This window comes from Chroicocephalus ridibundus, chromosome 1, assembly GCF_963924245.1.
Source record: "Chroicocephalus ridibundus chromosome 1, bChrRid1.1, whole genome shotgun sequence".
NCBI classification, from domain to species: Eukaryota; Metazoa; Chordata; class Aves; order Charadriiformes; family Laridae; genus Chroicocephalus; species Chroicocephalus ridibundus.
In genome coordinates, this window is record NC_086284.1 from 10,895,405 (window position 1) to 10,966,398 (window position 70,994).

Sequence of the window (70,994 nt, forward strand, 5' to 3'; positions counted from 1 at the left end):
ACCCAAGCCCTCAGCCTCTGGCAACGACTCCTGTCAGGCGTGAGGGAGAGGTACCCCTTCAGTGAAGATGTTGTATGTCAACCAAGCAAGAGGACTACCATGGAAAGAGGTATCCAGTACCTGAGAGAATTAGCCGTGCGGGAGATGATTTATTATGACTCGGACAATGCAGACTTACCCACAGACCCTGATGAGGTGCAATGCACAAGGCCCATGTGGCGGAAGTTTGTACGAAGCGCACCGTCGTCATATGCCAACTCACTGGCAGTAACGGAATGGAAAGGCGAAGAGGGACCAACGGTGGATGAGGTGGCTGGCCGGCTCCAGCGATATGAAGAAAGTCTCTCTTCCCGCCTTGTCCCAGCTGTGGAGAAACTGTCCCGAAAGGTCCAGCAACTTGAAGAGAATATGTCCTACTCCCCACCTGTACGGGCCAGCATCTCAGGTACACACCACGAGGCACCCTGTGGTTCTTCTACCTGCGTGACCACGGGGAGGACATGAGGAAGTGGGATGGACAACCTACTTGGATCCTGCGGACACGGGTACAGGAGTTGCAAGGAAGGACAACCACAAAAGGGGATCCCTCCAGGAAAAGTGCCGCCCCACTTTCCAGCGGGCAGTTCCCCAGACAGAGCAGAAGGCCTGATCTTGCTTCTGATCCTCTTGAAGGAACTTCCAAGTCTTTTCTGCAAGAAGTGAGTGAGTAACGGATACTATGACTGGTATTAGAGGGGCCCTGCCTCCGGCCAGGTGGAAGAAAGGGACAACCGGGTTTATTGGACGGTGTGGGCTCGATGGCCTGGCACATCAGACCCTCAGGAGTATAAGGCTCTAGCGGACACAGGTGCACAGTGCGCTCTAATACCGTCAAGCTATAGAGGGTCAGAACCCATTTGTATTTCTGGGGTCACAGGGGGATCCCAAGAGTTGACTGTACTGGAGGCGGAAGTAAGCCTAACTGGGAATCATAGAATCAGAGACTCTTCATGGCTGGAAAGGACCTTTGAGATCATCGAGTCCAACCATACACACACACAAACCCCCCCTACAATCTCTGTCACTAGAGCATGCCCTGAAGTGCCAAATCTAGGCGTTTCTTAAACACCTCTAGGGATGGTGACTCAACCACCTCCCCGGGCAGGTCATTCCAGTGCCTGACCACTCTTTCAGTGAAGTAATTCTTCCTACTATCTAATCTAAACCTCCCCTGCTGCAGCTTCAGACCATTTCCTCTGGTCCTGTCATTATTCACCTGGGAGAAGAGGCCAACACCCACCTCTCTCCAGCCTCCTTTCAGGGACTTGTGGAGGGCAATGAGGTCTCCCCTCAGCCTCCTCTTCTCCAAACTAAACATGCCCAGCTCCCTCAGCCTCTCCTCATAGGACTTGGTCTCCAGACCCCTCACCAGCCTGGTAGCTCTCCTCTGGACACGCTCCAGCACTTCAAGGTCCCTCTTGTACAGAGGGGCCCAGAACTGAACACAGCACTCGAGGTGAGGCCTCACCAGTGCCGAGTACAGAGGCACGGTCACTTCCCTACTCCTGCTGGCCACGCTATTCCTCATACAAGCCAGAATGCTGTTGGCCTTCTTGGCCACCTGGGCACACTGCTGGCTCATGTTAAGCTGGCCGGCCACCAGCACCCCCAGGTCCTTTTCTGCGGGGCAGCTTTCCAGCCACTCTTCCCCAAGCCCCTGGTGTTGCTTGGGGTTGTTGTGACCAAAATGCAGGACCCGGCCCTTGGCCTTATTAAACCTCATCCAATTGGCCTTGGCCCATCCCTCCAGCCTGTCCAGGGCCCTCTGTAGAGCCTTCCTTCCCTCAAGCAGATCAACACTCCCACCTAGCTTGGTGTCATCTGCAAACCTACCGAGGGTGCACTCAATCCCCTCATCCAGATCATTGATAAAGGTTTTAAACAAAACTGGCCCCAAAACTGAGCCCTGAGGGACACCACTGGTGACCGGCCACCAAGAGGATTTCACCCCACTAATCGCAACTCTCTGGGCACGGCCATCCAGCCAGTTTTTACCCCAGCAAAGAGTACACTTGTCTATGCCACGATTCGCCAGCTTCTCCAGGACAATGCTGTGGGGGACGGTGTCAAAGGCCTTACCAAAGTCCAGAGAGACAACGTCCACAGCCTTCCCCGCATCCAGCAGGCGGCTCACATGGTCACAGAAAGAGATCAGGTTGGTTAAGCAGGACCTCCCTTTCCTAAACCCATGCTGGCTGGCCCTGATTCCGTGGCTGCCCTGCACTTGCCGTGAGAGCTCACTCAAGATGATCCTCTCCACGATCTTCCCTGGTACCGACGTCAGGCTCACAGGCCTGTAGTTTCCCAGATCCTCCTTCCGACCCTTCTTGTAGATGGGAAAGAAACACATTCCAAAGGCTGCAGATCGTTTATGCTAACATGCCTCCTGTGGAAGGCGTTAAGCACCTGCTGGTAATCATGGATCCACCCTCAGGAGGAGTAGAAGCTTTTCCTACCAGGAAAGCTGATCCCCCAGGAATGGTCAAAGCACTTTTGTGGGAAATCATTCCCAGATACTGACTGAAATGAAACCAGACGGTCAGACAAGGGTCTCATTTTTTAGCAGGAATACTGAATAATATCTATAAAAGTTCAGCCTGGAGAAGAGAAGGCTCCGCGGAGACCTTGGAGCCCCTTCCAGTCCGTCAGGGGGCTCAAGGAAAGCTGGGGAGGGACTCTGGATGAGGGAGGGGAGCCATGGGAGGAGGGGGAAGGGGTTTCCACTGCAAGAGGGGAGATTGAGCTGAGATCTCGGGCAGAAATTCTTGGCTGTGAGGGCGGTGAGCCCCTGGCCCAGGTTGCCCTGAGAAGCTGTGGCTGCCCCATCCCTGGAGGGGATCAAGGCCAGGTTGGACGGGGCTTGGAGCAAGCTGGGCTGGTGGGAGGTGTCCCTGCCCAGGGCAGGGGGTGGCACTGGGTGGCCTTTAAGGTCCATTCCTACCCAAACCATGCCCGGAAGGGGTGGGGCCCTTCTCCTTCTCCTTTTCTCCTCCTTCTCCCTCCCTTCTTGTTATGGTTTGAGAAACCCACCACAATTTATTGTCCTTTAGACAATTACTCTCTCACCCGATGACCCCTCCCCACCCGGGAAGGGGAATTGGGGAAAAACAAGGAAACAAGAGGGTTGAAATAGAAATCGATTTAATAGGATAAAACTAAAGAATTAACATTAATAATGCTAAAGAAGCAGTGTCGATCCCGATATCAATATAAAATACCCAAGGACTACACCCAGCCCATTCCATCAGCAGGAAGCCGTGCACTCCCAGCAGGGGACAGCCAATGGTGGGCACTGCAAGCGCTGCAGCTTCACGAGGAAGGGAAGGGCTCAGGGCTCCGAGACTGTGGCAAGGAGTTCTCTGGACCACCGCCATCACGGGAGAGTCGAACTACACAGCAGACTTTATAATTTATATTGAACGTGATGTTCATGCTATGACATAGTCCTGTTGGCAGCTTGGGGCAAGTGCCCTCCTTCTCTTGCTCTGCCTCATCCCCTGCCGAGTGTCACCAAGGGGGGCTTTGACTGCCCCACGATGTCACAAAGGGGGATGTGCCCCCCTGCCACACTACAAAAGAGGGACGTGGTCCCCACTGGAGCCGTCAGCGGATGCTGGGCACCGCAGTCTGGCATTGTCTGGGCAGACTGCAGCCTCCGCCTCTGACACCCCAGCAGTCTTGCGGGTCCCGTCACTGGGGACCTAGGAGGACACTGGGGAGCCGCATCGCGGTTCTGTGCTGGTGACTGGGAGCACCGCAGCCACACCGGAGTCGGTGCCATGGGGCGCTCTGACGCCGTGTCTCCCCTAGGCCCTCTCCTCCTGACTGTGATGGGACTCAGCGTGTTCTCAGCTGTGCTGCAGAGCAAGCGGCTTCAGGTAGGTGACTGTTGCACCACACTGTGCTGCAGCGTGGGGTGGCGAGGGATGGCGTGGGGTGGTGTGGGGTGCCGTGGGGGGCTGTGGTGTGGGACTGGGAGGTGATCCCGTCTCACCCAGCTCCTAGGGACCTTGCAGAAGTGGTGGAAGAAGAACAAGAAGAAGCGTCGGACAAGGAAGACAAGAGCCCAGACAGAGAAGCAGAGCGGTGAGTGGCCCCAGCACCGAGCACCCTGCAAACGGCCGACACCCCACGGCAGCCCTGAGCCGGGGCTGTGCCGGCAGCTGCTGGCCGCTCACTCTGTCTCCTCCCTCTGCAGCTTCTCAGCCAGTGGATAGAGGAGTTAGGAAATCCCGGCCCAAGCAGGAGAAGCGGTGAGTGTGGGGGAGACCCCAGATGCTGCCCCAGACCCTCACCCCGTGCCCTGCCCCTGCCTGCGCTGGGCAGCCCTGCCCACCGGCCAAGGAGGGGTGCTGCCCGCGGGTCCCGCTGGGCTCCGGGGTGCAGCGGGGTCTCTTTCTCCTCCTCTGCAGGGCGAGTGTGGAGGACTCAAGCAGGAAGCCCCTCTCCCCATGGGCCCCGCTGGCCACCATGGACTCTCTGACAGACAGAGGCTCCTCTTCCTTCAGCTCCCTCTACTCCTTCCCAGAGCCCTGGCCTGGTGTGATGGTGGACCTGGCAGCGCTCAACCGCTCAAGACCCCGCTGTACCCCCAGGGCTGTCAAGGGGAGGGTGGAGGAGCCAGGGCCAGCCCTCTGCCAGGAGCCCCCACAGGAACTGCCTACAAGGACCAAGCAAGAGCCGGTCCCCAGGGAAAGCAGGGACAGGGCGCAGAGCCCTGTGCACACGCAGCCTTCACCCTGCAGCCCCCCAGCCATGGCCACGGACCAAGGGGAGCTGATCATGGAGCTCCTCCACTCTTTTGAGTCCACCCAGGAGATGGCCAGGCAGTGCTGTGAGATGCTGAAGGTGCTGCAGGCCCGTTGGCAAGGGCGGGAGCCTGTGATTGGAACCTCCCCGGGGAGCCCTTCCATCCCCTGGGCAGGATGGTGGTGCAGGAGCAGCTGGGGGCCACAGTGAAGCCCCAGCACCTGGGAGTGGAGTGGCCGTGAGTGGATGCAAACACGGACAAGGCTGAGGATGGGGACATGGACAAGGAGAAGGACACGGGACCAGACACAAGTGTGAAGGAGAAGGAAAGGAGCAGCCCTGTGGAGCTCGGCAGGAGGAGCCTGGCAGAAGTGAAGAGAAACAGCAAGATGGGGCCGGGCGAGAACAACTCCATGGGGCCAAGCACCAGCAGCCCCCCAGGCTCAGGCAGGAGCACCCCCATGGATGTGGAAGGGAGGATGGACAGGGCGCAGAGCCCCGTGAACATGCAGCTGCCCCCCAGCCGCCCCCCAGCCAAGGCCACAGACGAGAGGGAGCTCTACTTGGAGCTCTTGGACACTGTCAAGACCTTGGAGGAGGAGAGGCAGCACCACAGTGAGCCCGTGGACAGGGAGTGTGACCAGGCGTCCCCAGGGCTGTGCCCGCTAGGACGGTGCCTGTGTCACTGCTGCACCCGGCTCTGCCACCGCCTGAAGGACTGGTGGAGACACTGCTGCCGGCCACACCGCGTCTGCTTCAGCAATTTCCCCCAATGGCTGGGAAGTGTGGGGCCAGGAACACACATCCTCCGTGACACCAAAGGGCTCTGACATGGGCACCACTTAATTTACATCTGCTCTAGACGTTTGTGTTTTGCCAAAAGGGAGCAGAACCATGAGTGCAGGCTGACGCAGGCTACAGCTCTGCAAGCAAACAGGCCGCACGGACTCCTCTCCTCATGAGCAGATTGCCCTGCAAAAGGGTGGGGTTCAGAAAAATCAGAAAGGATAAGAAAGTTGTCAGTTACTAGAACAAGCCTAAAGCTTTTTCACAAAATTGAGGTTTTCCTGCCTGAAAAGCTCTTTTTGCTCACAGCTGACATCCCAGCACCAGTATTTTGGGCGTTTTAGCTTTTTATGAGGGCAACCTGACATCAGCCTGACAGTGAAGACTGGCATAACGGGCATCGCAACTGGACAAGGACAACGACCTCAACCAGGCTAGAGTGGAACACCGCAGTGGCTCGCTTATGAAAATGACCCTCTGGCCATAACACTGAAGTGGTCAGGAATTCCTCCTGCTGAGCGCTGCTATGCAGAAGGCCTGGAGGATCACTTTGCTTAGCTTTGTGATACCGCGGTGAGATGTCACTCTGGGTTCCCGTACCTGCAGAACACGCCAGGAGGCTGGGAGGAGGTTGGTGAGGGTGCATCTCATTCTCCAGCCTGGGTCTCTGAAACTGTAGCTCCGCAGACTCTTATGCTGCTGACTGGCATCTCCGCTAGCAGGATCCTGGCTAGGTGATCGTGCTTCGTGACTCTTTCAAAGAAGAGGTTCACGCACAGTTTTGGGGCTCTCTTGGCCAAGTTGGCCCATGACATTCCCCTGACCACTTGCCCATGAGGGTCGTGGATATGACACTGGATATTCAAGGTGCACAGGGAACGAGCGCTGTGCTCCCGCAGGGTGTGCAAGTCAGCCCACCACGTTTCCGTGACAGCGACTATGTCATAGCTGTCCTGCTGCACAATGGCTTCCAGCTCCTCCTCTTTCTTGCCCATGCTGCAGGCATGAGTGTGGAAGCACTTCAGCTGGCCTGCTGATCCTGACACCTTTTTGCTGGAAGAAGGCTTCACTCCTACCTGACCATTCCCAGGCGCAGCCGTAGCTTCTAACCCATCAACGACCCTTGCGTCTCTGCTGCCGGATTCATCCCTTTCCCCCTTCAAATCTACTTGAAAGCCCCTTTGAGGAGCCCTGCCAACTCCTGTGCAAGGATCCTTTTCCCCTTTTGAGGCAGGTGTATCCCATCGGTCTCCAACAGGCCTGCTGTCCTGTCAAACCATGCTGTGATCAAAAACCCCAAAGTCCTGCCGCTGACACCAGGCTCGCAGCCAGGTATTGATCTGCTGGCTCTTCCTGTTGCTTTCCTCATCCTTCCCTGTGCCTGCAACGACAGAGGAGAGCACGACTTGCGCTCCTGAGCCCTTTCCTAGTCATCCCAAGGCCCAGAAGTCTCTCTTGATCTCCCTTGGGATTCTCGGTAACAGATCATCTCTGCCTGTCTGAAAAATGAGGAGTGGTTAATAATCGGAGGGGGGGGAACACCGCCGCGTCCTGTGAGGGAACCCCCGAGCGCCGCCATCGGCCGCCACTGTGGGCCGGGCCGGTGCCGGTGCCGGGGCCTGGGGCGGGGCTGCGCCCGGCTGTGGGGCGGCTGAGGGCCCGGCGCCGTGGCCTGTGCTCCAGAGCCCTCACCAGCTCCCTTGCCCTTCTCTGGACACACAGAATGGTGGGAGAAATAAGTTCCGGTCCGAATGAAATAGGCTCAGGCAGAATCCTCTGGGAAGCACATTTTTATTCACGCTCTTGCAAGAGCGGGTGACCTAGCAAGTAGGCACACTTTCCGTTCTTGAAACACCACACCTTTTTATTTCCTAATCCCGGCCCAATTTTTCCCTCCCCTCTTTCCCGTTGGTTGGGTACTCCAGGGTTCACGGTCTGTGCGAGGCGCCTAAAATTCTTCCCGCATGTCCTGCCGCTGTTTACTTCTCTTTATGGTACACCTAAAGGGATTATCTGACTGGTTGATTTCTTTCCTTTTTGGTAAAAAAATTGCTCAATGTCATTAGCCCTGGTTAAATGTATGACTACCCTTCCAGACGCTAATGCAGTAGGAATCAGTTTGTCCTTTTGTCTGTGTGATAAGAGATGTTCTACAAGCCTTTGCTGGAGCCCCTTTGTCTCAGTCATTCCCTTATCATGTCACCTCTGATGGAAACGGCTTTTCTCCTTCGGGTCAGGCGTGACAGCTTTTGAGAATTTTGAATATCCTTGGGATGCTCAAACCAGCATGTTCCTAGTGTTATGTCTCCTGAATACGTTGCAGGTCCTTTTTAGGGCTAAACGACTATTTAAGACTACCGCCCAGAGATCTGCTCCGAGGCTGGCTAGGTGAGGAGAAATAACTGGCCTCCAGACGGTCCAATGTGAACCAACAGAAGCCGTTTATTAAGCACAGATCATCACCTTTTATACCCTGTGTTGTCGCCGTACACGCGACTCGCTTATTTCTGATTAGCTAGTTACGCTGTCCACGCGCTGTCCATGCAGTTCGTTCACACAGCAGATTGGTTACAAGAATTCGCATAGTAAATTGCTTAGTCATTAGCACAACATGTTTTCTGCCTTCTCAGTTCCCGTTTTTGCCATGTACTAATTCCATCTTCTACCACCTGTTTTGCTCTTACTCTAATCTCTCATAGTAGGGAGGCTGGCTCACATGACCATTTTCTCTCAGACACATTCCTACAATCCCCCCTTTTTCTTCTTGAGCCAGCCAGACCTTATGCATGGCATTTTCTATCATGTCAGTCACTTTGCGGAGAACACACGAGGCTACCATAACCAATAGTAATATAACCAACAACAGCATGAGCCCTTGCTTTAGTAAATCTGATAACCATCCCGTTATACCCCATGAGCTTAACCAATCATCGAAACCTTTTTGACCACTTTTAATTTGGACATGTTATCCTTCAGATCCTGCAACTGCTTATGAATGGATGATGAGTGGTTGGAAAGGTTCATGCAACACATACCTTCAAAATCTTCACATCCATGACCCTGAGCTAACAGCAAAAAATCAATAGCCGCTCGATTTTGCAACGTAGCATGCTGAATGCTATCAACATCAGTGAGCAAGCTAGATATGATCTCAGTTGCAAGGTTTATCTGTTTACTTGCCCAACACCCTATCTTATTCAACATATTCAATGCCATGGCTGTTCCCAGCGAAGGAAGAATACTTAGCCCTATTCTTTGTCCGAGATTCGGGAACGTTATATGGTCGTCACAGGATGGAGTGAAGGTACGAACTGTTCTCTTGGCTCTGTGTTTACTGTGTGCTCTGCTCACTGTGTCTTTGGCCGTACGCAGGCCTCTGCTCGTAGATCTGCCCCATCTCCCCCTTTTTTGTTTAACACCAGACCATTTATTAACAAGGTGGCCATGACTTGTGCTTCTACTCGTTGTGATGCTCTTAGCAGGTTATATATCATACTAAACACAATTAAAAACAGAATCAAGAAGAACCCTGCTAAGGCAATAAATACCCAGATTCCTAAATTTAGCCCAGAAAGCCAATTTCTTTGGATTTACCCACGAGAAATCCTTTTGTAATATTTCAAATACATTGCGGTTCATTAAGTCTTGAATGTTTAGTATTTGAGCTTTTAGCTGGTCATGTAAAGGACGAATATTTTCTTGCAACGACATGTCAAAAGCACCTTGAAGATGGTGTTTAACCATTTCTCAGCCATGTAGCAACGTATTCCAGGGGAGAGATGTAACACAAAGTCTTCGAGAGTTGTACTCCCAATCACAATACAGAGAAAGACGTGTTTTTAATGCGTTTTTCCGATTCCCTGTCCATATTACTGCTGTTTTATACTTTACTAGCATTAACTTTACACAACAAGATTGATTACATTCTTGTATACTTGCATTTTGAGCCGAAGCAAACAGACGGATGAGAAGTACAAATCATTACAGAATTGTCTTGCTCACAACTTCTATTTGTTGCAGTATTATCTGTGGTTAGCATGCACCCCGATTTAGGGTGCTTATAATACACCTTCGGTTGTTCAGGCCATTCAATACTTCTTACAAAATGTCGCTCTACTGCTGTGGATGACAAAGAAGACATGTTTAGAAAACTTAAAACATGAGTTGCTTTATACACTCACTCTTGAGGTGTCATACCTACGGGATTCCCCCTTTTTTGTTTAGCAAGCATGGTTTTTAAAGTATGATGCATACGCTCCACAATTGCTTGCCCAGTCGGGGAATGAGGAATACTGGTGACATGTTTAATACCTCGTATCTGTAAAAAAAAAAAGACCTGTACTTTAGCGGACACATAAGCTGGTTCATTATCAGTTTTTATAGTTTTCGGTACTCCCACGACTGCAATGCATTGCAACCAATGTCGAATAACATCACAAGCCTTCTCTCCTGTATGAGCAGTAGCTACAACAAAGTGTGAAAACAAATCAACTGAAACATGTCCAAATTCCATAATGCGCGTAACATCGGATTGCCAAAGTTCATCAGGTGTAAGCCCTCGCGGGTTAACCCCCGCAAAGGATGGCAGAGGAGCCAGCTGCTGACAACCGGCACACGTTCACACAGTATCACGTGCTTCTTGTTGTGTCAAAGAAAATTGCTTCCTCAATGCCTTCGCATGTTGATGAAAAAAAATCATGCGACATTTTAGCTTGCGGCATAATGTTGGGAGTTGTTACCAACAGTGTGATAATCCGCAACTGTGTTTCCCTCAGTTAACGGGCCAAGTAAACAGCTATGAGAGCGTATGTGGACAATAAAATAAGGAAACTGTCTTTTTCATAAAAGCAACAGTAATTGCAGTAAGAGACTAAATAACCATTGGTTCTCTACTTGTTTTATAAATGCTCCTTCAAGTCTTTGAACAATACCAGTAACACATTGAGATTCTGCCTACATTTAGCAGTTCCTGTTGAAATAAGTCCAAAGCCTTTACTGTGTCCCTGAACCATCTGCAAACACCGAACAGGTGCCATCAAGAGGCTTTGGTGCTAGCAGGATGCGCGGCTGTAAAGGAATTTGTGAAAGTGACTGTAATAGTCTGTGCCAGGGGAAAGAATAATTTATTTGCCCAATATAATGTACTAAGGAGGTTAAGACTTTGTGATAACCAAGGGTCAAGGTCATCCTTTCTGGTGGGGACATGTATGTGGCTTGGATCCATTCCAGAAAGCTGCTGACAGCACAGACGACCCTGGAAAAACAATCGCGGTAACATTTCAATCATCGTAGTTACTGGTTTTGAAAAGGTATGTGGCAAAAATACCCACTCTAGTGCAGTCAGGCTCTTTGCGAGTGCATCATCCCACTGTCCTATCAGGGCATAAAGTTGAAATTCTTGTAGGAAGGTGTTCAATGCGTCTTGCAGCAGTAGTAGACTATATCTTATCTTGCAACATGCTGTAATGCCTTCGGAGCTGTTGGGGTTAATGAACATAGAACTTATGGGGGGGGGCGGGGGCAGACACAGTGCTTCAGGGCATCCCCTGTATCTTCAAAGTGCGCTCATGTCTCTCTCCCCCTCGCTCATGTCTCTCTCCCCGTCTCTGACCCGAGACAGCCCCCTTATATCCTGCACTGGATTGAGTGGAGAAGTACAGGCTCGAGCCGCTGCACGCGTGGCCAGTGCACGCAGCAAGTCCCACCAGACTCTCCTGCACTGGACTGAGTAGAAAAGTACAGGCCAGAGTCGCTGCACGCGTGGCCAGCGTATGCAGCGAGTCTCACCAAACTCATGATCCAGCTTTGCTAACAGCGGCTGTCTGATACGTGACTCCATTGTTGTAATCCCGTCTTAGCTTCTTCTGTGAAGGTCGGGTTCTCATGGATACACACATAGTTTTTAGAGCAACATATTCTACAACTCGTACGAGGGTACGATGCAAAGCGGCATTTACAACTGATCGTATGATGCTTATTAAACACGGCAAACAGCATACTAAACATAACAGACAAATTCCTTCCACACAGGCAATGAGTATAATTTGCTTCAACCAACCCCACCCCCAAGTCCATCCAGCAAAGAGATTTCACCCAGTGGTCTCCACAAGTTGCTGGTTCGGTCGGTGCAGTTCCTGCAACTGGGCATGGATGGATTTGGAGTGGTCACTTAGATTCATACAATACAGTCCTTTAAAATCTTGACAACCGTGTCTGTGAGCTGAAAGCAAAAAATCAGTAGCAGTTCTGTTTTGCAACATCGCATATCGAATACTATCTACATCCAGCAACAACTCAGAAATAGCGGTACTAGTAGCATTGTTAAACTTATCTTTGGCAGCAAGAGAGTCCTTGTTATCACGAATCCTTGGCAGCAAAAGAGTCCTCGTTAGCAAGAGCGCATGCGGACTCCCTGTTCTTGCTGGTACTGTGCTTTGATCTTCTTCCACAACAGGCCAAGATCCTCAAGCAGCTAGATGAGGTGTCTGTGAGTCCATCACAGGCTTATATCATCCAAACGTTTTTCTTGCCAGCACCCGAGACTGAATAACAATTGGTGTGATATATGTGTTTTCCAGCACCCAGGTGCGAGTCCCTTGAGTGTATTTACAATCCTCCTCGCCGATCTGCCGTTGCTTTCCCATATTCCACCCCCTTGCTCAAGAGACCGCTTCTGCTGGGTTCATTTTAGTCTCACAGGGCATAACACAGAGCAATCTACTAAGGCATGCAATAACATACATGTTGGGGGATGCGGCGGGCCCGTAGACCCTTTGACAGAAGAGATAGAGATTGCAGTGTAGCCGTAAGAAGGCCGCGAGTTGCGTCATATAAGGGCAAAGTAACAAAAAGGAGAAAGAAGAAGATCGCTTCAGAGAACAAGGAGAGTTAGGCTGTGAGGAAGCCAGATTTTGAGCAATGCGAACAGGATTTCAATAACCAATCGTATTGTAGCTACGAGCGCGTGTGCTATGTAACCTAACCAATTGAAAGCGTAGAAAGAACACGTGAACGGAGCGTGAACAAAAGATTAGATATATAAGAAAGCCAAGTTTGTAATAAAGAGAGAGCTTAACTTAACTTTTCAAGGAGAGTCTTGTCGTTTGTCCGTCCCGACTGAAACGACAATTGGTGACCCCGACGTGATACTGAGGAAGAAGACGACTGGAAATAGTCGTGGGGACGGAGCCCAGTGAAGCTGAAGACAGCGGGCAGAGCTGTTGACGGATCCGGATCATATTTCAGAAGACACCTGTAGTAGGTGAGCCACTGGGGACATGGGAGAGAAGTTAACTAAGGAAGAGCAGACTGTACTCTCCACATGGACGCTGCTGTTAAAGCGGCAGGGCGTAATCCTCCCTGAAGTGACCTTGCGAAAAATGCTATTGTGGGGAAAGGAAGAGGGAGGAGAAGTAACGTCGGTTACGGCATTTAGTGTAACGCAATGGACGAACCTAGGGCAGACATTATTTGAGGAAGCTACGCTAATGCGTAGAAAGAACACATGAACAAAAGATTAGATATATAAGAAAGCCAAGTTTGTAATAAAGAGAGAGCTTAACTTAACTCTTCAAGGAGAGTCTTGTCGTTTGTCCGTCCCGACTGATTCACCCAAGAGTACTCAGGGAGCTGGCGAGAGAGCTCACCACGCCTCTCTCCATCATTTATCAACAATCCTGGTCAACAGGGCAGGTACCAGATGACTGGAGGGTGGCTAATGTGATGCCCATCTACAAGAAGGGTCGGAAGGAGGATCCGGGGAACTACGGGCCTGTGAGCCTGACGTCGGTACCAGGGAAGATCGTGGAGAGGATCATCTTGAGTGAGCTCTCACGGCAAGTGCAGGGCAGCCACGGAATCAGGGCCAGCCAGCATGGGTTTAGGAAAGGGAGGTCCTGCTTAACAACCTGATCTCTCTCTATGACCATGTGAGCCGCCTGCTGGATGCGGGGAAGGCTGTGGACGTTGTCTCTCTGGACTTTGGTAAGGCCTTTGACATTGTCCCCCACAGCATTGTCCTGGAGAAGCTGGCGAATCGTGGCATAGACAAGTGTACTCTTTGCTGGGTTAAAAACTGGCTGGATGGCCGTACCCAGAGAGTTGTGATTAGTGGGGTGAAATCCTCTTGGCGGCCGGTCACCAGTGGTGTCCCTCAGGGCTCAGTTTTGGGGCCAGTTTTGTTTAAAATCTTTATCAATGATCTGGATGAGCGGATTGTGTGCACCTTCAGTAAGTTCGCAGACGACACCAAACTAGGTGGGAGTGTTGATCTGCTTGAAGGAAGGAAGGCTCTACAGAGGGCCCTGGACAGGCTGGCTGGCTGGCTGGATGGATACACTACTACTGGACTGCACCTTCAGTCCAGTCATGCTCATGAACTAGCACGGCCACTCTCGAGTCTTTGGTCGCGTTCAGTGAGAAACCAAAAGGACGAGCTACTTCAAAAAGTGCAGTTTATTTAAGCAACAGATAGATAGGTTCTTAGGGCAGCCGGTGATAAATACACTGTCTGCAAAGCACGTGCAAATGAAAGTATTGTTACATCTACAAAACGCGGGACAACGTTCTAACGATACAGCCTGGCTATACATGTAGAAAAGAGAGTCTCGAGAGAAATTTCTGAGTTTCCCGAGGGAGCCCTCGGTATAATCTAAGTCTTACCCAAAGGTGTCCCTATGGGGGGGAAGGGAGGCTCAGCCCGTCGCCTGCTCCCAGAAGTCAGTGATGGAATTCTTTGCGATGGTGTCTTCCCTGGGTATCCCCCCTCTCTCGGGCTGTTTTTCTACTATTTGTTATCTTCGAGGTGGAGTTTGAGTGACTTTAGTCGTACATACTTTTATGATGAGTGGTGTAAATTTTTCTCGCTTCACAATTAAAGGTCTAGTTTACGAGAAGCTCAGGGCGCAGGCTCAAGAAGGAGCGGTCGCACCTTGGAGGCGGGTAGCCTTCGGGGTGGAGGTGTGTTTTGGTATTATAATGACATTCTAACGAGCAAAGTTCGCACAAAGGACAGCATTTCATCAAAATTTGGCAAAATGTTGGCTCCGAGTATGGAGCGGGCAGCTAATTGGCAGCTTATCTGTTTCCTGGTATCATCCCATTCCCGTATCCGCTATACATCCAAGGTAAAGCCGCGGAATAATTGCATCCCGTCCCGTACCTCATGTAGCTTATCAGGGAACCACCCGTGTTGTATTCTTCATGCCAGCTGCGGCTGTTTTCTCCCTCAGAAGCCTCTTGATTTTCTACTTTTCCTTCCTGTGTGAACAATGCTGTACTTTTGTGTTTTTAGCCAATGTAGTATTTATTCCACAGGGGGGCAGCGAGGTCTGTCCCTGTCCCCGTCCCCCCCTCCCACCCTCTGCCCTCGGCAGGACAAGGTGAACCAAGTCCTCACCTCCTACCTGTGGGTCCGTCAGGCCTGGCTGGACGCCCACCTCGCGTGGGACAAGGACGCTTACGGCGGCATCGACAGCATCCGCATCCCCAGCAGCTACGTCTGGCGGCCGGACATCATCATCCTCTACAACGAGTGGGTGCTGCTCGCCCTCCCCCACCCCCCGGCTGCTCCCGGAGCTGGGGGGGCTGAGGCTGCGGCTGGGGGTGTTGCCAACGGGGAGCAGGGGGGTCCTGGTGTGGGGGATGTGGGGAGACGGTCACCTCGACTGGGTGAGAAGGCGGCGGCAGGAGGTGCTGGCATCAGCCTGGTGTGCCACCCACCTGGCAGCTGGGATGTGCCACCCCGGGGGTGACCAGGGGCAGCGAGCCCCCTCTTCCTGGGGGTGACGTGGGGAGGGGACACGGGGTTGGGGACCAGTGCTCGGCCCCGGCCCCGCAGACCCTTGCCCCACGTGGGGCTCGGGGCCATCCTGGCCCCACAGCGATCCCTCCCCCAGCGCCGACGACGGCTTTGGCGGCTCGGTGGAGACCAACGTGGTGCTGCGCTCCGACGGGCACATCACGTGGGACTCGCCCGCCATCACCAAGAGCTCCTGCAAGGTGGATGTCTCCTACTTGCCCTTCGACGGGCAGCGGTGCCGCCTCACCTTCGGCTCCTGGACCTACAACGGGAACCAGATCGACCTCCACAACCGGCTGGACACCGGGGACCTGACGGACTTCGTGGAGAACGTGGAGTGGGAGGCGCTGGGCATGCCGGCTGTAATAAATAGAATCATGTTTGTTAATCAAATCAGGCTTTCTTAAAGGCTGGTGAAAACTTACACTGTTTCGACTCTTCACATACTTAAATCGCAGGCATCCAGCCTGCTGTCTGGTGCACTTTGATACCTCAAGGCCTAAATCACAGGCATCTGGTGTGTTTTAACACTTCAAAGGGAAGAGCTAAGTTGTGAGATAAGCTGAAAAGAGTCTCCCCAAGGACACTGATAAAGATGAGGAGCCTTCAGCCCCACCACCATCAGGAGGCGGGACAAGACCGACCCCCTAGCAACACGTCGCTCAGACACAGAATATACCAGGATTGACACATATACGGGAACCAGAAGAGTATATAATCAACTACTTTCGGGAAGTGGGTGTGCGCCATTGGCGGAGCAAAGACTCCCCAGCCGCCCAGCGCTGTTTTGCTTGCTGCCGCTTGCTTAATAAACTAATTTGATTAATTGGACTGGTTCCTGTCAATTATTGGGCCACAATCTATAACAAATTTGGTGCCGTGACTCGGATAGAGGCAATTTGGCTGTAAACCTCACAGGGGGGGCGCCCCACTGAGTAAACGGCCCCTGTTGGGGGTTTTTACACCCAAAACCTCTACCGACGAACTCGAAATTCGGCAGCAAGCAAATAAAAGCCGGCAACCCCGTAAACTTTGTGCACGAAGACCCGAACGAAGACTCAGGAGTGAGTAAGTATAGGCCGGTGATCCTTTCGGTTGGGGTTGGGTATCCTGGAGTGTGCCTGTGTGAGACGTCCACTTGAGGACGAAGCAAGTGCGGACCCCTTAGTAGTGCGGTTCCCATCTCCCGCGAGGGACTGGGCCAGGAACAGGGGGAAAAGATTGTGTGTGTGTGTGAAGGCACTCCGGAAGATGGGACAGAAGAAAAGCAAGCCTTCTGATCCCATGGGTGGGTCGGTGCCTAAGGTTAGGTTACCCCAGATACCGCCAGACAGTTCGTTAGGATTAATGATTAAATATTGGGATGATTACCCTTCTAGGCAGGGTAAGGATAAAGCAAAAATGATACGTTATTGTATGGAAGTTTGGGGTGGGAAACAAATTAGAAGTGACCACCTGTATTGGCCCGTTTTTGGGTCCTTTGAAGATTGGATATGCCAGGCTTTACATATTTATGTTAATTCTAAGGAACCCTTTAGCCTGGAGGAGAGTGAATATGCACACTTGTGGATAAGGTCAGAGACTAGAGTAAATCTATATCACTTGAGAGAGAAGAAACAGGGGGGTAGGAGAAAAACCAATTTGTAGCTAAATCATGGACGGACATTAGAAAGAAGCTGGAGAAAGTGGAGGATTGGCAGGATAGGGGTTTGGATGAATTGTTAAGGGAAGCCCAGAAAGTGTATGTCCGCAGGGAGGAGGAAATACATAAGAAACAAGCCAGAATGTTGGTAGCTGCAGTCAGAGAAGGGCAAAGGACGTCAACCCCTGGAAAGAAGCTCGCCAGATAAGACAGGAGACCCAAAAACCTTTAAGAGGGAGAGAATGGGAAACTGTGGTTTGTTTCTATTGTGGAGGAAAAGGGCATGTTAAAAAGGACTGCAGAAAGAGAATGATGGATGAGAAAATGTTCAAAGACTAGGGGTGTCAGGGGCTCTATTTGCTGGGAACCCGAGGAAAAAAAAAAAAAAAAAAACAACACGAGAGCCCTTGATAAAACTAAAAGGGGGTCCCCAGCAACAAGAAATTGAGTTCCTAGTGGACTCGGGAGCAGAAAGATCTACCGTTCAAAAATTGCCCCAAGGATGTAAAATATCCTCGGCGACTATACAGGTTATTGGAGCAAAAGGAGAACCTTTTGGAATACCCGTAATAAAGGATGTGTTTTTTGAAACCCATTCTAAGGTAGGGGTGGGGTCCCTGCTACTCATGCCTGAAGCAGACTATAATTTATTGGGCCGAGATTTGATGATTGAATTAGGAATTGGCTTAGAAGTAAAAAATGAAACACTAAAAAAAATTAAACTGTGTCCCTTACGAGTAATAGATGAAGAGAAAATAAATCCTGAAGTCTGGTACACCCCGGAAACAGTAGGTAAGTTAGATATTGAACCCTTTCCAGTAACAATAAGGAACCCAGAAATACCAGTCAGAATAAAACAATACCCCCTTCCTAGAGAAGGGAGGCTAGGTTTGAAACCTGAGATCCAAAGATTACTTGAAAAGGGGTTGCTAGAACCCTGTATGTCTCCTTTTAATACTCCCATCCTGCCTGTAAAAAAAAAAAAAAAAAAAAAAAAAGCCGGATGGAAAATATAGGTTAGTACATGACTTATGAGAAATTAACCAGAGAACAATAGCTAGATTCCCGGTGGTGGCGAATCCACACACCCTCCTGAGTCAAACAGGGCCCGATAATCAATGGTATAGTGTAATAGATCTGAAGGATGCATTCTGGGCATGCCCTCTCAAAGAAGATTGCCGAGATTACTTTGCTTTTGAATGGGAAGACCCAGATAACCATCGGAAACAATTACGGCGGACGGTATTGCCCCAAGGCTTTACCGAATCTCCGAACTTGTTCGGACAAGCCTTAGAACAAATCCTGAAGGGGTATGAGTTAAGCGAAGGAGTCACACTGGTCCAATATGTGGATGATTTGCTCCTAGCTGGTGATAGCGAAGAAAAAGTGAGGCAGGAAAGTATTAAGTTACTAAATTTTTTGAGTTTACAAGGATTGAAGGTATCAAAATCAAAACTACAATTTGTTGAGAAAGAAGTAAAATATCTGGGACACAGACTAAGCAAGGGAACTAAGAAATTAGACCCCGAAAGGGTGAATGGCATATTGTCATTACCGGCTCCTAGAACTAAAAGACAGGTTAGGCAATTATTAGGTCTCTTTGGCTATTGCAGGCAATGGATTGAGAACTATAGCAAAAAGGTGAAGTTCCTCTATACCAAATTAACTAAAGATGGATTATTGAAATGGTCGGAGGATGATGATAAACAATTAGAAACACTAAAAACTGATTTAGTAAATGCCCCAGTCTTGAGCCTGCCAGATGTAAAGAAACCATTTTATCTATTTATCAATGTTGATGAAGGGACCGCATTTGGGGTATTAGCACAAGAATGGGCAGGAAGAAAGAAACCTGTGGGATACTTATCTAAACTCCTGGACCCTGTAAGTAGGGGTTGGCCTGCCTGCCTTCAAGTGGTAGTAGCCGCAGCCCTTTTGGTAGAGGAAGCCCATAAAATTACCTTTGGAGGAGAATTGAGGGTATTATCACCTCACAACATCAGGGGAATTTTGCAACAAAAAGCTGACAAACGGATAACAGATGCCCCGGCTCCTAAAATATAAAGGCATCCTAATTTCCTCTCCCAAACTGGAACTCCAGGTAACAAGCGTGCAGAATCCAGCACAGTTTTTGTATGGGGAGCCGAGTGACAAAATAAGTCATGATTGTCTTTACAACATTGAGGAGCAAACAAAAATCAGACCAGATTTAGATGAGGAAGAACTTGGAGAAGGAGAAAAGCTATTTGTAGATGGATCATCCCGGGTAGTTGAAGGAAAGAGAAAATCAGGATTTGCAATCATTGATGGGAAAACATTTAGTGTAATAGAATCAGGACCTCTAAGTCCTAGTTGGTCTGCACAGGCTTGTGAACTATGTGCTGTATTAAGAGCCTTGCAACTTTTAAAAGGTAAAATTGGAACCACATATACGGATTCAAAATATGCCTTTGGCGTAGTGCATACTTTTGGAAAAATTTGGGAAGAAAGGGGTTTAATAAATTCTCAAGGAAAAGGATTAATACACCAGGAATTAATAATCCAGGTCTTACAAGCATTACGAGGACCAGCGGGAATAGCCGTAGTACATTTAAAAGGACACCAAAAAGGATTAAGCCCATTAGTCAGAGGAAACAATCTTGCTGATCAAGAAGCAAAAAGAGCGGCATTAATGGTGATCCAGACTAAAAGAACTCGGGAGGACTGTATAACTTGTGGAAAGGAATCAGACGAATTCCCATGTTATGAGTGTTGGAAGGATTTTGGAATCGATGCAGTCCCTTGCAGATGTCTAATTTATGATGAGTGTGACAACCCCAAGTATAGCCATTGCCATCTACATGGAAAAATTCACTCAATCCTGAGTTTTACAGTGCAGGAAAAAGATAAGCTGACTCAGATGGGAATCAGGGAGACAGAAAAAGGAAAGTGGAAACTCCCGGATGGCCGGGAAGTTCTCCCCAAACCTCTGGCTTTGAAAATCATGCAAAAATTCCATGAGAACACCCATTGGGGAACTCAGGCGTTAGTGGGTCAGTTTGCCACAAAGTATGTGTGCATTGGTATATACAATATAGCAAAGAGAATAGTTAGCGAATGTATGACATGCAAAAGGGTCAATAAACATCAGTTACGGGGAAAAAGCCCTGGGGGGAAGGGAACTGGCTCACAGACCATTTGCTAAAATCCAGCTAGACTTCACTGAACTTCCAAAGGTGGGACGATATAAATACTTATTAGTAATCATAGACCACCTAACCCATTTTGTGGAAGCTTTCCCAACAGCTAGAGCCACCGCTCAAACCGTAGTGAAGACTTTGCTGGAAAATATAATCCCTAGGTATGGATCCATTGAGGTAATAGACTCTGATAGGGGCTCCCATTTTGTTTCAAAAATAGCAAGGGAAGCTCTCTCCTCTTTGGGGACAAAATGGGAATATCATACTCCCTGGCATCCACAAAGCTCGGGAAAGGTAGAAAGAGTAAATGGGGAAATAAAGAAACAGCTCACAAAATTGATGTTAGAAACTAAGATGTCATGGGTAAAGTGCCTCCCCTTAGCACTATTGAATATAAGAACACAGCCCCAAACTGATGTAGGAATTTCCCCCTTTGAAATGTTATATGGGATGCCATACGATTTAGAAATTCCGCAGGACCACCCCCAACTTGAAAATTCACAAATTAGACCTTATATAATTCAACTCATGGCTAGGAGAGTAAAGCTGCGGAATAAGGGCTTAGTAGTACAGAGACCCCCCTTGGATGTAGCCATGCATAACATAAAGCCAGGAGACAAAGTGTTAATCAAATCATGGAAAGAGTCCTCATTAACCCCCGTTGGGAAGGGCCCTATCTCGTTTTACTCACCACAGAAACAGCCATCCGGACAGCAGAGAGAGGCTGGACTCATGCGAGCCGCGTAAAAGGACCATTAAAAAAACTATTCTTGGGAAGTGACAAGCCCGCCTGGAGATCTGAAGATGGCCTTCCGGAGGTTGTAAATGGACACACATATAACTGTGGTACAAGTGAGCGACTACAGCATATCGGTGGGGTACGGTTACGGTGATACAGGGGACATAAGAATCAAGTGTGACATTCTGAGCTGTAATTGTTATCCTTCGTATTTGTTTTATTTGTAAAGGGTGTCGAGAACGGAGGGGGACCCATTGCCGTTACGGGATACCCCCTCGAGGGGTTTGCCAACCTTGTGGGGACAAAGAGCATGAGCTCACCAAATTGGCTCTAAACATAAAAATATTTAATGGTGAAATCCAGGAGCAATCTAGTGAATGGCGGGAGATATTTGCACGGGGTATTAAACCCGAGTACTATTGCTATCACCCTAGCGAACCTGCTCCATTTGTAATTGACATTATTAAAGTGTGTTGTCGCAAGACACTTAAAGGGGTTCAGTGCGATTCACCTGAAATGCACAGAAGCAAGCGACTAAAAATTGCATTTATTCTCCTGAAGACTACCCCTGCTGCCGAGAAGATGATACCCCTCGTGGCTCGAAGCAACCGAGTTGACGAGCGAGGCAGAGGAGTACAAAGCTGTGGAGAACAGAACCCAAAGAGTGGGACTGTACAAAGACACTGGGAGGACTGCCTCAGTGTTAACCAAGGGAATCGCACGAAATGCCCCGGGAGGAGTGATAGGGTACCCAGAAAAGGACTGGGTAATTGGAGTGAGTGTTCAAACTAAACTTATTAGCTGGCCGGGTTTCCACCCTTCTCGCCACACTCTAATTTTAATTTTACTAAATCTTGTAGGTGTCTTATTGTTTGCACAGCAAGGGGGGTTGTGTGTTGCTCTGGATGAGGAATGCTGCGTATATGCAGATCACACTGGAGTAGTTAGAGACACCATGACAAAACTACGAGAAGGATTAGAAAAAAGAAAGAAAGAAAGAGAAGCACAGCAAAGTTGGTATGAATCCTGGTTCAATTATTCCCCATGGATGACTACGCTATTGTCTACCATTGCGGGACCTATGCTACTATTAATTTTGGGATTAACATTTGGCCCTTGTATATTGAACAGAGTAATTGAAATTGTAAAGGGCAGACTGGAAGCTGCCCATTTAATGCTTCTCAGGGCTAAATACGAGTCATTAGATCAGGAACCAGCAATAGAAGAAACATTAGCTTTAAGTCACGCTGAACTCCAAAGATTTGATGAACAAAATGGTAAATAAAAAAAAAAAAAGGGGGGGGGGGGATTGTAATAAATAGAATCATGTTTGTTAATCAAATCAGGCTTTCTTAAAGGCTGGTGAAAACTTACACTGTTTCGACTCTTCACATACTTAAATCGCAGGCATCCAGCCTGCTGTCTGGTGCACTTTGATACCTCAAGGCCTAAATCACAGGCATCTGGTGTGTTTTAACACTTCAAAGGGAAGAGCTAAGTTGTGAGATAAGCTGAAAAGAGTCTCCCCAAGGACACTGATAAAGATGAGGAGCCTTCAGCCCCACCACCATCAGGAGGCGGGACAAGACCGACCCCCTAGCAACACGTCGCTCAGACACAGAATATACCAGGATTGACACATATACGGGAACCAGAAGAGTATATAATCAACTACTTTTGGGAAGTGGGTGTGCACCGTTGGCGGAGCAAAGACTCCCCGGCCGCCCAGCGCTGTTTTGCTTGCTGCCGCTTGCTTAATAAACTAATTTGATTAATTGGACTGGTTCCTGTCAATTATTGGGCCACAATCTATAACACCGGCCACGAGGAACGTCATCACATACGGCTGCTGCTCCGAGCCCTACCCTGACGTCACCTACACGCTGCTCCTCCGCCGCCGCGCCTCCTTCTACATAGAATCATAGAATCGCTGAGGTTGGAAGGGACCTTTAAGATCATCAAGTCCAACCTTTAACCTACCCTGACAAAAGCCACTTCTAAACATGTCCCTAAGTGCCCCATCTACCCTTTTTTTTAAACACCTCCTGGGATGGTGAATCCACCACCTCCCTGGGCAGCCTATTCCAATGTTTAATAACCCTTTCAGTGAAAAAATGTTTCCTAATATCCAATCTAAACCTCCCCTGACATAACTTGAACCCGTTTCCCCTCGTCCTATCACTTGTCACCAGGGAGAAGAGGTCAGCCCCCATCTCTCTACAACCTCCTTTCAGGTAGTTGTAGAGGGTGATAAGGTCTCCCCTCAGCCTCCTCTTCTCCAGGCTAAACAACCCCAGCTCCCTCAGTCGTTCCTCATAAGGTTTGTCCTCCAGGCCCCTCACCAGCTTTGTAGCCCTTCTCTGGACACGCTCCAACACCTCAATGTCCCTCTTGTAGCGAGGGGCCCAAAACTGAACGCAGTACTCGCGGTGGGGCCTCACCAGTGCCGAGTACAGGGGGATGATCACTTCCCTAGTCCGGCTCACCACACTATTCCTGATACAGGCTAGGATGCTGTTGGCCTTCTTGGCCACCTGGGCACACTGCTGGCTCGTATTCAACTGGCAGTCAACCAACACCCCCAGGTCCTTTTTTGACGGGCTGCTTTCGAGCCACTCTGCCCCAATCCTGTAGCGCTGCATGGGGTTGTTGTGACCCAAGTGCAGGACCCGGCACTTGGCCTTGTTGAACCTCATACCATTGGTCTCAGCCCATCGGTCCAGCCTGTCCACATCCCTCTGCAGAGCCAACCTCCCCTCAAGCAGATCAACACGCCCGCCCAGCTTAGTGTCATCTGCAAACTTACGGAGGGTGCATTCGATCCCCTCATCCAGATCATTGATAAAGATATTAAAGAGAACCGGCCCCAGCACCGAGCCCTGGGGGACACCACTTGTGACCGGACACCAACTGGATTGAACTCCATTTACCACCACTCTCTGGGCACGGCCATCCAGCCAGTTTTTTACCCAGCGAAGAGTACACCTGTCCAGGCCATGAGCAGCCAGTTTCTCCAGGAGAATGCTGTGGGAAACGGTGTCAAAAGCTTTGCAAAAGTCCAAGTAGATAACATCCACAGCTTTTCCCTCATCCACTAAGTGGGTCACCTTATCGTAGAAGGATATTAGGTTTGATAGGCATGACCTGCCCTTCACAAACCCATGCTGACTGGGCCTGATCACCCTGTTCTCCTGCATGTGCCGTGTAATGGCACTGAGGAGGATCTGTTCCATGACCTTCCCAGGCACCGAGGTCAGACTGACTGGCCTGTAGTTCCCCGGATCCTCCTTCCGGCCCTTCTTGTGGATGGGTGTCACATTTGCTAACGTCCAGTCAGCTGGGACCTCCCCGGTTGTCCAGGACTGCTCATAAATGATGCAAAGTGGCCTGGCGAGCACTTCCGCCAGCTCTTTCAATACCCTTGGGTGGATCCCATCCGGCCCCATAGATTTGTGCAGCTCCAGGTGCTGAAGCAGGTCCCTCACCGTTTCCCTTTGGATTACAGGGGCTTCATTCTGCTCCCCATCCCTGTCTTCTAGCTCAGGGGTCTGGGTACTCAGGGAACAACTGGTCCTACTGCTGAAGACTGAGGCAAAGACTGCATTAAGTACCTCAGCCTTTTCCTCATCCTTGGTCACTATGTTCACATCTTCAGCCTGCTCCTGCCCTGCATCATGGTCTCCTTCCTGGCACCCCTTGGCTTCTACCTGCCGGCCGACTCCGGGGAGAAGGTCTCACTGGGGGTGACAGTGCTGCTGGCCCTCACCGTCTTCCAGCTGCTGGTGGTGGAGAGCACGCAGCCCTCGGAGAGCGTCCCGTTCATCGGTGAGCCTTGATGGCACCCAGGACCCTCCCATGGGACCAGGGCGTCTGCACCGGGGTGGTGGGCACCCCCCCATGCCAGGGGGGGTTTCGATGGGGGGAGGTGGGCACAGGTCTCTCCCCACCCCACCGCGGCATCACCACCCATTACCCACGCAGGGAAGTACTACATCGCCACCATGACCATGATCACGGCCTCCACCGCGCTGACCATCTTCATCATGAACGTCCACCACTGCGGCCCGGGGCCCCGGCCCGTGCCCCCCTGGGCCAGGTGGCTCATCCTCCACCACATGGCCCGGCTCTGCTGTGTCTACGAGGTGGGCGAGAGCTGCAAGAGCCCCCGGCGGGTGCTGGGCAGGCAGGCGTGCAGGGAGGACACTGGGGGGCTGGGGGAGAGCCCCATGGAGGGGGAGGTGGGTGCCGAGGCAGGGGGCTGTCCCCGGGACCACTGCCTGTGCCACCACGATGGCCTGCTGAGGAACATGGGCTACGTCGCCAGCTGCTGCCGGCATCACCAAGCCTCCCAGCGCTGGACCGGCGAGTGGAAGAAGGTGGCCAAGGTGATGGACCGCTTCTTCATGTGGGTCTTCTTCCTCATGGTCTTCCTCATGAGTGTGCTGGTCCTGGGCAATGCTGCATGATGGCCCTGGGGACTCACTGCCCCCAGGGGCAGTGGTGGCCACGGGTGCCCCATGGGGGTGGCTCGTCCTGAGCCCCCCTTGGCCTTTTGTGGTCCTGCAGCATGGAAGATCCAGCAGCGCCAGGGAAGAGGAGCCTGAGAGCGGGAACCTGACTCGGCCGGGGCTGCCCCGGCTGAAGGGTTGAGAGGTCACGGCCCCCCCCTTCCCCCCTCGTCCCCTTCACCCCTCGTCCCCCCTTCACCCCTTCCCCCTCGTCCCATGGCTCCCCTCCCTCATCCAGAGTCCCTCCCCAGCTTTCCTGGAGACCCTTGAGGGACTGGAAGGGGCTCCAAGGTCTCCACGGACCTTTCTTTCTCCAGCCTGAACGCGCCCAACTCTCTCAGCCTGTCATAGAATCATAGAATAGAATCATAGAATTGTTGAGGTTGGAAGGGACCTTTAAGATCATCGAGTCCAACCTTTAGCCTACCCTGACAAGAGCCACTTCTAAACCATGTCCCTCAGTGCCCCATCTACCCTTTTTTTAAACACCTACAGAGATGGTGAATCCACCACCTCCCTGGGCAGTCTATTCCAATGTTTAATAACCCTTTCAGTGTAAAAATGTCTCCTAATATCTAATCTAAACCTCCCCTGACGTAACTTGAACCCGTTTCCCCTCGTCCTATCACTTGTCACCAGGGAGAAGAGGTCAGCCCCCATCTCTCTACAACCTCCTTTCAGGTAGTTGTAGAGGGTGATAAGGTCTCCCCTCAGCCTCCTCTTCTCCAGGCTAAACAACCCCAGCTCCCTCAGTCGTTCCTCATAAGGTTTGTCCTCCAGGCCCCTCACCAGCTTTGTAGCCCTTCTCTGGACACGCTCCAACACCTCAATGTCCCTCCTGTAGCGAGGGGCCCAAAACTGAACGCAGTACTCGAGGTGGGGCCTCACCAGTGCCGAGTACAGGGGGATGATCACTTCCCTAGTCCGGCTCACCACACTATTCCTGATACAGGCTAGGATGCTGTTGGCCTTCTTGGCCACCTGGGCACACTGCTGGCTCATATTCAGCCGGCTGTCAACCAACACTCCCAAGTCCTTTTCTGTCGAGCTGCTTTCGAGCCATTCTGCCCCAATCCTGTAGCACTGCATGGGGTTGTTGTGACCCAAGTGCAGGACCCGGCACTTGGCCTTGTTGAACCTCATACCTTTGGTCACAGCCCATCGGTCCAGCCTGTCCAGATCCCTCTGCAGAGCTAACCTACCCTCAAGCAGATCAACACGCCCGCCCAGCTTAGTGTCATCTGCGAACTTACTGAGGGTGCATTCAATCCCTTCATCCAGATCATTGATAAAGATATTAAAGAGAACCGGCCCCAGCACCGAACCCTGGGGGACACCACTTGTGACCGGACACCAACTGGATTGAACTCCATTTACCACCACTCTCTGGGCACGGCCATCCAGCCAGTTTTTTACCCAGCGCAGAGTACACCTGTCCAGGCCATGAGCAGCCAGTTTCTCCAGGAGAATGCTGTGGGAAACAGTGTCAAAAGCTTTGCAAAAATCCAAGTAGATAACATCCACAGCTTTTCCCTCATCCACTAAGTGGGTCACCTTATCGTAGAAGGATATTAGGTTTGATAGGCATGACCTGCCCTTCACAAACCCATGCTGACTGGGCCTGATCACCCTGTTCTCCTGCATGTGCCGTGTAATGGCACTGAGGAGGATCTGTTCCATGACCTTCCCAGGCACCGAGGTCAGACTGACTGGCCTGTAGTTCCCCGGATCCTCCTTCCGGCCCTTCTTGTGGATGGGTGTCACATTTGCTAACCTCCAGTCAGCTGGGACCTCTCCGGTTGTCCAGGACTGCTCATAAATGATACCAAGTGGCCCGGCGAGCACCTCCGCCAGCTCTTTCAATACCCTTGGGTGGATCCCATCCGGCCCCATAGATTTGTTCACCTCCAGGTGCTGAAGCAGGTCCCTCACCATTTCCCTTTGGATTAGAGGGGCTTCAGTCTGCTCCCCATCCCTGTCTTCTAGTTCAGGGGTCTGGGTGCTCAGGGAACAACTGGTCCTACTGCTGAAGACTGAGGCAAAGACTTCATTAAGTACCTCAGCCTTTTCCTCATCCTTGGTCACTATGTTGCCGGCCCCATCTACTAGAGGACAGAGATAATCCTTAGTCCTCTTCCTATTGCTAATATATTTATAGAAGCTTTTTTTGTTGTCCTTGACAACAGAAGCCAGGTTTAGCTCCAGCTGGGCTTTAGCCCTCCTGATTTTTTCCCTACATAGCTTCACTACCTCTTTGTAGTCGTCTTGAGTGGCCTGCCCTTCCTTCCAGAGGCCATAGATCCTCTTTTTTTCCCGAAGTTGTAACACTAGCTCCCTGTTTAGCCAGGCCGGCCTTTTTCCCCGACGGCTTGTCTTCTGGCACATGGGGACAGCCTGCTCCTGCGCCTTTAAGACTTCCTTCTTGAAAATCACCCAGGCTTCCTGGGCTCCTTTGCCCTGGAGGACTGCCTCCCAGGGGACTTTGTCAACCAGGCTCCTGAAAAGCCCAAAGTCCGCCCTCCGGAAGTCCAAGGTAGCAGTTCTGCTGACCCCTCTCCTTGCTTCTCGCAGAATTGAAAACTCTATCATTTCATGGTCACTGTTCCCAAGACAGCCTCCAACCTTCACTGCTTCACTGTCCTCACAGCAGAGGGCCTCCAGCCCTCCCAGCATCTCCGGGGCCTCCTCTGGACCATATATATATATTTATATATATATATAAAGAGACACCTTCCGCTCCTCCTGTGTCCCCACCAGTGCCTGCCACCCTGCCTGGCCAGGGGCCGGGTCTGCTGCAGCCCCCCGAGACGCCACTCCAGTGTCCGGCAGCCCTGGTGAGGGTCCCAGGGGAGTAGGGCAGCCCCCCATGGCCCCTCCGGGTGCTGGCTGGGGCCAGGATGGTGCCCAGGAGGGACGGAGGGGTCTGGCCCTCGACGCCTTCAGTGACAGAGCGCGGGGTTCGTGGAGCTCTGGGGCTGCTGCCCACCCAGGGCAGGGCAGGTCAGTGCTGGGGTCCACCATAGCACCCATGGCGGGTGTGGGGCAGCACTTGGGTGCCGCGGGTGGCTGGCAGGGTCCCGCAGCAGCTGCAGGGCTCTCGCCGGGTTGGAGTGGGGGAATTTGAAGGGGAAGCTGCCGTTGGAGCCGCACAAGGGGAAGCCGCCACGTTCAGGGGCGGGTGCAGGTTGTTGCGCGGGTAGGGGACAGTGAGGGGTGCAGCCCTGCTGTGTGAGCGAACCGCACTTGGGTGCAGGCAGATGCTCAGCCAAACCCAAGTTAATGCTCTGGCATGAGGCCGTCAGCGAGAGCTCAGCACCAAAACCAAAAACCAGCCCTGTTTCGGCTGGAGATCGGGCTGGTAAGTGGCTGAAACAGCCTGAACGCAGCAGAAAACCCGACTACGACTCAACCCCTCGATGCTCTAAACACCCGCAGCCATCGGGGTCTGTGGAGCTCCACCCACGGCCGCTCCGCTCCCAGGTGCTGGGGCTTCACTGTGGCCCCCAGCTGCTGCTGCGCCTCCATCCTGCCCAGGGGATGGAAGGGCTCCCCGGGGAGGTTCCGATCACAGGCTCCCGGTGCCCCTTGCCAACGGGCCTGCAGCACCTTCAGCATCTCATAGCACCGCCTGGCCATCTCCTGGGTGGACTCGAAAGAGCCGAGGAGCCCCACGACCAGCTCCCCTTGGTCCAAGGCCATGGCTGGGGGGCGGTGGGGTGGGGTGGGGCGCTCTGGGGTGAACGCTTCATGTACACAGGGTTCTGCACCCTGTCCCTGCTCAATGCCTCCGCACTCGTCCTGCAGAGGAGGAGAGAGAAGAGACCCCTCTGCACCCTGGACCCCAGCAGGACCCACGGGCAGCACCTGACGGGGGGATCACTTCTCCTCCGCATCCTTAAGCCAGGAGCAGGGCCCGATCCTCAGCATCCCCAGCTGCGCCGGGGTCCCTGTCCCGGCTGTCTCCCTCTGGGTCCTTCTCCTGGCCATCTCCCTCTGTCCAGGGGGACCTGCAGCCACTTCAACTGGGACAGGGGTCAGGCGCCAACACACCCGTCGGGGTATATCAGCCACCACCTCCCCCCGAGTTTTGTGGGTGCCAGCCTGTCGCACTGGGGTTGGGCACTGAGGGGGTAACACCCCCAGCTGCGGGAAGGGTGGATGAACCACAGCACCAGGGATAGAGAAAATACTGACTTTTTTATTGGTTCAGAAGAGGGGCACTCCAGGGGGTTCCCGGCCCCACACTTCCCACCCATTAGGGGAAATTGCTGAAGCAGACGCGGCGCGGCCGGCAGCAGCGTCTCCACCAGTCCTTCAGGCGGTGCCAGAGCCGGGTGCAGCAGTGACACAGGCACCATCCTCGTGGGCACAGCCCTGGGGACGCCTGGTCACACTCCCTGTCCACGACCTCGTCGCGCTGCTGCCTCTCCTCCTCCAAGGTCTTGACAGTGTCCAAGAGCTCCAAGTAGAGCAACTTGTCGTCCGTGGCCTTGGCTGGGGGGCTGCTGGGCGGCGGAAGCACATTCACGGGGCTCTGCGCCCTGTCCCTCCTCCCTTCCGCATCCATGGGGGTGCTCCTGCCTGAGCCTGGGGGGCTGCTGGTGCTTGGCCCCATGGAGTTGTTCTCGCCCGGCCCCGTCTTGCTGTTTCTCTTCACTTCTGCCAGGCTCCCCCTGCCAAGCTCCACGGGGCTGCTCCTTTCCTTCTCCTTCACACTTCTGTCTGGTCCTGTGTCCTCCTCCTTGTCCATGTCCCCATCCTCAGCCTCATCCGTGTCTGCATCCACCCATGGCCACTCCGCTCCCAGGTGCTGGGGCTTCACTGTGGCCCCCAGCTGCTGCTGCGCCTCCATCCTGCCCAGGGGATGGAAGGGCTCCCCGGGGAGGTTCTGGTCACAGGCTCCCGCTGCCCCTTGCCAACGGGCCTGCAGCACCTTCAGCATCTCACAGCACTTCCTGGCCATCTCCTGGGTGCACTCAAAACAGTGGAGGAGCTCCATGACCAGCTCCCCTTGGTCCGTGGCCATGGCTTGGGGGCTGCAGGGTGAAGGCTGTGTGTGCACAGGGCTCTGCGCCCTGTCCCTGCTTTCCCTGGGGACCGGCTCTTGCTTGGTCCTTGTTGGCAGTTCCTGTGGGGGCTCCTGGCAGAGGGCTGGCCCTGGCTCCTCCACCCTCCCCTTGACAGCCCTTGGGGGATGGCGGGGTCCTGAGCGGTCGAGTGCTGCCAGCTCCTCCATTGCACCAGGCCAGGGCTCCGGGAAGGAGTAGAGGGAGCTGAAGGAAGAGGAGCCTCCATCTGTCATGGAGTCCATGGTGGCCAGCGGGACCCATGGGGAGAGGGGCTTCCGGCTCAAGGCCTCCGCACTCGCCCTGCAGAGGAGGAGAAAGAGACCCCGCTGCACCCCGGAGCCCAGCGGGACCCGCGGGCAGCACCCCCCTTGGCTGGCGGTCAGGGCTGCCCAGCGCAGGCAGGGGCAGGGCACGGGGTGAGGGTCTGGGGCAGCATCTGGGGTCTCCCCCACACTCACCGCTTCTCCTGCTTCGAATGGGATTTCTCCACTTCTCCATCCACTGCCCGAGAAGCTGCAGAGGGAGGAGACAGAGTGAGCGGCCGGCAGCCCCCGGCACAGCCCCGGCTCAGGGCTGCCATGGGGTGTCGGCCGTTTGCAGGGTGCTCGGTGCTGGGGCCACTCACCGCTCTCCTTCTCTGGCCGGGCTCCTGTCTTGCTTGTCTGACGCTTCTTCTTATTCTTCTTCCACCACTTCTGCAAGGTCCCCAGGAGCTGGGTGAGACGGGAGCACCTCCCAGTCCCACACCACAGCCCCCCACGGCACCCCACACCACCCCATGCCATCCCTCGCCACCCCACGCCGCAGCACAGTGTGGTGCAACAGTCACCTACCTGAAGCCGCTTGCTCTGCAGCACAGATGAGAATACGCTGAGCCCCATCACGATCAGGATGAGAGGGCCCAGGGGAGACACGGCGTCGGAGCGCCCCATGGCACCGACTCCGGTGTGGCTGCGGTGCTCCCAGTCACCAGCACAGAACCGCGATGCGGCTCCCCAGTGTCCTCCTGGGTCCCCAGTGACGGGACCCGCAAGACTGCTGGGGTGTCAGAGGCCGAGGCTGCAGTCTGCCCAGACAATGCCAGACTGCGGTGCCCAGCATCCGCTGACGGCTCCAGTGGGGACCGCGTCCCCCTTTTATAGTGTGGCAGGGGGGCACGTCCCCCCTTTGTGACATCATGGGGCAGTCAGAGCCCCCCTTTGTGACATCACAGGGCAGTCAGGGCCCCCCTTGGTGACATGCAGCAGGGGATGAGGAAGAGCAAGACAAGGAGGGCACTTGCCCCAGGCTGACAACAGGACTATGTCATAGAACGAACATCACATTCAGTACAAATTATAAAGTCTGCTGTGTAGTTCAACTCTCCCTTGATGGCGGCGGTGCAGAGAACTCCTTGCTGCGGTGCCGGAACCCTGAGCCCTTCCCTTCCTCGCAAAGCCACAGCGCTCACGGTGTCCCCCATTGGCTGTCCCCTGCTGGGAGTGCACGGCTTCCTGCTGATGGAATGGGCTGGGTGTAGTCCTTGGGTATTTTATATCATTATCGGGATTGACACTGCTTCTTTAGCATTATTAGTGTAAATTCTTTAGTTTCATCCTAGTAAATCTATTTCTCTTTCAACCCTCCTGTTTTCTTGTTTTTCCCCCATTCCCCTTCCCGGGTGGGGAGGGGTCATCAGGTGAGAGAGTACTTGTCTAAGGACAAGAAATTGTGGTGGGTTTCTCAAATCATAACAAGAAGGGAGGGAGAAGGAGAAGGAGAAAAGGAGAAGGAGAAGGGCCCCACCCCTTCCGGGCATGGTTTGGGTGGGAAGGGACCTTAAAGGCCACCCAGTGCCACCCCCTGCCCTGGGCAGGGACACCTCCCACCAGCCCAGCTTGCTCCAAGCCCCGGCCAACCTGGCCTTGAACCCCTCCAGGGATGGGGCAGCCACAGCTTCTCTGGGCAACCTGGGCCAGGGGCTCACCGCCCTCACAGCCAAGAATTTCTGCCCGAGATCTCAGCTCAGTCTCCCCTCTTGCAGTGGAAACCCCTTCCCCCTCGTCCCATGGCTCCCCTCCCTCATCCAGAGTCCCTCCCCAGCTTTCCTGGAGCCCCTTGAGGGACTGGAAGGGGCTCCAAGGTCTCCGTGGAGCTTTCTCTTCCCCAGGCTGAACTTTTCATGGACTCACAGAATTTCAGAGTTGGAAGGGACCTCTAGAGATCATCTATCCAACTCCCCTGCTAAAGCAGCATTGCCCACAGCACATTACTCAAGACTGCAGCCAGGCACGTCTTGAAAGTCTCCAGAGAAGGAGACTCCACAACCTCCCTGGGCAGCCTCTTCCAGTGCGCTCTCACCCTCACCGTGAAGAAGTTTTTCCTCATGTTTGATCGGAACTTCCTATGTTCCACCTTGTGCCCGTTACCCCTCGTCCTCTTACTGGCAACCACTGAAAAGAGCCTGGCTCCATCCTCCTTCAGCCCACCCTTCAGATACTTGTAAACATTAAGAAGGTCCCCCCTCAGCCTTCTCTTCTCCGGGCTAAAGAGTCCCAGCTCTCTCAGCCTTTCCTCATAAGGGAGATGCTCTAATCCCTCAATCATCTTTGCTGCCCTACGCTCGACTCTCTCCAGAACTTCCCCGTCTCTCTTGATCCGGGGAGCCCAGAGCTGGACACAGTACTCCAGTTGTGGCCTCACCAGTGCAGAGCAGAGGGGGAGAATGACCTGCCTTGACCTGCTGGCCACGCTCTTCCCTGTGCAGCCCAGAATTCCGCTGGCCTTCTTGGCGACAAGGGCACATGGCTTGCTCATGGATAATTTACTGTCTACCAAGACCCCCAGATCCTTTTCTTCAGAGCTGCTTTCCAGCAGGTCCACCCCTAACCCATACTGCTGCCTGACACTCTTCCTCCCCAGCTGCAGGACCCTGCCCTTGTCCTTGTTGAACCTCATTAGGTTCTTCTCTGCCCAGCTCCCCAGCCTGTCTGGCTCACGCTGGATGGCAGCACGGCCCTCTGGGGTCTCAGCCACCCCCCCCAGTTTGGTATCAGCAGCGACCTTGCTGAGCATACACTCTCTCCCCTTGTCCAGGCTGTTGATGAATACTTTAAACAATACTGGTCCAAGTATTGACCCCTGCGGGACACCACTGGTTAGAGGCCTCCAACTCGACCCTGCTCCATTAATGACGACCCTCTGAGTCCTGTCACGCAGCCAGCTCTCCATCCACCTCACTGTCCCCTCGTCTAGTCCACACTTCCTCAGTCTCCTAAGGACGATGTTATGACAGACAGTGTCAAAAGCCTTGCTCAAGTCAAGGTAGACGACATCACAGAACTGCAGAATGGTTCGGGTTGGAAGGGACTTTAAAGATCATCCAGTTCCAACCCCCCTGCCCTGGGCAGGGACACCTCCCACTAGACCAGGCCGCCCAAAGCCTCACCCAGCCTGGCCTCGAACACCTCCAGGGATGGGCCACTGACAACTTCCCTGGGCAACCTGTGCCAGTGCCTCACCACCCTCACAGTCAAGAATTTCTTCCTGAGAGCCAATCTAAATCTACCCTCCTTCAGTTTGAGACTTTATCCCCTTCTACGGTACGTGGAAGTTCTGATTGGGCAGGACCAGCTCAATTATTAGATCCCCTGGTGTTAACTAGCCAGGTGGCCTTTGCTAACTGTGTATCCCATTGTTTTAAGGTCCCACAGCGGCACGGGGCACAGGGTACGTTTCCAGCCATCCAGTGCTTGCTTCCACCACTGTGAGCACATGGTCCTTACCTTGGTGGGTTTGTGGCAGTGTGGTATCGTCAATCTGCCAGGCCTCCCCATATTGATATTTCAGCCATCGGCCTCCATACCACAGAGGCTTTCACCACCTGACTCGCTTGATTGCAGGGTGTGGAATAAATACTAAATTGGCTAAAAATACAAAAGTACAGCATTGTTCACACAGGAAGGAAAAGTAGAAAATCAAGAGGCTTCTGAGGGAGAAAACAGCCGCAGCTGGCATGAAGGATACAACACCTGTGGTTCCCTGATAAGCTACATGAGGTACGGGACGGGATGCAATTATTCCGCGGCTTTACCTTAGGATGTATAGCAGATACGGGAATGGGATGATACCAGGAAACAGGTAAGCTGCCAATTAGCTGCCCGCTCGATGCTCAGAGCCAACATTTTGTCAAATTTTGATGAAACGCTGTCCTTTGTGCGAACTTTGCTCATTAGAATGTCATTATAATACCAAAACACACCTCCACCCCGAAGGCTACCCGCCTCCAAGGTGCGACCGCTCCTTCTTGAGCCTGTGCCCTGAGCTTCTCGTAAACTAGACCTTTAACTGTGAAGCGAGAAAAATTTACACCACTCATGGTAAAAGTATGTACGACTAAAGTCACTCAAACTCCACCTTGAAGATAACAAATAGTAGAAAAACAGCCCGAGAGAGGGGGGATACCCAGGGAAGACACCATCGCAAAGAATTCCATCACTGGCTTCTGGGAGCAGGCGACGGGCTGAGCCTCCCTTCCCCCCCATAGGGACACCTTTGGGTAAGACCTAGATTATACCGAGGGCTCCCTCGGGAAACTCAGAAATTTCTCTAGAGACTCTCTTTTCTACATGTATAGCCAGGCTGTATCGTTAGAACTTTGTCCCGCGTTTTGTAGATGTAACAATACTTTCATTTGCACGTGCTTTGCAGACAGTGTATTTATCACCGGCTGCCCTAAGAACCTATCTATCTGTTGCTTAAATAAACTGCACTTTTTGAAGTAGCTCGTCCTTTTGGTTTCTCACCGAACGCGACCAAAGACTCGAGAGTGGCCGTGCTAGTTCATGAGCACGACTAGACGGAAGGTGCAGTCCACTATTACTGTGCCCAAATCGTAACACTTTAATACCTATTAAACGCCATTGGGCTGATAGTGCTGAATTGGGCATCCCTCAGGATTTACACCCAGCCGCACCTGGCCTCCCACCTCGGTGAGGAGTGTTAGAACACAAGGGGGTTCCTTTTCTGCCAAAACCGCTTTGCCCCTTTTCACGCGACACCCCCGACCCGCCCCCTGGGCCCCAGCCTGGCGGCCTCTGCAAGGGTCCCGAGGGCTGGGCTGCCTCTGGGGGGTTGCGCTGGTCTTGGGGGGGCTGGGCAGGGTTGAGCTGGACGCCAGCGGTCCCAGCTCATTTTGGGGAGGGCTGTGCTGCTTTGGGGGGGGTTGGAGAGAGCTGAGCCGGTTTCCAGTGATCCCAGCTCATCTGGGGGAGGACTGGCTCATGTTAAGCTGGCCGGCCACCAGCACCCCCAGGTCCTTTTCTGCGGGGCAGCTTTCCAGCCACTCTTCCCCAAGCCCCTGGCGTTGCTTGGGGTTGTTGTGACCGAAATGCAGGACCCGGCCCTTGGCCTTATTAAACCTCATCCAATTGGCCTTGGCCCATCCCTCCAGCCTGTCCAGGGCCCTCTGTAGAGCCTTCCTTCCCTCAAGCAGATCAACACTCCCTCCTAGCTTGGTGTCATCTGCAAACTCACTGAGGGTGCACTCAGTCCCCTCATCCAGATCATTGATAAAGATTTTAAACAAAACTGGCCCCAAAACTGAGCCCTGAGGGACACCACTGGTGACCGGCCGCCAAGAGGATTTCACCCCACTAATCACAACTCTCTGGGCACGGCCATGTAACCGGTTTTTTACCCAGCAAAGAGTACACTTGTCTATGCCGCGATTCGCCAGCTTCTCCAGGAGAACGCTCTGGGGGACGGTGTCAAAGGCCTTACCAAAGTCCAGAGAGACAACGTCGACAGCCTTCCCCGCATCCAGAAGGCGGCTCACATGGTCATGGGGATCTGACTGTGGGTGAGACAAGCCAATGAATCCATTTGTGTGATGTTAATTGCTATATAGCCCTGCCACTCTGTGTCATCATTATTAGAATTGCTAGATGCCATACCGATGGGACTCCAGTAAGAATCACCCAAAACAATGGCAGATGGACTTTGATGAACGTGAGTAAAGCACAGCGGTGATGGGATCACACCTGACCTCAGCAACTGGCGCCCAGCAACTTCCTGAAGATTGACATCTTCAACCTGCGGAACCTGGGCAGGGTCCGCACCAGCTACACCAGCGGCGAGCTCTGGATACAGCATGCAGGAGTCCAGCACCACACACCATCTCCCCTGCCCTGAGAGACGGCTCTGACAGAGGGAGCCCAAAGCCATGGGTTAAATGAACTCAACCTCAACGGACATTGTCGAGGGATGGCCCAGAGACTAAGGGTCGGTCTCTTCTCTCAAGGAACAGGCGACAGGACAAGAGGAAACGGCCTCAAGTTGCACCAGGGGAGTTTTAGAATGGATATTAGGAAAAATGTTTTCACCAACAGGGTTGTCATTGGAAGAGGCTGCCCAGGGCAGTGGTGGAGTCACCGTCCCGGGAGGGATTTACAAGCCGGGCAGACGTGGTGCTGAGGGACGTGGGTTAGCGGTGGTTTTTGTCAGTGTTGGGTTGATGGTTGGACTTGATGATCTGAAAGGTCCCTTCCAACCTCGACCGTTCTATGATAGCTGTATGTCTATAGATGTGTGTATATATCAAAGACAGGGAAAAGCGGTGGTAATTCATTGGAAAGTGTAAGATCTGGGCATGACGTTGAAAGTATAGAACAAAGGGTGGATAACACCCGGTTCTGCCAGCAATAGGGTCAGTTTTCCCAAGGAGCTGTCACGGGACAGCGGTACTTCCCGGGTCCGGTCGGTGAGCAGCGGTACATTCATGGTGTTTTGTACATTCCTCTAACAGCGTTATTGTTGTGGTTTTCTGCTTTCCTTCGCTGTTCTGTTAAACTGCCTTGATCTCAACCCACAAGTTTTGCCTTTTTCTTCCCATTCTACCCCTCTCCCGTGGCAGGGGGGAAGCGAGCGAGCGGCCGCCTGTTTCTTTGTTGGTGGCTGAAGTTAAACCAGGACATCACCCCACGTCTCAGTTTCCCTCTTTGTAAATTGGAAACAGCGCGCTGGGCTTCATTGGTAAGGTGTTTGAAGCTCTACAATGAGAGGTGCTGAAGAAAGAGGGGGCCTTATTTTTCCTAGAGATGCCCGTAAGGGTGGAAAAGGGCTCGCTGCTTCCTTTGGTTCTGGCGAGGAAAAACAAAGCAAGGGTAAGAAGAAATGATGCTGGAGATGTAGGAGGCCCGTTCCCAAGTCCAACATTTTAACGCGTGGAGCGCAACCTTGTCCCTTGCCTCTGTCTTGCTGTAAAGGTCTCTCTCGTTCAGAGGCACTGCTGTCGAGATTCAAATCCCTTCCTAGAGCCCTCCAAAGGATGCATTCATTGCGTGCAGATGGCACTGGGTGTTCTTCTCGCTTCCTCTGGCTTATACCATTGGGTAGACGACAGCAAAATGATTAATCTCTGAGTCAATCAGGTATTTGAACCTCCTCTAACTAGCGTGCAAGAGCTGAGCAAGGCGTTCGACACGGTCTCCCACAGCATCCTCATAGGGAAGCTTAGGAGGTGTGGGTTAGATAAATGGACATAGATAAGGTGGACAGATAACTGGTTAAAAGACAGAGCTCAGAGGGTCGTGATTAGGGGCAAAGAGTCTAGTTGGAGGTCAGTGACGAGTGGTGTTCCCCAGGGGTCAGTACTGGGTCCAGTCCTCTTCAATATATTCATCAATGACCTGGACGAAGGGATAGAGTGCACCCTCAGCAAGTTTGCTGATGACACAAAGCTGGGGGGGCGGGTGGCTGACACACCAGAAGGCTGTGCCGCCATACAGAGAGACCCGGACAGGTTGGAGAGTTGGGCAGAGAGGAACCTTATGAAATTCAATAAGGGCAAGCGTAGGGTGCGGCACCTGGGGAGGAATAACCCCCTGCACCAGTCCAGGTTGGGGGCTGACCTGCTGGAGAGCAACTCTGTGGAAAGAGACCTGGGAGTCCTGGTGGGCAACAGGATGACCATGAGCCAGCAATGTGCCCTTGTGGCCAAGAAGGCCAATGGCATCTTGGGGGGCATCAAGAAGAGTGTGGCCAGCAGGTGGAGGGAGGTCATCCTCCCCCTCTGCTCGGCCCTGGGGAGGCCACAGCTGGAGCACTGGGTCCAGTTCTGGGCTCCCCAGTTCCAGAAGGACAGGGAACTGCTGGAGAGGGGACAGCAAAGGGCTACCAGGATGATGAGGGGACTGGAACACCTCTCTGATGAAGAAAGGCTGAGGGACTTGTGTCTCTTTGGTCTGGAAAAAAGACGACTGAGGGGGGATCTTATCAACGCTTAGAAATACTGAAAGGGGGGGTGTCAGGAGGATGGGGCCGGGCTCTTTTCAATGGTGCCCAGCAACAGGACAAGAGGTAACGGGCACAAACTTGACCATAGGAAGTTCCACCTAAACATGAGGAGGAACTTCTTTCCTGTGAGGGTGGCAGAGCCCTGGCACAGGCTGCCCAGAGAGGTGGTGGAGTCTCCGTCTCTGGAGACATTCCAAACCCACCTGGACGCGTTCCCGTGCAACCTGCTCCGGGTGACCCTGCTCTGGCAGGGGGTTGGACTGGAGGGTCTCCAGAGGTCCCTTCCAACCCTACCATTCTGTGATTCTGTGGGCCTCTTCACTAGGCTCTTATCAGGCTGTGTAAATCCCGACCTGTACGAATGAATGACGGTCGTGCCTCTCAGATACACGGAGCACGCTCAGCCCATTAAATTTCATGACAACAAGAAGCCTCTGTGACTAATGAGGAACCCAGAGAAGCCAAATGCCTTGGCTTGGAGTAAAATGTTGAGGTGTGACTGTTTTCACTCCAAACTGACGGAAAACACCATCTCCTGCTGAAGAATCTCTGGGGAGAGCCAGGTTCCTTTTACCCCCAGAAGCGAGGCACCCCTGGGAGCTGCACACATCGGGGAGGATCCACTGAATTCAGCATCTGGCATGCAAAGCAGCATGACAGCATGGTGTACACCAGCCACAGTCGTGGTCTGGCCCAGTTCAACACAGCATCCCTAAAGAGTGAGATGTGCTTCCATCTTTTTGCAGTTTAGTGGGATTCAACCCCCCGGCCTCGACTTAAGCGTAGACGTAAGCGCCGGGGCTGGCAGGTGACTCAGAATCCCCAGCTTGAACTAGAGGAGACAGAGGGAAGCCCAGCCTAGGAAGGACTCGTGGAACTGCTGGGGCTTGTTGTTCAGCCTCTGCAGCATTCTGTACCTGGCTGAGGAGGTCGGAAAGCCCCGTTTCTGCGAGTGGTTCTCAGGCTCGTTACAATGCTAAAACGTAACCTAGGGAAGGTAGTTATGTTAGCATTTCCGTAAGCGCCCTTTCTCTGGCCCTGGGGACCTCACCTTTCTCTGGCTATTGGAGAGAGGAAGGGAATGGGAGTTTTGAAGCACAAAGTCTTACCTTTAGAGTAGCCAAACTGCATTTCCTTTCTGCCCGGTTTTGGAGCAGCCTCTCCACAGGGGTGACACTTAGAAAGGCCCACACTTCCAGAAAGAACAGCCTGTGGCATGACAAGGTGAGCTGTAGCAGCTCATCGTCCAGCAGCTCACGGTCGTTGTTCCACTGAAGTGTTAATTCCTTCCAAAAAGAACAAAAGTTGTTAGTGCTACTCAACAGAACTGGTGAGCGCAGTAACTAGAATTCAATAAACAAGTTTCCCAATACTACCAACAGAAGGGACTGGCAGCAGATCAATTTTGTCCCTTGACAGGAGCAGAGAACCAGTTTTGGGTAACGACAACAGTAGACGCTACAGTAATCCCAACTCTCCCGTGGAGATGGGGGGGCCCTTGTGCATTGCACCCCACCCTAAGAGATAGACAACTTCTGTTACCGTTAGAACATGTCGTACCCTCAGCTCATGCCATGATCTTATTTGACATATTGGAAATTATCCCCGGTACGAGAGTAGATCCAAAGACAATTTCTAGAAAGCTTTGCAGATCCCGCCTGTTCATTGGAAGCTCTGCAGCGCAACAGAACCTAAAGAGCGCTGTCAGCAACCATCAGGCCGTGTGCTTCCCTCAGGCGTGCAAAGACCTGATGCTCATTGACGTGGGTCAAGGCTGTCGCACACCTTTGGTGGCACATCCTGCGTGACACCACAGGGCTGTGACATGGGCACCAGTTAATTTACATCCGCTCTAGACGTTTGTGTGTTGCCAAAAGGGAGCAGAACCACGAGTGCAGGCCGATGCAGGCTACAGCGCCGCAAGCAAACAGGGTGTACAGACTCTTCTCCTCATACGCAGATTTCCCTGCAAAAGGGTGGGGTTCAGAAACATCGGAAAGGATAAGCAAGTTACCAGTTACTAAACGTGAACACGTCTAACTAGAAGAAGCCTAAAGCGGTTTCACAAAACTGAGGTTTTCCTGCCTGAAAAGCTCTTTTTGCTCACAGCTGACATCCCAGCACCAGTATTTTGGGTGTTTTAGCTTTTTATGAGGGCAACCTGACATCAGCCTGACAGTGAAGACTGGCATAACGGGGATCACAACTGGACAAGGACAACAACCTCAACCAGGCTAGAGTGGAACACCGCAGTGGCTCGCTTATGAAAATGACCCTCTGGCCATAACACTGAAGTGGTCAGGAATTCCTCCTGCTGAGCGCTGCTATGCAGAAGGCCTGGAGGATCACTTTGCTTAGCTTTGTGATACCGCGGTGAGATGTCCCTCTGGGTTCCCGTACCTGCAGAACACGCCAGGAGGCTGGGAGGAGGTTGGTGAGGGTGCGTCTCATTCTCCAGCCTGGGTCTCTGAAACTGTAGCTCTGCAGACTCTTATGCTGCTGACTGGCATCTCCGCTAGCAGGATCCTGGCTAGGTGATCGTGCTTCGTGACTCTTTCAAAGAAGAGGTTCACGCACAGTTTTGGGGCTCTCTTGGCCAAGTTGGCCCACGACATTCCCCTGACCACTTGCCCATGAGGGTCATGGATATGACATTGGATATTCAAGGTGCACAGGGAACGAGCGCTGTGCTCCCGCAGGGAGTGCGAGTCAGCCCACCAAGTTTCCGTGACGGCAACTACGTCATAGGTGTCCTGCTGCACAATGATTGGACTCCATGATCTCAAATGTCGTTTCCAACCATGAAGATTCTATGATTCTATGATCTCCATGGGAGAGTTGGGATTACTGTAGCATATACTGTTGTCCTTACACAAAACTGATTCTCTGCTCCTGTCAAGGGACAAAACTGATCTGCTGATAGTCACAGGGATAGAGAAAATACTGACTTTTTTATTGTTTCAGAAGAGAGGCATTCTAGGGGGTTCCCGGCCCCACCCTTCCCACCCATTGCGGGAAATTGCTGAAGCAACGCGGCGCGTCCGGCAGCAGCGTCTCCAGCAGTCCTTCAGGCGGTGCCAGAGCCGGGTGCAGCACTGACACAGGCACCGTCCTAGCGGGCACAGCCCTGGGGACGCCTGGTCACACTCCCTGTCCACGACCTCGTCGCGCTGCTGCCTCTCCTCCTCCAAGATCTTGACAGTGTCCAAGAGCTCCAAGTAGAGCAACTTGTCGTCCGTGGCCTTGGCTGGGGGGCTGCTGGGCGGCGGAAGCACATTCACGGGGCTCTGCGCCCTGTCCCTCCTCCCTTCCGCATCCATGGGGGTGCTCCTGCCTGAGCCTGGGGGGCTGCTGGTGCTTGGCCCCATGGAGTTGTTCTCACCCGGCCCCGTCTTGCTGTTTCTCTTCACTTCCGCCAGGCTCCCCCTGCCGAGCTCCACAGGGCTGCTCCTTTCCTTCTCCTTTACATTTCTCTCTGGTCCTGTGTCCTTCTCCTTGACCATGTCCCCATCCTCAGCCTTATCCGTGTTTGCATCCACCCACGGCCGCTCCGCTCCCAGGTGATGGGGCTTCACTGTGGACCCCAGCTGCTCCTGCGCCTCCATCCTGCCCAGGGGATGGAAGGGCTCCCCGGGGAGGTTCTGGTCACAGGCTCCCGCTGCCCCTTGCCAACGGGCCTGCAGCACCTTCAGCATCTCACAGCACTGCCTGGCCATCTCCTGGGTGCACTCGAAACAGCGGAGGAGCTCCATGACGAGCTCCCCTTGGTCCGAGGCCATGGCTGGGGGGCTGCAGGGTGAAGGCTGCGTGTGCACAGGGCTCTGCGCCCTGTCCCTGCTTTCCCTGGGGACCGGCTCTTGCTTGGTCCTTGTAGGCAGTTCCTGTGGGGACTCCTGGCAGAGGGCTGGCCCTGGCTCTTGCACCCTCCCGTTGACAGCCCTTGGGGGATGGCGGAGTCCTGAGCGGTCGAGTGCTGCCAGCTCCACCATCGCACCAGGCCAGGGCTCCGGGAAGGAGTAGAGGGAGTTGAGGGAAGAGGAGCCTCTGTGAGTCACAGAGTCCATGGTGGCCAGCGGGACCCGTGGGGAGAGGGGCTTCCTCTTCAAGGCCTCCGCACTCGCCCTGCAGAGGAGGAGAAAGAGACCCCGCTGCACCCCAGACCCCAGCGGGACCCACGGGTAGCACCCCCCTTGGCTGGCCCTCAGGGCTGCCCAGCGCAGGCAGGGGCAGGGCACGGGGTGAGGGTCTGGGGCAGCATCTGGGGTCTCGCCCACACTCACCGCTTCTCCTGCTTCGAATGGGATTTCTCCACTTCTCCATCCACTGCCCGAGAAGCTGCAGAGGGAGGAGACAGATTGAGCGGCCGCCGCCCCCGGCACAGCCACGGCTCAGGGCTGCCGTGGGGTGTCAGCCGATTGCAGGGTGCTCCATGCTGGGGCCACTCACCGCTCTGCTTCTCTGGCCGGGCTCCTGTCTTGCTTGTCTGACGATTCTTATTACTCTTCTTCTTCCACCACTTCTGCAAGGTCCCCAGGAGCTGGGTGAGACGGGAGCACTTCCCAGTCCCACACCACAGCCCCCCACGGCACCCCACAGCACCCCATGCCATCCCTCGCCACCCCACGCCGCAGCACAGTGTGGTGCAACAGCCACCTACCTGAAGCCGCTTGCTCTGCAGCACAGCTGAGAATACGCTGAGCCCCATCACAATCAGGAGGAGAGGGCCCAGGGGAGACACGGCGTCAGAGCGCCCCATGGCACCGACTCCGGTGTGGCTGCGGTGCTCCGAGTCACCAGCACAGAACCGCGATGCGGCTCCCCAGTGTCCTCCTGGGTCCCCAGTGACGGGACCCGCAAGACTGCTGGGGTGTCAGAGGCCGAGGCTGCAGTCTGCCCAGACAATGCCAGACTGCGGTGCCCAGCATCCGCTGACGGCTCCAGTGGGGACCGCGTCCCCCTTTTATAGTGTGGCAGGGGGGCACGTCCCCCCTTTGTGACATCATGGGGCAGTCAGAGCCCCCCTTTGTGACATCACAGGGCAGTCAGGGCCCCCCTTGGTGACATGCAGCAGGGGATGAGGAAGAGCAAGACAAGGAGGGCACTTGCCCCAGGCTGCCAACAGGACTATTTCATAGCACGAACATCACATTCAGTACAAATTATAAAGTCTGCTGTGTAGTTCGACTCTCCCTTGATGGCGGCGGTGCAGAGAACTCCTTGCTGCGGTGCCGGAACCCTGAGCCCTTCCCTTCCTCCCATAGCCGCAGCGCTCACGGTGTCCCCCATTGGCTGTCCCCTGCTGGGAGTGCACGGCTTCCTGCTGATGGAATGGGCTGGGTGTAGTCCTTGGGTATTTGATATTGATATCGGGATTGACACTGCTTCTTTAGCATTATTAGTGTAAATTCTTTAATTTTATCCTAGTAAATCTATTTCTATTGCAACCCTCATGTTTCCTTGTTTTTCCCCAATTCCTCTTCCCCGGTGAGGAGGGGTCATCGGGCGAGAGAGTAGTTGTCTAAAGGACAAGAAATTGTGGTGGGTTTCTCAAATCATAACAAGAAGGGAGGGAGAAGGAGAAGGGCCCCACCCCTTCAGGGAATGGTTTGGGTGGGAAGGCACCTTAAAGGCCACCCAGTGCCACCCCCTGCCCTGGGCAGGGACACCTCCCACCAGCCCAGCTTGCTCCAAGCCCCGTCCAACCTGGCCTTGAACCCCTCCAGGGATGGGGCAGCCACAGCTTCTCTGGGCAACCTGGGCCAGGGGCTCACCGCCCTCACAGCCAAGAATTTCTGCCCAAGATCTTAGCTCAATCTCCCCTCTTGCAGTGGAAACCCCTTCCCCCTCGTCCCATGGCTCCCCTCCCTCATCCAGAGTCCCTCCCCAGCTTTCCTGGAGCCCCCTGAGGGGCTGGAAGGGGCTGGAAGGTCTCCGCGGAGCCTTCTCTTCTCCAGGCTGAACTTTTATAGATATTATTTAGTATTCCTGCTGAAAAATGAGAACCCCTGTCTGATCCTCTGGTTTCATTTCAGTCAGTATCTGGGAATGATTTCCCACAAAAGTGCTTTGACCATTCCTGGGGGATCAGCTTTCCTGGTAGGAAAAGCTTCTACTCCTCCTGAGGGTTGATCCATGATTACCAGCAGGTGCTTAACGCCTTCCACAGGAGGCACGTCAGCCTAACCCATCTGCAGCCTTTGGAATGGGAAGTATGACCATGGTTGCCCTCCAGCCTCCTGCTTGGGTTTTGCACCGGAAAACTTCCAACATGTGGGCCAAGAACTCACAATCCCCTTTACTGCCACATGTCTTCCGGGGGCTGTCCACATTTTCTCAATCTGATTAAAAATTGTCATCCCTCCATGTGTTTTATCACAAAACCGCCTAGCCAAAGCCATTGAGTATTTTCTTGGTAAGACGGGGCTTCCCCCAGTAGTCCAAATTCCAGTTTCATCTTTCGTGGAGGAGGGAGGGATCCCGAGTGCAGGGCCCCATTCCATTTTTACAGAGCAAGGCAGCGTTACATCTGTCCCTGTCGTCTGACCGATGGAAGACACGTCTCAGACAGACATCAGGTAGGTGAGTCCAGTGATTCTGCTCAGCTTCGCTGTCGTCTTCCATTGAGAAGACAGTTTTTCACTTCTCTTCTGGGTGTTGAGCCAAACCTAGAGGAAGACTCTCTCCAGCAGGCTCCTGAAAAGACCAAAGCCTGCCCTCCGGAAGTCCATGGTGGCAGTTCTGCTGACGCCCTTCCTTGCTTCTCTAAGAATCAAAAACTCTGTCATTTCATGGTCACTGTGCCCAAGACGGCCTCCAACATCACATCCCCCACAAGTCCTTCTCTCTTCACACACAGCAGGTCCAGCAGGGCTCCTTCCCTAGTGCGTTCCCTCACCAGCTGTGTCAGGAATTTATCCCCACACACCCCAGAAACCTCCAAGACTCTTCCCTCTCAGCTCTATTGTGTTCCCAGCTGATACCTGGTAGGTTGAAGTCTCCCACCAGGGCAAGGGCCAGTGATCGTGAGATTTCTCCCACCTGCTTACAGAATATTTCACCTGCCTCTCCGTCCTGGTTGGGCAGTCTATAACAGACCGTCATATCAGCCTTCTTGGCCCTCCCCCTCATTCTTACCCAGAAACACTCAACCCCAGTGTTTACCATCATTAAGGTCTCAATGTTCACAACACTCCCCAACATACAGGACCACCCCACCTCCTCTCCTTCCTTGCCTGTCCCTTCTGAAGGGTTTGTAGCCATCTAATGCAGCACTCCAGTCGTGCGAGTCAGCCCACCATGTTTCCGTACAGCGACTACGTCATAGCTGTCCTGCTGCACAATGGCTTCCAGCTCCTCCTCTTTCTTGCCCATGCTGCAGGCATGAGTGTGGAAGCACTTCAGCTGGCCTGCTGATCCTGACACCTTTTTGCTGGAAGAAGGCTTCACTCCTACCTGACCATTCCCAGGCGCAGCCGTAGCTTCTAACCCATCAACGACCCTTGCGTCTCTGCTGCCGGATTCATCCCTTTCCCCCTTCAAATCTACTTGAAAGCCCCTTTGATGAGCCCTGCCAACTCCTGTGCAAGGATCCTTTTCCCCTTTTGAGGCAGGTGTATCCCATCTGTCTCCAACAGGCCTGCTGTCCTGTCAAACCATGCTGTGATCAAAAACCCCAAAGTCCTGCCGCTGACACCAGGCTCGCAGCCAGGTATTGATCTGCTGGCTCTTCCTGTTGCTTTCCTCATCCTTCCCTGTGCCTGCAACGACAGAGGAGAGCACGACTTGCGCTCCTGAGCCCTTTCCTAGTCATCCCAAGGCCCAGAAGTCTCTCTTGATCTCCCTTGGGATTCTCGGTAACAGATCATCTCTGCCTGTCTGAAAAATGAGGAGCGGTTAATAATCGGAGGGGGGGGAACACCGCCGCGTCCTGTGAGGGAACCCCCGAGCGCCGCCATCGGCCGCCGCTGTGGGCCGGGCCAGGGCCGGTGCCGGGGCCTGCGGCGGGGCTGCGCCCGGCTGTGGGGCGGCTGAGGGCCCGGCGCCGTGGCCTGTGCTCCAGAGCCCTCACCAGCTCCCTTGCCCTTCTCTGGACACACAGAATGGTGGGAGAAATAAGTTCCGGTCCGAATGAAATAGGCTCAGGCAGAATCCTCTGGGAAGCACATTTTTATTCACGCTCTTGCAAGAGCGGGTGACCTAGCAAGTAGGCACACTTTCCGTTCTTGAAACACCACACCTTTTTATTTCCTAATCCCGGCCCAATTTTTCCCTCCCCTCTTTCCCGTTGGTTGGGTACTCCAGGGTTCACGGCCTGTGCGAGGCGCCTAAAATTCTTCCCGCATGTCCTGCCGCTGTTTGCTTCTCTTTATGCTACACCTAAAGGGATTATCTGACTGGTTGATTTCTTTCCTTTTTGGTAAAAAAATTGCTCAATGTCATTAGCCCTGGTTAAATGTATGACTACCCTTCCAGACGCTAATGCAGTAGGAATCAGTTTGTCCTTTTGTCTGTGTGATAAGAGATGTTCTACAAGCCTTTGCTGGAGCCCCTTTGTCTCAGTCATTCCCTTATCATGTCACCTCTGATGGAAACGGCTTTTCTCCTTCGGGTCAGGCGTGACAGCTTTTGAGAATTTTGAATATCCTTGGGATGCTCAAACCAGCATGTTCCTAGTGTTATGTCTCCTGAATACGTTGCAGGTCTTTTTTAGGGCTAAACGACTATTTAAGACTACCGCCCAGAGATCTGCTCCGAGGCTGGCTAGGTGAGGAGAAATAACTGGCCTCCAGACGGTCCAATGTGAACCAACAGAAGCCGTTTATTAAGCACAGATCATCACCTTTTATACCCTGTGTTGTCGCCGTACACGCGACTCGCTTATTTCTGATTAGCTAGTTACGCTGTCCACGCGCTGTCCATGCAGTTCGTTCACACAGCAGATTGGTTACAAGAATTCGCATAGTAAATTGCTTAGTCATTAGCACAACATGTTTTCTGCCTTCTCAGTTCCCGTTTTTGCCATGTACTAATTCCATCTTCTACCACCTGTTTTGCTCTTACTCTAATCTCTCATAGTAGGGAGGCTGGCTCACATGACCATTTTCTCTCAGACACATTCCTACAATCCCCCCTTTTTCTTCTTGAGCCAGCCAGACCTTATGCATGGCATTTTCTATCATGTCAGTCACTTTGCGGAGAACACACGAGGCTACCATAACCAATAGTAATATAACCAACAACAGCATGAGCCCTTGCTTTAGTAAATCTGATAACCATCCCGTTATACCCCATGAGCTTAACCAATCATTGAAACCTTTTTGACCACTTTTAATTTGGACATGTTATCCTTCAGATCCCGCAACTGCTTATGAATGGATGATGAGTGGTTGGAAAGGTTCATGCAACACATACCTTCAAAATCTTCACATCCATGACCCTGAGCTAACAGCAAAAAATCAATAGCCGCTCGATTTTGCAACGTAGCATGCTGAATGCTATCAACATCAGTGAGCAAGCTAGATATGATTTCAGTTGCAAGGTTTATCTGTTTACTTGCCCAACACCCTATCTTATTCAACATATTTAATGCCATGGCTGTTCCCAGCGAAGGAAGAATACTTAGCCCTATTCTTTGTCCGAGATTCGGGAACGTTATATGGTCGTCACAGGATGGAGTGAAGGTACGAACTGTTCTCTTGGCTCTGTGTTTACTGTGTGCGCTGCTCACTGTGTCTTTGGCCGTACGCAGGCCTCTGCTCGTAGATCTGCCCCATCTCCCCCTTTTTTGTTTAACACCAGACCATTTATTAACAAGGTGGCCATGACTTGTGCTTCTACTCGTTGTGACGCTCTTAGCAGGTTATATATCATACTAAACACAATTAAAAACAGAATCAAGAAGAACCCTGCTAAGGCAATAAATACCCAGATTCCTAAATTTAGCCCAGAAAGCCAATTTCTTTGGATTTACCCACGAGAAATCCTTTTGTAATATTTCAAATACATTGCGGTTCATTAAGTCTTGAATGTTTAGTATTTGAGCTTTTAGCTGGTCATGTAAAGGACGAATATTGTCTTGCAACGACATGTCAAAAGCACCTTGAAGATGGTGTTTAACCATTTCTCAGCCATGTAGCAACGTATTCCAGGGGAGAGATGTAACACAAAGTCTTCGAGAGTTGTACTCCCAATCACAATACAGAGAAAGACGTGTTTTTAATGCGTTTTGCCGATTCCCTGTCCATATTACTGCTGTTTTATACCTTACTAGCGTTAACTTTACACAACAAGATTGATTACATTCTTGTATACTTGCATTTTGAGCCGAAGCAAACAGACGGATGAGAAGTACAAATCATTACAGAATTGTCTTGCTCACAACTTCTATTTGTTGCAGTATTATCTGTGGTTAGCATGCACCCCGATTTAGGGTGCTTATAATACACCTTCGGTTGTTCAGGCCATTCAACACTTCTTACAAAATGTCGCTCTACTGCTGTGGATGACAAAGAAGACATGTTTAGAAAACTTAAAACATGAGTTGCTTTATACACTCACTCTTGAGGTGTCATACCTACGGGATTCCCCCTTTTTTGTTTAGCAAGCATGGTTTTTAAAGTATGATGCATACGCTCCACAATTGCTTGCCCAGTCGGGGAATGAGGAATACTGGTGACATGTTTAATACCTCGTATCTGTAAAAAAAAAAAGACCTGTACTTTAGCGGACACATAAGCTGGTTCATTATCAGTTTTTATAGTTTTCGGTACTCCCACGACTGCGATGCATTGCAACCAATGTCGAATAACATCACAAGCCTTCTCTCCTGTATGAGCAGTAGCTACAACAAAGTGTGAAAACAAATCAACTGAAACATGTCCAAATTCCATAATGCGTGTAACATCGGATTGCCAAAGTTCATCAGGTGTAAGCCCTCGCGGGTTAACCCCCGCAAAGGATGGCAGAGGAGCCAGCTGCTGACAACCGGCACACGTTCACACAGTATCACGTGCTTCTTGTTGTGTCAAAGAAAATTGCTTCCTCAATGCCTTCGCATGTTGATGAAAAAAAATCATGCGACATTTTAGCTTGCTGCATAATGTTGGGAGTTGTTACCAACAGTGTGATAATCCGCAACTGTGTTTCCCTCAGTTAACGGGCCAAGTAAACAGCTATGAGAGCGTATGTGGACAATAAAATAAGGAAACTGTCTTTTTCATAAAAGCAACAGTAATTGCAGTAAGAGACTAAATAACCATTGGTTCTCTACTTGTTTTATAAATGCTCCTTCAAGTCTTTGAACAATACCAGTAACACATTGAGATTCTGCCTACATTTAGCAGTTCCTGTTGAAATAAGTCCAAAGCCTTTACTGTGTCCCTGAACCATCTGCAAACACCGAACAGGTGCCATCAAGAGGCTTTGGTCCTAGCAGGATGCGCGGCTGTAAAGGAATTTGTGAAAGTGACTGTAATAGTCTGTGCCAGGGGAAAGAATAATTTATTTGCCCAATATAATGTACTAAGGAGGTTAAGACTTTGTGATAACCAAGGGTCAAGGTCATCCTTTCTGGTGGGGACATGTATGTGGCTTGGATCCATTCCAGAAAGCTGCTGACAGCACAGACGACCCTGGAAAAACAATCGCGGTAACATTTCAATCATCGTAGTTACTGGTTTTGAAAAGGTATGTGGCAAAAATACCCACTCTAGTGCAGTCAGGCTCTTTGCGAGTGCATCATCCCACTGTCCTATCAGGGCATAAAGTTGAAATTCTTGTAGGAAGGTGTTCAATGCGTCTTGCAGCAGTAGTAGACTATATCTTATCTTGCAACATGCTGTAATGCCTTCGGAGCTGTTGGGGTTAATGAACATAGAACTTATGGGGGGGGGCGGGGGCAGACACAGTGCTTCAGGGCATCCCCTGTATCTTCAAAGTGCGCTCATGTCTCTCTCCCCCTCGCTCATGTCTCTCTCCCCGTCTCTGACCCGAGACAGCCCCCTTATATCCTGCACTGGATTGAGTGGAGAAGTACAGGCTCGAGCCGCTGCACGCGTGGCCAGTGCACGCAGCAAGTCCCACCAGACTCTCCTGCACTGGACTGAGTAGAAAAGTACAGGCCAGAGTCGCTGCACGCGTGGCCAGCGTATGCAGCGAGTCTCACCAAACTCATGATCCAGCTTTGCTAACAGCGGCTGTCTGATACGTGACTCCATTGTTGTAATCCCGTCTTAGCTTCTTCTGTGAAGGTCGGGTTCTCATGGATACACACATAGTTTTTAGAGCAACATATTCTACAACTCGTACGAGGGTACGATGCAAAGCGGCATTTACAACTGATCGTATGATGCTTATTAAACACGGCAAACAGCATACTAAACATAACAGACAAATTCCTTCCACACAGGCAATGAGTATAATTTGCTTCAACCAACCCCACCCCCAAGTCCATCCAGCAAAGAGATTTCACCCAGTGGTCTCCACAAGTTGCTGGTTCGGTCGGTGCAGTTCCTGCAACTGGGCATGGATGGATTTGGAGTGGTCACTTAGATTCATACAATACAGTCCTTTAAAATCTTGACAACCGTGTCTGTGAGCTGAAAGCAAAAAATCAGTAGCAGTTCTGTTTTGCAACATCGCATATCGAATACTATCTACATCCAGCAACAACTCAGAAATAGCGGTACTAGTAGCATTGTTAAACTTATCCTTGGCAGCAAGAGAGTCCTTGTTATCACGAATCCTTGGCAGCAAAAGAGTCCTCGTTAGCAAGAGCGCATGCGGACTCCCTGTTCTTGCTGGTACTGTGCTTTGATCTTCTTCCACAACAGGCCAAGATCCTCAAGCAGCTAGATGAGGTGTCTGTGAGTCCATCACGGGCTTATGTCATCCAAACGTTTTTCTTGCCAGCACCCGAGACTGAATAACGATTGGTGTGATATATGTGTTTTCCAGCACCCAGGTGCGAGTCCCTTGAGTGTATTTACAATCCTCCTCGCCGATCTGCCGTTGCTTTCCCATATTCCACCCCCTTGCTCAAGAGACCGCTTCTGCTGGGTTCATTTTAGTCTCACAGGGCATAACACAGAGCAATCTACTAAGGCATGCAATAACATACATGTTGGGGGATGCGGCGGGCCCGTAGACCCTTTGACAGAAGAGATAGAGATTGCAGTGTAGCCGTAAGAAGGCCGCGAGTTGCGTCATATAAGGGCAAAGTAACAAAAAGGAGAAAGAAGAAGATCGCTTCAGAGAACAAGGAGAGTTAGGCTGTGAGGAAGCCAGATTTTGAGCAATGCGAACAGGATTTCAATAACCAATCGTATTGTAGCTACGAGCGCGTGTGCTATGTAACCTAACCAATTGAAAGCGTAGAAAGAACACGTGAACGGAGCGTGAACAAAAGATTAGATATATAAGAAAGCCAAGTTTGTAATAAAGAGAGAGCTTAACTTAACTTTTCAAGGAGAGTCTTGTCGTTTGTCCGTCCCGACTGAAACGACAATTGGTGACCCCGACGTGATACTGAGGAAGAAGACGACTGGAAATAGTCGTGGGGACGGAGCCCAGTGAAGCTGAAGACAGCGGGCAGAGCTGTTGACGGATCCGGATCATATTTCAGAAGACACCTGTAGTAGGTGAGCCACTGGGGACATGGGAGAGAAGTTAACTAAGGAAGAGCAGACTGTACTCTCCACATGGACGCTGCTGTTAAAGCGGCAGGGCGTAATCCTCCCTGAAGTGACCTTGCGAAAAATGCTATTGTGGGGAAAGGAAGAGGGATGAGAAGTAACGTCGGTTACGGCATTTAGTGTAACGCAATGGACGAACCTAGGGCAGACATTATTTGAGGAAGCTACGCTAATGCGTAGAAAGAACACATGAACAAAAGATTAGATATATAAGAAAGCCAAGTTTGTAATAAAGAGAGAGCTTAACTTAACTCTTCAAGGAGAGTCTTGTCGTTTGTCCGTCCCGACTGATTCACCCAAGAGTACTCAGGGAGCTGGCGAGAGAGCTCACCACGCCTCTCTCCATCATTTATCAACAATCCTGGTCAACAGGGCAGGTACCAGATGACTGGAGGGTGGCTAATGTGACGCCCATCTACAAGAAGGGTCGGAAGGAGGATCCGGGGAACTACGGGCCTGTGAGCCTGACGTCGGTACCAGGGAAGATCGTGGAGAGGATCATCTTGAGTGAGCTCTCACGGCAAGTGCAGGGCAGCCACGGAATCAGGGCCAGCCAGCATGGGTTTAGGAAAGGGAGGTCCTGCTTAACAACCTGATCTCTCTCTATGACCATGTGAGCCGCCTGCTGGATGCGGGGAAGGCTGTGGACGTTGTCTCTCTGGACTTTGGTAAGGCCTTTGACACCGTCCCCCACAGCATTGTCCTGGAGAAGCTGGCGAATCATGGCATAGACAAGTGCACTCTTTGCTGGGTTAAAAACTGGCTGGATGGCCGTACCCAGAGAGTTGTGATTAGTGGGGTGAAATCCTCTTGGCGGCCGGTCACCAGTGGTGTCCCTCAGGGCTCAGTTTTGGGGCCAGTTTTGTTTAATACCTTTATTAATGATCTGGATGAGCGGATTGTGTGCACCTTCAGTAAGTTCGCAGACGACACCAAGCTAGGTGTGAGTGTTGATCTGCTTGAGGGAAGGAAGGCTCTACAGAGGGCCCTGGACAGGCTGGCTGGCTGGCTGGATGGATACACTACTACTGGACTGCACCTTCCGTCTAGTCGTGCTCATGAACTAGCACGGCCACTCTCGAGTCTTTGGTCGCGTTCGGTGAGAAACCAAAAGGACGAGCTACTTCAAAAAGTGCAGTTTATTTAAGCAACAGATAGATAGGTTCTTAGGGCAGCCGGTGATAAATACACTGTCTGCAAAGCACGTGCAAATGAAAGTATTGTTACATCTACAAAACGCGGGACAAAGTTCTAACGATACAGCCTGGCTATACATGTAGAAAAGAGAGTCTCGAGAAATTTCTGAGTTTCCCGAGGAAGCCCTCGGTATAATCTAAGTCTTACCCAAAGGTGTCCCTATGGGGGGGAAGAGAGGCTCAGCCCGTTGCCTGCTCCCAGAAGCCAGTGATGGAATTCTTTGCGATGGTGTCTTCCCTGGGTATCCCCCCTCTCTCGGGCTGTTTTTCTACTATTTGTTATCTTCGAGGTGGAGTTTGAGTGACTTTAGTCGTACATACTTTTACCATGAGTGGTGTAAATTTTTCTCGCTTCACAGTTAAAGGTCTAGTTTACGAGAAGCTCAGGGCGCAGGCTCAAGAAGGAGCGGTCGCACCTTGGAGGCGGGTAGCCTTCGGGGTGGAGGTGTGTTTTGGTATTATAATGACATTCTAACGAGCAAAGTTCGCACAAAGGACAGCATTTCATCAAAATTTGGCAAAATGTTGGCTCCGAGTATGGAGCGGGCAGCTAATTGGCAGCTTATCTGTTTCCTGGTATCATCCCATTCCCGTATCCGCTATACATCCTAAGGTAAAGCCGCGGAATAATTGCATCCCGTCCCGTACCTCATGTAGCTTATCAGGGAACCACAGGTGTTGTATCCTTCATGCCAGCTGCGGCTGTTTTCTCCCTCAGAAGCCTCTTGATTTTCTACTTTTCCTTCCTGTGTGAACAATGCTGTACTTTTGTGTTTTTAGCCAATGTAGTATTTATTCCACAGGGGGGCAGCGAGGTCTGTCCCTGTCCCCGTCCCCGTCCCCCCCCCCAACCTCTGCCCTCAGCAGGAGGAGAGGAACCAGGTCCTCACCTCCTACCTGTGGGTCCGTCAGGCCTGGCTGGATGCCCACCTCGCCTGGGACAAGGACGCTTACGGCGGCATCGACAGCATCCGCATCCCCAGCAGCTACGTCTGGCGGCCGGACATCATCATCCTCTACAACGAGTGGGTGCTGCTCGCCCTCCCCCACCCCCCGGCTGCCGCTTGCTTAATAAACTAATTTGATTAATTGGACTGGTTCCTGTCAATTATTGGGCCACAATCTATAACACCGGCCACGAGGAACGTCATCACCTACGGCTGCTGCTCCGAGCCCTACCCTGACATCACCTACACGCTGCTCCTCCGCCGCCGCGCCTCCTTCTACATAGAATCATAGAATCGCTGAGGTTGGAAGGGACCTTTAAGATCATCAAGTCCAACCTTTAACCTACCCTGACAAAAGCCACTTCTAAACATGTCCCGAAGTGCCCCATCTACCCTTTTTTTTAAACACCTCCTGGGATGGTGAATCCACCACCTCCCTGGGCAGCCTATTCCAATGTTTAATAACCCTTTCAGTGAAAAAATGCTTCCTAATATCCAATCTAAACCTCCCCTGACATAACTTGAACCCGTTTCCTCTCATCCTATCACTTGTCACCAGGGAGAAGAGGTCAGCCCCCATCTCTCTACAACCTCCTTTCAGGGAGTTGCAGAGAGCGAGAAGGTCTCCCCTCAGCCTCCTCTTCTCCAGGCTAAACAACCCCAGCTCCCTCAGTCATTCTTCATAAGGTTTGTCCTCCAGACCCCTCACCAGCTTTGTAGCCCTTCTCTGGACACGCTCCAACACCTCAATGTCCCTCTTGTAGCGAGGGGCCCAAAACTGAACGCAGTACTCGCGGTGGGGCCTCACCAGTGCCGAGTACAGGGGGATGATCACTTCCCTAGTCCGGCTCACCACACTATTCCTGATACAGGCTAGGATGCTGTTGGCCTTCTTGGCCACCTGGGCACACTGCTGGCTCGTATTCAACCGGCAGTCAACCAACACCCCCAGGTCCTTTTTTGACGGGCTGCTTTCGAGCCACTCTGCCCCAATCCTGTAGCGCTGCATGGGGTTGTTGTGACCCAAGTGCAGGACCCGGCACTTGGCCTTGTTGAACCTCATACCATTGGTCTCAGCCCATCGGTCCAGCCTGTCCACATCCCTCTGCAGAGCCAACCTCCCCTCAAGCAGATCAACACGCCCGCCCAGCTTAGTGTCATCTGCAAACTTACGGAGGGTGCATTCGATCCCCTCATCCAGATCATTGATAAAGATATTAAAGAGAACCGGCCCCAGCACCGAGCCCTGGGGGACACCACTTGTGACCGGACACCAACTGGATTGAACTCCATTTACCACCACTCTCTGGGCACGGCCATCCAGCCAGTTTTTTACCCAGCGAAGAGTACACCTGTCCAGGCCATGAGCAGCCAGTTTCTCCAGGAGAATGCTGTGGGAAACGGTGTCAAAAGCTTTGCAAAAGTCCAAGTAGATAACATCCACAGCTTTTCCCTCATCCACTAAGTGGGTCACCTTATCGTAGAAGGATATTAGGTTTGATAGGCATGACCTGCCCTTCACAAACCCATGCTGACTGGGCCTGATCACCCTGTTCTCCTGCATGTGCCGTGTAATGGCACTGAGGAGGATCTGTTCCATGACCTTCCCAGGCACCGAGGTCAGACTGACTGGCCTGTAGTTCCCCGGATCCTCCTTCCGGCCCTTCTTGTGGATGGGTGTCACATTTGCTAACCTCCAGTCAGCTGGGACCTCCCCGGTTGTCCAGGACTGCTCATAAATGATGCAAAGTGGCCTGGCGAGCACTTCCGCCAGCTCTTTCAATACCCTTGGGTGGATCCCATCCGGCCCCATAGATTTGTGCAGCTCCAGGTGCTGAAGCAGGTCCCTCACCGTTTCCCTTTGGATTACAGGGGCTTCATTCTGCTCCCCATCCCTGTCTTCTAGCTCAGGGGTCTGGGTACTCAGGGAACAACTGGTCCTACTGCTGAAGACTGAGGCAAAGACTGCATTAAGTACCTCAGCCTTTTCCTCATCCTTGGTCACTATGTTCACATCTTCAGCCTGCTCCTGCCCTGCATCATGGTCTCCTTCCTGGCACCCCTTGGCTTCTACCTGCCGGCCGACTCCGGGGAGAAGGTCTCACTGGGGGTGACAGTGCTGCTGGCCCTCACCGTCTTCCAGCTGCTGGTGGTGGAGAGCACGCAGCCCTCGGAGAGCGTCCCGTTCATCGGTGAGCCTTGATGGCACCCAGGACCCTCCCATGGGACCAGGGCGTCTGCACCGGGGTGGTGGGCACCCCCCCATGCCAGGGGGGGTTTCGATGGGGGGAGGTGGGCACAGGTCTCTCCCCACCCCACCGCGGCATCACCACCCATTACCCACGCAGGGAAGTACTACATCGCCACCATGACCATGATCACGGCCTCCACCGCGCTGACCATCTTCATCATGAACGTCCACCACTGCGGCCCGGGGGCCCGGCCCGTGCCCCCCTGGGCCAGGTGGCTCATCCTCCACCACATGGCCTGGCTCTGCTGTGTCTACGAGGTGGGCGAGAGCTGCAAGAGCCCCCGGCGGGTGCCAGGCAGGCAGGCGGGCAGGGAGGACACTGGGGGGCCGGGGGAGAGCCCCATGGAGGGGGAGGTGGGTGCCGAGGCAGGGGGCTGTCCCCGGGACTGCTGCCTGTGCCACCACGATGGCCTGCTGAGGAACGTGGGCTATGTCGCCAGCTGCTGCCGGCATCACCAACCCTCCCAGCGCCGGACCAGTGAGTGGAAGAAGGTGGCCAAGGTGATGGACCGCTTCTTCATGTGCGTCTTCTTCCTCATGGCCTTCCTCATGAGTGTGCTGGTCCTGGGCAATGCTGCCTGATGGCCCTGTGGACTCACTGCCCCCAGGGGCAGTGGTGGCCACGGGTGCCCCATGGGGGTGGCTCGTCCTGAGCCCCCCTTGGCCCTTCGTGGTCCTGCAGGGTGGAAGCTCCACCAGCGCCAGGGAAGAGGAGCTTGAGAGCGGGACCCTGACTCGGCCGGGGCTGCCCCGGCTGAAGGGTTGAGAGGTCACGGCCCCCCGAGCAGTTGTCTCGGTGGTGACATATAGATATAGAATCACAGAATGGTTTGGGTGGGAAGGGACCTTAAAGATCATCTCATTCCACCCCCCTGCCCCGGGCTGGGACACCTCCCACCAGCCCAGCTTGCTCCAAGCCCCGGCCAACCTGGCCTTGAACCCCTCCAGGGATGGGGCAGCCACAGCTTCTCTGGGCAACCTGGGCCAGGGGCTCACCGCCCTCACAGCCAAGAACTTCTGCCCGAGATCTCAGCTCAGTCTCCCCTCTTGCAGTGGAAAACCCTTCCCCCTCGTCCCATGGCTCCCCTCCCTCACCCAGAGTCCCTCCCCAGCTCTGAGGCTCTGAGGCTGGACAGGCAGGGGTGGCATGGCATGTGGGAGAACAGGGGCAGGTACCTAGAGAACTTCTCGCCTCCAATGCTCTTGGACTTCACCCCTGAACAATTACAGGACCCTGAGAGAGGAGTAGAATATCTGCAGGGGAAATACTGGGGCTCTTCTAGAGAGGCACAACTCACCGCACTGTGCTGGGCCCTGGCCACTATCTACCAGGCACTGCTCAGTGTTATGCAGCACCCTCAGGGGAAAGAGATGGAGACCAGACCGACAGCACCAGTATAGGTTAGGGGCGGACATGCTGGGAAGCAGCTCTGAGGAGAAGGACCTGGGGAAGATTCTCCCCCTCTACTCTGCACTGGGGAGGCCACAACTGGAGTATTGTGTCCAGTTTTGGGCTCCCCAGTTCAAGAGGGACAGGGAACTAGCGGAGCGAGTCCAGCGAAGGGCAACCAAGATGATTATGGGACTGGAGCATCTCCCTTATGAGGGAAGGCTGAAAGAGCTGGGACTCTTTAGCCTGGAGAAGAGAAGGTTGAGGGGGGACCTGATTAATATTTACAAGTACCTAAAGGGTGGGTTTAAGGAGGACGGAGCCAGGCTCTTTTCAATGGTTCCCAGTGACAGGACAAGGGGCAATGGGCACAAGCTAGAACATAGGAAGTTCCGTTCAAATACACAGAAAAACTTCTTTACGGTGAGGGTGAGAGAGCACTGGAACAGGCTGCCCAGGGAGGTTGTGGAGTCCCCTTCTCTGGCGATTTTCAAGACACGCCTGGATGCAGCCCTGAGGGATGTGCTTTAGGCAATCCTGCTCTAGCAGGGGAGTTGGACTAGATGATCTCTAGAGGTCCCTTCCAACTCTGAAGATTCCGTGATTCCGTGACAGACACTGCGGCTACTGCAAGCCCTGTGGCAGACACTGCGGCTACTGCAAGCCCTGTGGCAGACACTGCTGCTGAACCAGGGAACCAACCCGTGCCAGTATCAGTTGCCCCCATACAGAAGAAGTACACGAAGAAATCAGTTCGCTTAGTAAGAGATGATGATGAACCAGGGCCATCATGAGAAGAGGAGGAAGGGGCAGAACCAGAGATAATTACCCGATCCCTATCCTTGAGTGAGCCGCGGGATATGCGAGAAGATTTTAGCCCACTTTCAGGCGAGCACATTGTCACCTGGCTGCTTCGGTGTTGGGATAACGGGGCCAGTAGCCTGGAATTAGAGGGTAGGGAAGCCAGGCAGCTGGGATCCCTGTCTAGGGAAGGCGGCATTGACAAGGCAATTGGAAAGAAGACCCAAGCCCTCAGCCTCTGGCAACGACTCCTGTCAGGCGTGAGGGAGAGGTACCCCTTCAGTGAAGATGTTGTATGTCAACCAAGCAAGAGGACTACCATGGAAAGAGGTATCCAGTACCTGAGAGAATTAGCCGTGCGGGAGATGATTTATTATGACTCGGACAATGCAGACTTACCCACAGACCCTGATGAGGTGCAATGCACAAGGCCCATGTGGCGGAAGTTTGTACGAAGCGCACCGTCGTCATATGCCAACTCACTGGCAGTAACGGAATGGAAAGGCGAAGAGGGACCAACGGTGGATGAGGTGGCTGGCCGGCTCCTGCGATATGAAGAAAGTCTCTCTTCCCGCCTTGTCCCAGCTGTGGAGAAACTGTCCCGAAAGGTCCAGCAACTTGAAGAGAATACGTCCTACTCCCCACCTGTACGGGCCAGCATCTCAGGTACACACCACGAGGCACCCTGTGGTTCTTCTACCTGCGTGACCACGGGGGGCCCTTCTCCTTCTCCTTTTCTCCTCCTTCTCCCTCCCTTCTTGTTATGGTTTGAGAAACCCACCACAATTTCTTATCCTTTAGACAATTACTCTCTCACCCGATGACCCCTCCCCACCCGGGAAGGGGAATTGGGGAAAAACAAGGAAACAGGAGGGTTGCAATAGAAATCGATTTAATAGGATAAAACTAAAGAATTAACATTAATAATGGTAAAGAAGCAGTGTCGATCCCGATATCAATATAAAATACCCAAGGACTACACCCAGCCCATTCCATCAGCAGGAAGCCGTGCACTCCCAGCAGGGGACAGCCAATGGGGGACACTGCGAGCGCTGCAGCTTCACGAGGAAGGGAAGGGCTCAGGGCTCTGAGACTACGGCAAGGAGTTCTCTGGACCACCACCATCACGGGAGAGTCAAACTACACAGCAGACTTTATAATTTATATTGAACGTGATGTTCATGCTATGAAATAGTCCTGTTGGCAGCTTGGGGCAAGTGCCCTCCTTCTCTTGCTCTGCCTCATCCCCTGCTGAGTGTCACCAAGGGGGGCTCTGACTGCCCCACGATGTCACAAAGGGGGATGTGCCCCCCTGCCACCCTACAAAAGAGGGACGCGGTCCCCACTGGAGCCGTCAGCGGATGCTGGGCACCGCAGTCTGGCATTGTCTGGGCAGACTGCAGCCTCGGCCTCTGACACCCCAGCAGTCTTGCGGGTCCCGTCACTGGGGACCCAGGTGGACACTGGGGAGCCGCATCGCGGTTCTGTGCTGGTGACTCGGAGCACCGCAGCCACACCGGAGTCGGTGCCATGGGGCGCTCTGACGCCGTGTCTCCCCTGGGCCCTCTCCTCCTGATTGTGATGGGGCTCAGCGTGTTCTCATCTGTGCTGCAGAGCAAGCGGCTTCAGGTAGGTGACTGTTGCACCACACTGTGCTGCGGCATGAGGTGGCGAGGGATGGCATGGGGTGGTGTGGGGTGCCGTGGGGGGCTGTGGTGTGGGACTGGGAGGTGCTCCCATCTCACCCAGCTCCTGGGGACCTTGCAGAAGTGGTTTAAGAAGAAGAAGAAGAAGCGTCGGACAAGGAAGACAAGAGCCCGGACAGAGAAGCAGAGCGGTGAGTGGCACCAGCACCGAGCACCCTGCAAACGGCCGACACCCCACGGCAGCCCTGAGCCGGGGCTGTGCCGGGGGCTGCCGGCCGCTCACTCTGTCTCCTCCCTCTGCAGCTTCTCGGGCAGTGGATGGAGGAGTTAGGAAATCCCGGCCCAAGCAGGAGAAGCGGTGAGTGTGGGGGAGACCCCAGATGCTGCCCCAGACCCTCACCCCGTGCCCTGCCCCTGCCTGCGCTGGGCAGCCCTGCCCACCAGCCAAGGAGGGGTGCTGCCCGCGGGTCCCGCTGGGCTCCGGGGTGCAGCGGGGTCTCTTTCTCCTCCTCTGCAGGGCGAGTGTGGAGGACTCAAGCAGGAAGCCCCTCTCCCCATGGGCCCCGCTGGCCACCATGGACTCTCTGACAGACAGAGGCTCCTCTTCCTTCAGCTCCCTCTACTCCTTCCCAGAGCCCTGGCCTGGTGTGATGGCGGAGCTGGCAGCGCTCGACCGCTCAGGACCCCGCTGTACCCCCAGGGCTGTCAAGGGGAGGGTGGAGGAGCCAGGGCCAGCCCTCTGCCAGGAGTCCCCACAGGAACTGCCAACAAGGACTAAGCAAGAGCCGGTCCCCAGGGAAAGCAGGGACAGGGCGCAGAGCCCTGTGCACACGCAGCCTTCACCCTGCAGCCCCCCAGCCATGGCCACGGACCAATGGGAGCTGGTCATGGAGCTCCTCCACTGTTTCGAATCCACCCAGGAGATGGCCAGGCAGTGCTGTGAGATGCTGAAGGTGCTGCAGGCCCGTTGGCAAGGGGCAGCGGGGGCCTGTGATCGGAACCTCCCCGGGGAGCCCTTCCATCCCCTGGGCAGGATGGAGGCGCAGCAGCAGCTGGGGGCCACAGTGAAGCCCCAGCACCTGGGAGCGGAGCAGCCGTGGGTGGCTGCAAACACAGATAAGACTGAGGATGGGGACATGGACAAGGAGAAGGACACGGGACCAGACACAAGTGTGAAGGAGAAGGAAAGGAGCAGCCCTGTGGAGCTCGGCAGGGGGAGCCTGGCGGAAGTGAAGAGAAACAGCAAGATGGGGCCGGGCGAGAACAACTCCATGGGGCCAAGCACCAGCAGCCCCCCAGGCTCAGGCAGGAGCACCCCCATGGATGCAGAAGGGAGGACGGACAGGGCGCAGAGCCCCGTGAACATGCAGCTGCCCCCCAGCCGCCCCCCAGCCAAGGCCACAGACGAGAGGGAGCTCTACTTGGAGCTCTTGGACACTTTCAAGACCTTGGAGGAGGAGGGGCAGCACCACAGCGAGCCCGTGGACAGGGAGTGTGACCAGGCGTCCCCAGGGCTGTGCCCGCTAGGACGGTGCCTGTGTCACTGCTGCACCCGGCTCTGCCACCGCCTGAAGGACTGGTGGAGACACTGCTGCCGGCCACGCCGCGTCTGCTTCAGCAATTTCCCCTAATGGCTGGGAAGTGTGGGTCCAGGAACACACATCCTCCGTGACACCAAAGGGCTCTGACATGGGCACCGCTTAATTTACATCTGCTCTAGACGTTTGTGTTTTGCCAAAAGGGAGCAGAACCACGAGTGCAGGCTGACGCAGGCTACAGCTCTGCAAGCAAACAGGGTGCACGGACTCCTCTCCTCAGGAGCAGATTGCCCTGCAAAAGGGTGGGGTTCAGAAAAATCGGAAAGGATAAGAAAGTTGTCAGTTACTAGAACAAGCCTAAAGCTTTTTCACAAAATTGAGGTTTTCCTGCCTGAAAAGCTCTTTTTGCTCACAGCTGACATCCCAGCACCAGTATTTTGGGTGTTTTAGCTTTTTATGAGGGCAACCTGACATCAGCCTGACAGTGAAGACTGGCGTAACGGGCATCGCAACTGGACAAGGACAACGACCTCAACCAGGCTAGAGTGGAACACCGCAGTGGCTCGCTTATGAAAATGACCCTCTGGCCATAACACTGAAGTGGTCAGGAATTCCTCCTGCTGAGCGCTGCTATGCAGAAGGCCTGGAGGATCACTTTGCTTAGCTTTGTGATACCGCGGTGAGATGTCACTCTGGGTTCCCGTACCTGCAGAACACGCCAGGAGGCTGGGAGGAGGTTGGTGAGGGTGCGTCTCATTCTCCAGCCTGGGTCTCTGAAACTGTAGCTCCGCAGACTCTTATGCTGCTGACTGGCATCTCCGCTAGCAGGATCCTGGCTAGGTGATCGTGCTTCGTGACTCTTTCAAAGAAGAAGTTCACACGCAGTTTTGGGGCTCTCTTGGCCAAGTTGGCCCACGACGTTCCCCTGACCACTTGCCCATGAGGGTCGTGGATATGACACTGGATATTCAAGGTGCACAGGGAACAAGCGCTGTGCTCCCGCAGGGAGTTCGAGTCAGCCCACCACGTTTCCGTGACGGCGACTATGTCATAGCTGTCCTGCTGCACAATGGCTTCCAGCTCCTCCTCTTTCTTGCCCATGCTGCAGGCATGAGTGTGGAAGCACTTCAGCTGGCCTGCTGATCCTGACACCTTTTTGCTGGAAGAAGGCTTCACTCCTACCTGACCATTCCCAGGCGCAGCCGTAGCTTCTAACCCATCAACGACCCTTGTGTCTCTGCTGCCGGATTCATCCCTTTCCCCCTTCAAATCTACTTGAAAGCCCCTTTGAGGAGCCCTGCCAACTCCTGTGCAAGGATCCTTTTCCCCTTTTGAGGCAGGTGTATCCCATCTGTCTCCAACAGGCCTGCTGTCCTGTCAAACCATGCTGTGATCAAAAACCCCAAAGTCCTGCCGCTGACACCAGGCTCGCAGCCAGGTATTGATCTGCGGGCTCTTCCTGTTGCTTTCCTCATCCTTCCCTGTGCCTGCAACGACAGAGGAGAGCACGACTTGCGCTCCTGAGCCCTTTCCTAGTCATCCCAAGGCCCAGAAGTCTCTCTTGATCTCCCTTGGGATTCTCGGTAACAGATCATCTCTGCCTGTCTGAAAAATGAGGAGCGGTTAATAATCGGAGGGGCTTACCAGGGCGAGAAGTTTTCTTCTGGTATCTTTAACCCGGGCCCCTTCCCTGAGCACACTTCCCTGAGAAGTGGGTCTGGTCTGCATATCGGGCCTTGCGCTCCCTTCAGGATGGAGTCGCCTACAACAGTGACCCGTCTTTTCTTCTTAACTGAAGACGTTTTGATGCGAGGTGTGGTTTGGCTTAACCTTGGCAACACCTCTGTGGACACTGCATTATCTTCCTCGTCAGCATTAGGTTCCCCTCGCAGAGCCTCGTACCTGGTTTTTCAGGGTACCTGGAAGGCCAGGGAGTTACTGGGGAGACACGCCTGCTTCGCCGGGCAGGAACATGTTCCCACAGCCCCCTGTCCTCTTCGTTACCTTCTTCAGCTAGGCAGAGGGAGGGCGGGGAATCTGCTGTGTCCCCCATCTTGTCAGCAGCCCCCCTGGGAGCTGCTGGCTCTGCTGGGCGGCCTGCGCTCTCCCGGCCTTTCCCCAGCTCCGGAAAAGCCCCTGTTTTGCCTTTTTTCGCCACCAACCCCCGCTCCCTTGCGGACGTACCTGCCCCGAAGCTGTCCCTCGGGAAGCGACCGGTGGGGGCCGTTACACCCCGTTTAAATTGAGCGCCGTTCCTGCTCGCCCCGGCCCGGCCCGTCAGCGCCCCCCCGCCAGCTGCCGGCCCTCGCGGCCGGCCTGCGCCCTCCCGGCCTTTCCCCGGCCCCGGGCAGCTCCGGAATAGCCCCTTTTTTGCCTTTTTTCGCCACCAACCCCCGCTCCCTTGCGGACGTACCTGCCCCGAAGCTGTCCCTTGGCGAGTGAGAATTCGCGAGAAGACACAGACGGCCCTTCAGCACTAGTTCCTGATCACGTTGCAGGGATATGCGGGGGGAACACCGCCGCCTCCTGGGAGGGAACCCCCGAGCGCCGCCATCGGCCGCCGCTGTGGGCCGGGCCGGGCCGGGGTCGGGGCCGGGGCCGGGGCCGGGGCCTGGGGCGGGGCTGCGCCCGGCTGTGGGGCGGCTGAGGGCCCGGCGCCGTGGCCTGTGCTCCAGAGCCCTCAGCAGCTCCCTTGCCCTTCTCTGGACACACAGAATGGGAAGTGGGAAAGGGAGGAAAGTCGTGGCGTGAGAGAAAGGCAGTATAATACGCAAAGCAAAAGCCGCGCGCACAAGCAAAGCCAAACAAGGAACCCGTTGGCTGCTTCCCATTGCAGGCGGGGGTTCAGCCGTCTCCAGGAAAGCCGGGCTCCGGCAGCGTGAGGGGGACTTGGGAAGACAAACGCCATCACTCTGAACATCAGCCCTTCCTTCTTCTTTCCCCGGCTTTATATACTGAGCGTGACGTCAAATGGCACGGAATGTCCCTTTGCTCAGTCGGGGTCAGCTGTCCTGGCTCTGTCCCCTCCCAACTCCCTGTGCCCCCCAGGCCACTGTCGGTCGGGCAGCGTGAGGAGCAGAAAAGGCCTTGAGAGCTCAGCAACAGCTAAAACCACCAGTGCGCTACCAACACTGTTTTCATCCCAAATCCAAAACACAGCGCTACACCACCTGCTCGCAAGGAAGTCATCCCCACCCCAGCCGAAAGCGTGACACCCCAGTGCCTTGGGAGGGAGCAACTGGGGCTGGGGGCAGACAGGGACATGGACGCAGATGCAGACGTGAACAAGGACAGGGACGCGGACACAGGAGCAGGCAGGAGCAGCCTGGGGAAGAGCAGACACAAGAGGGAAGGCTTGCGGACAGAAAGGGAAGGGGGTGGAGGGTCAGCAAGGGATAGAAGGGGAGGTGCGGGCATCCCTGAGAAGACACACCTTTGAGTCGATCCCTTCCAGGCAAAATGCTTTCAGAGGCTCCACACATTTGCCTTCTGGGCCCACAGAAAAGTGTGGGAGCACAAGTCTGAGGCCTGTGCGCCCCGAAGGGAGAGAAGGAGATGTTCAGCAAAGGGACAGGAGGACTTGGGATTACCCCTTCACGGGTCTCACACCATCCCAAAACCTCCCATGAACTCAGCAGCGCCCCGAGCTGCTGCCACTGCTCACGGTGGTGATGACCAGCTCCAGCCTCCGTCCTCTTGGCACCCTCCCCACAGGTATTCATGTGCGTGGAGGAGATCCCCCTGAGCCGCCTCTTCTCCAGGCTGAGCACTCCCAGCCCTGCCCAGACTGGGCACTTGAACTTCAGCAGCGGAGACCATTTCACTGTTTAGCTAGACCGAAGGCCAAAAAGTTAAAGGATGTGGCCTGTGCTTGTACCGTGATTCTTTTTCACTCATTGGGCTGGTTTTGGTTGTTTTGTTGGGGTTTTTTTAGGCGTTTAGTAACTGGGAACTTTCTTATCCTTTCCGGTCTTTCTGAACCTCACCCTTTTGCAGGGAAATGTGCTTATGAGGAGAGGAGTCCGTGCGGCCTGTTTGCTTGCAGAGCTGTAGCCTGCGTCAGCCTGCACTCGTGGTTCTGCTCCCTTTTGGCAATACACAAACGTCTAGACCGGATGTAAATTAACTGGTGCCCATGTCACAGCCCTGTGGTGTCACGCAGGATGTGCCACCAAAGGTGTGCGACAGCCTTGACCCACGTCAATGAGCATCAGGTCTTTGCACGCCTGAGGGAAGCACACGGCCTGATGCTTGCTGACAGCGCTCTTTAGGTTCTGTTGCGCTGCAGAGCTTCCAATGAACAGGCGGGATCTGCAAAGCTTTCTAGAAATTGTCTTTGGATCTACTCTCGTACCGGGGATAATTTCCAATATGTCAAATAAGATCATGGCATGAGCTGAGGGTACGACATCTTCTAACGGTAATAGAAGTTGTCTATCTCTCTGGGTGGGGTGTAATGCTCAAGGGCCCCCCCATCTCCACGGGAGAGTGGGCATTACTGTAGCATCTACTGTTGTCATTACCCAAAACTGATTCTCTGCTCCTGTCAAGGGACAAAACTGATCTGCTGACAGTCACAGGGATAGAGAAAATACTGACTTTTTTATTGGTTCAGAAGAGGGGCACTCTAGGGGGTTCCCGGCCCCACACTTCCCACCCATTAGGGGAAATTGCTGAAGCAGATGCGGCGCGGCCGGCAGCAGCGTCTCCACCAGTTCTTCAGGCGGTGCCAGAGCCGGGTGCAGCACTGACACAGGCACCGTCCTAGCGGGCACAGCCCTGGGGACGCCTGGTCACACTCCCTGTCCACGACCTCGCCGCGCTGCTGCCTCTCCTCCTCCAAGATCTTGACAGTGTCCAAGAGCTCCAAGTAGAGCAACTTGTCGTCCGTGGCCTTGGCTGGGGGGCTGCTGGGCGGCGGAACCACATTCACGGGGCTCTGCGCCCTGTCCCTCCTCCCTTCCGCATCCATGGGGGTGCTCCTGCCTGAGCCTGGGGGGCTGCTGGTGCTTGGCCCCATGGAGTTGTTCTCACCCGGCCCCGTCTTGCTGTTTCTCTTCACTTCCGCCAGGCTCCCCCTGCTGAGCTCCACAGGGCTGCTCCTTTCCTTCTCCTTCACACTTCTGTCTGGTCCTGTGTCCTCCTCCTTGTCCATGTCCCCATCCTCAGCCTTATCTGTGTTTGCAGCCACCCACGGCTGCTCCGCTCCCAGGTGCTGGGGCTTCACTGTGGCCCCCAGCTGCTCCTGCGCCTCCATCCTGCCCAGGGGATGGAAGGGCTCCCCGGGGAGGTTCTGGTCACAGGCTCCCGCTGCCCCTTGCCAACGGGCCTGCAGCACCTTCAGCATCTCACAGCACTGCCTGGCCATCTCCTGGGTGGACTCGAAACAGCGGAGGAGCTCCATGATCAGCTCCCCTTGGTCCGTGGCCATGGCTGGGGGGCTGCAGGGTGAAGGCTGTGTGTGCACAGGGCTCTGCGCCCTGTCCCTGCTTTCCCTGGGGACCGGCTCTTGCTTGGTCCTTGTTGGCAGTTCCTGTGGGGGCTCCTGGCAGAGGGCTGGCCCTGGCTCCTCCACCCTCCCCTTGACAGCCCTGGGGGGATGGCGGGGTCCTGAGCGGTCGAGTGCTGCCAGCTCCGCCATTGCACCAGGCCAGGGCTCCGGGAAGGAGTAGAGGGAGCTGAAGGAAGAGGAGCCTCTGTCTGTCAGAGAGTCCATGGTGGCCAGCGGGACCCGTGGGGAGAGGGGCTTCCGGCTCAAGGCCTCTGCACTCGCCCTGCAGAGGAGGAGAAAGAGACCCCGCTGCACCCCGGAGCCCAGCGGGACCCGCAGGCAGCACCCCCCTTGGCTGGCGGTCAGGGCTGCCCAGCGCAGGCAGGGGCAGGGCACGGGGTGAGGGTCTGGGGCAGCATCTGGGGTCTCCCCCACACTCACCGCTTCTCCTGCTTCGAATGGGATTTCTCCACTTCTCCATCCACTGCCCGAGAAGCTGCAGAGGGAGGAGACAGAGTGAGCGGCCGGCAGCCCCCGGCACAGCCCCGGCTCAGGGCTGCCGTGGGGTGTCGGCCGTTTGCAGGGTGCTCCATGCTGGGGCCACTCACCGCTCTGCTTCTCTGTCTGGGCTCCTGTCTTGCTTGTCTGACGCTTCTTCTTATTCTTCTTCCACCACTTCTGCAAGGTCCCCAGGAGCTGGGTGAGACGGGAGCACGTCCCAGTCCCACACCACAGCCCCCCACAGCACCCCACACCACCCCATGCCATCCCTCGCCACCCCACGCCGCAGCACAGTGTGGTGCAACAGTCACCTACCTGAAGCCGCTTGCTCTGCAGCACAGATGAGAATACGCTGAGTCCCATCACGATCAGGATGAGAGGGCCCAGGGGAGACACGGCGTCGGAGCGCCCCATGGCACCGACTCCGGTGTGGCTGCGGTGCTCCGAGTCACCAGCACAGAACCGCGATGCGGCTCCCCAGTGTCCTCCTGGGTCCCCAGTGACGGGACCCGCAAGACTGCTGGGGTGTCAGAGGCCGAGGCTGCAGTCTGCCCAGACAATGCCAGACTGCGGTGCCCAGCATCCGCTGACGGCTCCAGTGGGGACCGCGTCCCCCTTTTATAGTGTGGCAGGGGGGCACGTCCCCCCTTTGTGACATCATGGGGCAGTCAGAGCCCCCCTTTGTGACATCACAGGGCAGTCAGGGCCCCCCTTGGTGACATGCAGCAGGGGATGAGGAAGAGCAAGACAAGGAGGGCACTTGCCCCAGGCTGCCAACAGGACTATTTCATAGCACGAACATCACATTCAGTACAAATTATAAAGTCTGCTGTGTAGTTCAACTCTCCCTTGATGGCGGCGGTGCAGAGAACTCCTTGCTGCGGTGCCGGAACCCTGAGCCCTTCCCTTCCTCGCAAAGCCACAGCGCTCACGGTGTCCCCCATTGGCTGTCCCCTGCTGGGAGTGCACGGCTTCCTGCTGATGGAATGGGCTGGGTGTAGTCCTTGGGTATTTTATATTGATATCGGGATTGACACTGCTTCTTTAGCATTATTAATGTTAATTCTTTAGTTTCATCCTAGTAAATCTATTTCTATTGCAACCCTCCTGTTTTCTTGTTTTTCCCCCATTCCCCTTCCCGGGTGGGGAGGGGTCATCAGGTGAGAGAGTACTTGTCTAAAGGACAAGAAATTGTGGTGGGTTTCTCAAATCATAACAAGAAGGGAGGGAGAAGGAGAAGGAGAAAAGGAGAAGGAGAAGGGCCCCACCCCTTCCGGGCATGGTTTGGGTGGGAAGGGACCTTAAAGCCCACCCAGTGCCACCCCCTGCCCTGGGCAGGGACACCTCCCACCAGCCCAGCTTGCTCCAAGCCCCGGCCAACCTGGCCTTGAACCCCTCCAGGGATGGGGCAGCCACAGCTTCTCTGGGCAACCTGGGCCAGGGGCTCACCGCCCTCACAGCCAAGAATTTCTGCCCGAGATCTCAGCTCAGTCTCCCCTCTTGCAGTGGAAACCCCTTCCCCCTCGTCCCATGGCTCCCCTCCCTCATCCAGAGTCCCTCCACAGCTTTCCTGGAGCCCCTTGAGGGACTGGAAGGGGCTCCAAGGTCTCCGTGGAGCTTTCTCTTCCCCAGGCTGAACTTTTCATGGACTCACAGAATTTCAGAGTTGGAAGGGACCTCTAGAGATCATCTATCCAACTCCCCTGCTAAAGCAGCATTGCCCACAGCACATTACTCACGACTGCATCCAGGCACGTCTTGAAAGTCTCCAGAGAAGGAGACTCCACAACCTCCCTGGGCAGCCTCTTCCAGTGCGCTCTCACCCTCACCGTGAAGAAGTTTTTCCTCAGGTTTGATCGGAACTTCCTATGTTCCACCTTGTGCCCGTTACCCCTCGTCCTCTTACTGGCAACCACTGAAAAGAGTCTGGCTCCATCCTCCTTCAGCCCACCCTTCAGATACTTGTAAACATTAAGAAGGTCCCCCCTCAGCCTTCTCTTCTCCGGGCTAAAGAGTCCCAGCTCTCTCAGCCTTTCCTCATAAGGGAGATGCTCTAATCCCTCAATCATCTTTGCTGCCCTACCCTCGACTCTCTCCAGAACCTCCCCGTCTCTCTTGATCCGGGGAGCCCAGAGCTGGACACAGTACTCCAGTTGTGGCCTCACCAGTGCAGAGCAGAGGGGGAGAATGACCTGCCTTGACCTGCTGGCCACGCTCTTCCCTGTGCAGCCCAGAATTCTGCTGGCCTTCTTGGCGATGAGGGCACATGGCTTGCTCATGGATAATTTACTGTCTACCAAGACCCCCAGATCCTTTTCTTCAGAGCTGCTTTCCAGCCGGTCCACCCCTAACCCATACTGCTGCCTGACACTCTTCCTCCCCAGCTGCAGGACCCTGCCCTTGTCCTTGTTGAACCTCATTAGGTTCTTCTCTGCCCAGCTCCCCAGCCTGTCTGGCTCACGCTGGATGGCAGCACGGCCCTCTGGGGTCTCAGCCACCCCCCCCAGTTTGGTATCATCAGCGACCTTGCTGAGCATACACTCTCGCCCCTCGTCCAGGCTGTTGATGAATACTTTAAACAATACTGGTCCAAGTATTGACCCCTGCGGGACACCACTGGTTAGAGGCCTCCAACTCGACCCTGCTCCATTAACGACGACCCTCTGAGTCCTGTCACGCAGCCAGCTCTCCATCCACCTCACTGTCCCCTCGTCTAGTCCACACTTCCTCAGTCTCCTAAGGACGATGTTATGAGAGA

General features: G+C 53.7%; 1 protein-coding gene across 1 annotated transcript; it reads left to right on the plus strand.

Annotated features, from left to right (window-relative positions):
- Window positions 1-7,875: 7,875 nt before the first annotated feature.
- Window positions 7,876-57,451, plus strand: LOC134511206 (neuronal acetylcholine receptor subunit alpha-10-like). The gene is made up of 10 exons (XM_063324819.1): window positions 7,876-7,893; window positions 14,955-15,106; window positions 15,471-15,735; window positions 18,397-18,401; window positions 22,762-22,846; window positions 24,581-24,758; window positions 24,915-25,378; window positions 54,797-54,898; window positions 56,633-56,810; window positions 56,967-57,451. Exons 1-10 carry the CDS (start codon window positions 7,876-7,878, stop codon window positions 57,449-57,451), a joined length of 1,932 nt encoding a protein of 643 aa, XP_063180889.1.
- The last annotated feature ends 13,543 nt before the right edge of the window (window positions 57,452-70,994 follow it).

Bases quoted from the DNA above. Each gene is read 5' to 3' on its own strand.
- LOC134511206 (XM_063324819.1), top strand. The intron at 22,847-24,580 runs ATAGAATCATAG...CACTATGTTCAC, and splicing joins GCCGCCGCGCCTCCTTCTAC to ATCTTCAGCCTGCTCCTGCC. The intron at 24,759-24,914 runs GTGAGCCTTGAT...TTACCCACGCAG, and splicing joins GGAGAGCGTCCCGTTCATCG to GGAAGTACTACATCGCCACC.